Source organism: Taudactylus pleione, unplaced genomic scaffold (assembly GCF_031769625.1).
Source record: "Taudactylus pleione unplaced genomic scaffold, aTauple2 ptg000535l, whole genome shotgun sequence".
Classification (NCBI taxonomy): Eukaryota; Metazoa; Chordata; class Amphibia; order Anura; family Myobatrachidae; genus Taudactylus; species Taudactylus pleione.
In genome coordinates, this window is record NW_028284937.1 from 10,852,846 (window position 1) to 10,924,934 (window position 72,089).

The window sequence follows — 72,089 nt, forward strand, 5'->3', positions numbered from 1 at the left end:
GGGGGGAGCGATCAAGCTGATCGCGCCCTCCACTGGTTATGCGCCGGGCTGAGGGGGCTCACTGCGCAAAACATTTTTCTTTACCTAAGGAGGAGTGGCTACAACTGCCACAATTAGGCCACGCCTCTTTTACCTGGGCCCGACGCGGCCTGCCTATAGTTAGTATACCCCTAGAAGTCAGCCATCCACAGTACCTGTGTAATTCATGTGTTTCTTATTAAAGGCACAGATCTGTCAACCTTGGCCCTAAGGACTGAGGCCCTGATTCAGAGCCGGACGCTCTGACAGAGCGCTCGCTCTGAATCAGGGCATCTTTTTTTTGTTTTTATGGAGCGGCCTCCTGGCCGCTTGCATTGCTGTGGGTTGCCACCCACAGCTAATGCGAGCAACCAGGATGATGGTCGAGACCATCGCGACCATCGGGTTTACGACGAGACCCCTATGGTAGGGTCTCATGGCCGCAAGCCCCAGAGAGCTTTCGGCTCAAACAGAGCCGAAAGCTCCCGTTCTCATGGGAACGCCGAAAGTTCCCGTTCTCATGGGAACGCCTCCATCTGGGCAGCCACCCCCCCGGCCCGCCCACCAAAGGGGGCGTGCTGTCACTCAACATCGACAGCACGCCCCCTTTGGTGCGAAACCCGGAGTGACAGATTGCCCGTCGTTATCCGGGTCTCTCGCATGCGCACGACGGAGCCGGCTCCGTCGTGCGCATGCGCTCTGGGCCACCATTGACCCAGTTGCGTGCGCTCAGCGCTTGCGACCGGGTCTGAATCAGGCCGAGTTTGACAACCTGTGCTCTATGCAATACCTAATATTTAGATCATTTTAAAAGGTAAATAGAGCATACAGCTTTACATATAACAGAAGTATATCCTAGATCATGTGCAAGATGCATTAAGAGAAACATTATTTATGGAGCATTATTTTCCTAACATTTGTTCCCAGCTCGGTTAGTACATAGGTAGCTGTACAGCTATCCTCCTACTATTTTGCAGTGCAATGCAAATAGTATCTTTTTTTCTTCAAATGCACATGGCTGTCTAACTTTTTATATTATATATATATATATATATATATATATATATATATATATATATATATATATATATATATATATATACACACACACACACATATATATATATCTTTGGAACCATTATTTAAAAAAAACATTTATATTGCCTTTTTGAAATAATTTATTAATTTTGATGTTATTCGATTGATTATTCTTTATTTATTTGTTGTTTTCCTTTCACACAATAAAACAGTGAACTAGTTCCAGATTCACAATATAATATGTATAAATGGTGATTTTTGAATAAGTATATATATTTTTTCTATTTTATAGCACAAGTAGTTTATCACATAGCTGCCAACATTTTAAAATGATATTTCCGCATTGATCTTGCGTTTGTATCTGCATACAGCCCACACAATACTGTGTAACAGGTCATGGAACACTAACTTCCATCTTGCCGTGTTTATGGAAGTTTATTAGAACACACGTTTTTTTAATTTTAAGTTCTCCTCTACAAGACTTTTTCAGTTATAATGGCAAAAAGAGAATGAGAACATTTGGCAAGAATTGCATCTAACACACAGAAAAATAAATATTTTTATTGTGTAGTTGGTCAATAGGGACAAGTCTATAAAAACCTGTAAATTAGGGGTACTGGTCACCTATGATATGATATTATTGATGTATGTTACTTATTTCTTGAGCACATCTTCATCTTCTTCCTTTGGAGAAAACCTGAAACATTCTTTAAATGTCTTTATATTTTAAATCAAAGGAAACCATGTTTGAAACCACCTTGCTAGCTTTGAGGCACTGATATGACATCACAGTCCATGAGCAGTCAGTGATAAATGCTGCTGCGGGTCTTCTGCTGGTTCTTATTGGCATAATTGAGTTCAGCCCCACCAGTTAGGAAAAGATCAATACCAGTGCAGAATGTACCTTCAGCTGCCAGGTACAAGGCAGCCTTGGCACACTCCTCTGCTGTGCCCATACGACCCAGAAGCTGAGAAACCAAAAGAAACACATGAGAAATGGGAGTAGGAAGGAAGAAAATTGAAAAGTAACTATAATGACTTCCTAACTTAACTATGGAATATGCAAAAATATTGATGCCACAAAAAACCATGAATGAGAACAACTACTGTAACAAAACATTGGCGGTATGGAACTGTAGCTATACCGGTCGCCAAGAATGAAAAGTATTTTAATTAATAATTATTCCTAACTGGGCAGTGCAGAGCCATAAGGTTTCACCTTTACAGCCTCATCCATTGTATGTTTTATCATTCATTTATATTGTGTGATGTTGTTCCTGAAAAGTCTCTGATGAAGAGCCTCAAGTAGTATTACTGGCTTGGGTCACACATGCTTTGTATGTCATAGCCTGTTCAGTTGCTGTGAATATGTTTAGCTCCCTACAACTCTATCTCGCTGTACTTTTTATTTTATTTTATTACCTGTGCGTCTTTACCTCCGAGGATCATGGCTTCTGGATTTGTAGAATGGCTGGAGAGTTCTTCCCACAATGGTGTCCATATGTTTCCAGGAGAGATACTAAACATAGAAAACAATATAACAAGGGTCATCACAATCCTGTTCTGTTCAGTTAACAGGAAGACTTTTTTTTTTTTAGGCAAACTGTTTGACTTAGGGCCTGATTCAGCAAGGATCGCTACTGCAATAGCTGTTACGCACGCATTCACACTGCGATCATATGCTAATCCTTTGCGATCATTATGCCATCACAGCACAACATAAGGACGCCCACCTTACCTTACACACATCCATAATGCTTAGCAAGACTGTGAAACCATCGGTAACATCGAGTACAATCGCAGCCTCACGCACACTTGCGCTATGTCAGACCTTACTCAGAAATTGCGAACCTTCCGGTACGCAGTGAGAGCTCAGGCTGCGTAGGGCATCGCAGTGGATAATTTATGCACGCCCCTGCAACGGCGTTCAAAGGCACTGGCACGCCTGCGTTTCGCCGACCAGCCCCCCGTCACCACCTCCAAACGGAACTTCCTGTCAGTCACTCTGCGATGGGTCTACGAAGCCACTGCGATCGCAGACCCGATCAGGAATGAAAGTCCAGGAATGATGATGTTCGTCCATGTAAGATGACGTTTATCCTCTTTCTGAGTTCCGTTTTTTTGGAGGGAAAAATCCGAACTCAACGTGCAAACTCGAACCTATCCGAGCCTGCACATCCCTACAGGTTATATGTGAAAGTGACTGATAGGCCACACAGAGAATCCTTAACCAGGATGCTGGGTTTATTGATATCAATAGGATGAAAGGTAAATGGTGGTGGTATTGCAGGGACACTCTACACAGTAAAGATGGTGTCAGCTGCACATGACCAGTAGCAGAGCAGTGCGTCTCCACTGACTCTGGGTCCTCGTACCCAGGATGTAGAGTAGAGAGAGGAGGCAGTGCCGGAGCGCACTGCTCTCTAACATCCCAAACCTCATCAATCGATATAGCCTGTTCTATCTCTGCTCCAGCGTCAACCCCTGGTTCCAGTATACAGCCTCATTGTACATCTGTGTGCTGGAAAGAACTGTACTACCCAATTGACTAGTACTACGTTTTCTCACCTGAACAAGCAGTATAGCAGCTCGTACACAGGATAAAACATAAAAGCATATCTTTTATTTATCAGTTGAATTAGTACATGTAGCAGCCTATCCTTCCATTTGGAGCAAGTGACCACGTGAGGTAGTTTGTGAAGGACAACCGTTCTGTGACCTGAACTCTCTCCTAAAAATTAGCTGTCCTGCCCCAGTCAGGCAGTCTCCCTGTAAAACCACACTCTCACCTCACTCAGCTTCCCCTACCACAACCTGCAGCCTCCTGTGATATAGATCCCTACCCTGACAACCAAGCAGCACCCTCTGGAGATGAGAGCAGAAATCGACGCTGAGTGCTGCATTGGGGCTAGTCCCGGGTTTACCGCGGGTCCCTAACTGAATAGCTCCTGGTACTTTACCTGGGAGCTGAAGCCACGCTATAATGCTCTCCGCTAACTGAATGACCCCTTAAGGGTCAATGCTCCTTGAAGTACCCCAGTGGGATCCGGGGACGAAACTCTGGTGAGGGGTCAGAGGGACAAAGTACCCCTGAAGCTGAAGCTTTCTGCAGAATAACAAACACAAATCTCAGCTCTCCTGATTATGTTAATGTTTAATTATGCAATAGTCAACAAAACACAATTTCGCCTGAACTCGTGCAAAATGTTGAAACTTGCAACTTATAAAATTTTCTATACAACTTGAATTAAATTACAAATTTAAAACATCCAAATGTGTCCTCTGTTTGGAAAAACAACAGTCTAATAACATGTCACAAGTCAAGAGCAGATGGCAGGATCAGTCTCATGACAAATGTCCTTAAAAAAATGTTAATTTAGTTGCTGATGGGGGAGACTGATCTGACCTCCTTGAGTTGTCGGATAGCCACCTGTGGACACCCAGACTTGGATTCCAGCAGACAGTGGTGGTAAGCTGTGAGGTATGAGCAAATATCCATGAAGTATGTCACTAGGTCTGAGTGGGTGCACTCTGCTTGTATTTGTTTCCATCTGAACCAATGAGCAGTGGGTGCTAAAACCTTGCAAATGTGTGATGCAAGGCTGCAGTACAAATAACACTTCTAGGGGCTGATTCCGAGTCACATGTGATGCATCCACTTAAGCGCCACTGACTGCAGTTGCATCTGAGACTTAGGGGGTCATTAAGACCCGCTCGCGAGCGTCAGGACGCTCGCAAGCGGGTCGTTGTTCCCCACTGCCCATGCGCACGACGGAGGGAGCTCCGTCGTGCGCATGCGCGAGACCTGGCGAGCGACGGGCTCACCATCGCTCCAGGTCTCGCACCAAAGAGGGCGTGCTGTTGATGTTGATTGACAGCACGCCCCCTTTGGTGGGCGTGCCTGCCAGACGGAGGCGTTCCCATGGGATAGAGCCAAAATCACTCCAGGGTTTGCGGCAGCGAGACCCTACCGCAGGGTCTCCGTCGCAAGCCCGATGGTCGCGATGGTCAAGACCATCGCGACCATCATCATGGATGCTCCCTATAGCTGTGGGTGGTAACCCACAGCTATGTGAGCGTCCAGGAGGACGCTCCTAAAACAGGTAGGAGGGCCCTGATTCAGAGCGAGCGCTCTGGTCAGAGTGTTCAGCTCTGAATCAGGCCCTTAATGCTAGTGAGTCTTACTCCTTACTCTTGTGAGTCTGTTTTGAAAGTTTGTTTTACAACTGTGAGGCTGCATCTTCCCCTGACCATTAATTAGTTTGTTGAACAATCTGCTCACACACGCCCTCCCACTGTACCAGCTGTACCAGCTGACCTAGCCTCTCCTGCAAAAGGGTCTCATTCTAAAGCCTGCACACACAGGCTTGGCCTGCCACTGTAACCTGCATCTTAAGCATGCCATCTGAAGCATGGAGTTGGAACCGGAGTTTGAACTGGATTTGGACTTTTGACTACTTTGTAACCAAAAATGAAACCATTTCTCAAACACAGCAGCACAAGAATGCTGCCACTCCACCTTCATCTCACCTTCACCTTCATCTCCCCTGAGACTGGGTTCGGGTGCTGCAGCCAAATCGAACTCCACAAACTGCTGGATGCGACAAGACCACACACTTGAGTGAAGGAGACGCTGTGGCTTTTTGCAGATCATTCTCTCATTTTTTAATTTCTGATTAAGTTTAACAACATTATACTTCGGCTACTTGAACACCCTGCCAGATGTAACCTACGCAGTGCGCCCCAGATGGTTGCCTTGGATGGTTCTTTCTTGTGCAGGGTGTACAAGTACGTGGATCTATTCATTCTGTGCAGTGTTCTCCCCAGGCTGTTTTCAGCGGGCGCATCACCTGGCAGAAACAGCTTACCGCCCGGCACTTTCCCCCGTCGACCCCCGCTGTGGAACGCTGGCCTCTGAAGTGACCGGAGGCTAAAGAAGCCTCCGATCGCTTCAGAGGCCAGCGTTCCCAGTGACGCAGTGCGCGGATTACATCATGACGTCACCCGCGACGTGAGGAGCCTGCCCCGCGCGCCTGCTGGACCTACTTAGATCCAGTCAGAGCGAGGCAGCAGGAGTGGGAGCGCGAGCGGCGAGCAAGTAAAGGTAAGTTCTGCCCGGTGGTGCTGCACTCCTCTGTGACACTGCTGCCTGTCTTCTGTGCTGAGCTTGCCTGACTGTGTGTCTTCTCCAGAGGGCTCCCAGCTGCTCTGATCACATTCAGCCGGGCTCGAAGTCTCCCGCTCACCGCCATTTTCTGTTCCCGTTCCCTGGTTCCGCTGCTGTCATTTGCTGGGCTTATTCCTGACAGGCTAGGCTTAGTCGCACCTGGGGACTTGGTTTACTGGCCCCTGCTGCTGTCTCCTATGCATCTCACTGCCTCTGGGACCTTTAGACACTGCATAAGGGAAACAGAGCCTGGGGGCACTGCATAAGGGGCCAGCCTGGGGGCACTGCATAAGGGACACTATTTAAGCCTGGGGGCACTGCATAAGGGGCAGTTTGGGGGCACTACATAGGGACACTATTTAAGCCTGGGGGCACTGCATAAGGGGCAGTTTGGGGGCACTACTTAAGCCTGGGGGCACTGCATAAGGGCAAAGCAAAACTACAGGGGGCAATGCATAAAGGGAAAAACTACAGGGGGCAATGCATAATGGGCACTTGACTGAGAGCCAGTGGGGGAGCAGCCTGAGACCTGTCGGGCTGGAATGGTAAGGGAGATACCCCTTTTCCCGGCGCGTGCATAATTGCGAAGGCCCCTGCCCGGCTACTTTTTGATGCCACCCGGCTGGAAAAAAAATTCTGGGGAGAACACTGCTGTGTATTTCATATTTCTATTGTTTCAGTCACCTATATATGTCATGTCAAACTGCAGCACTGTTTGCTGTATTTGCTATTCCCAGTTTTTTAAAATGTACTTCCACCCCACTGTATGCTATACTGGTGTGCTATACATCCACTGAAGTGCATCCTCCATGGGCAGGATGTACTTTACGCGGATCTATTCACACAGGGTATATCATACTGCCACACGTGTCACTTTTCCCATATATGCCTTGGGTCCTTGCATGGTTCATCACCCACAGTGTAACCTTAGTAGTGCGTCCAACATGGCTGCCTCTCCTGGTACACTCGTGGATGGGATGAAATATACATGGACCTGACTAATATGGTGGGTCCCTACTCCTAGCATCAGGATGCTGCAACCACACCCATTTTGTGTCATTATTTCTAGACGTACCCTATTCCACCCAGGGTAACCCTACGTAATGCGCCCAAGACGGTTGCCTCATTTGGTACCTTTTGTGGGTGGAATATATAACCCATGGAAGTTATTTCCCAAAATTTGCAACCACCAACCTTGCAATATGCTTAATGTGCTATCTAGGTTTCGGTTGATTTTAATTATCTCTATGTGGTTTTCTACTTTTTTTTCTTTTTGTAACACCAAATCCTTGTACAATGTACCATACTTGCACCCCCTTGTATTGCAGCATGGTTTGTCAAGGTACACAATTACTTGCTTTATCTTACTTTATTCCCAAATCTGAATCAGGCCCACAGCTCATGTACTGCAAAGGTAGGCATTCTGTGTCTAGCATTCTGTAACTATTAAACTAATAGTGTCAGCATGCTTTGCTATGAAGAGGGAATGCTGGGGTTTGCAGCTCCACAATTGGTATAATAAGAAATACTATATGCAATGCTACTTTTGTGTTGATTATCGAGGGGGGCTTATATTTAACATGTGCACTGGGGTCCTCTATTACCTTGGACCGCCACAGAGATGAGGAGGGCATCAGGCACTAACAGTATGCTATGCTAGGAAGTTTGATGCGATATAATATAAATCACATTTTGGTTAAATCTTATTCAGTGAAGACAGTATGCTATTTAGTGTGACTCACTTATGAATATAGTAATAACTTAATTTACAGAACAAATATGCCTGGGGCCAGCAGGTTTTGTGAATCTCTGTGCCGTGTGTGCTACTATTTGATCAGCCACACCTGCAGTTTGCACACCACTGATAAAAAAAAAAATCTGCACTCCACAAGTATGTAAGGTTCACCCTGGGGGAGCTAAAGGAAATGATATTGCTTGCAAAGCACAAACATAACAACAAGTAACATGCTGTGATTAAAAATATGCTGTCTCATTCTGAATATTGAGCATCTAAAGGATTATTAAGTGTTATATTTACAAAGCCAGTTTCTTTTTTCAGTTCCTCATACATGCCTACTCTCCCGGAAGTCACGGGAGGCTCACGATTTTTCCCCTACACCCCTGGGAAAGTAGACACTTGTCTCGCATTCCTAGTGAAGTGGGCAGAATGGGGAACATCTGCTAGCAGATCGGCAGGTCCGCAAGTAGGGGGACAGAGCCCAATTACACGATTCTTTGACAATCTCGTCATTTAGCTCCGCCCCTATTAAAATATGAGTGAATCAAGGCATTTTACTGTGAGTGGGTGGGGCTTAATTAGGTGGATCTTCTGGCCCCACCCCCTAAACCAGCCCACCTGCTTCTCTTCCCCAACCTTCTCCCTGGGAGGAAATGTCAGAAGTCATCAAGTATGGTTCTATACATACAAAAATGATACAAGACTAAATCATCTCTTACCTATTCACTCTCACATTGTGTCGGCTCTCATCCACTGCCATTGCCTTAGTCATTGCAGTAACTGCTCCCTGGTGCATAAAGGAACATTTTGTTGAACACACTGCATCCAAAATCCAATACAAGGAGTTCCAATATAGAGTTACTCTAAAGGGGCCTATCCATTACCCGACTTTATGAACAATGCGACCGAAACCTCCTGGGTATGGTCGGATTGTTCACAAAGGCCCTCATTCAGAGCCGTACGCTCTGAGCAGAGCGCACGCTCTGAATGAGGGCCGGGCTCCATTTTCATGGAGCGTCCTCCTGGACGCTCGTATAGCTGTGGGTCACCACCCACAGGCTATACGAGCGTGCATTGTGATGGTCGCGATGGTCGAGACCATCGCGACCATCGAATTTGCGAGCCGGAGCCTGCGGTTGAGGTTTTCAACCGCAAGCTCCGGAGTGATTTTGGCTCTATCAGAGCCAAAATCACTCGCACTGACATCACTAGTGATGTCAGTGGGCCGGCTTTTGACGGGAGGCGTTCCCGTGGGAACGCCCCCGTCAGGGAGGCACGCCCCTGGCACGCCCACCAAAGGGGGCGTGCTGTCAATCAACATTGACAGCACGCCCCCTTTGATCGGACACAACGAGCGAAGGACTTTCCTTCGCTCGTCGCGTCTGGCGCATGCGCACGACGGAGCTCCCTCCGTTGTGCGCATGCTCAGTCCATAACATCGACCCACTTGCGAGCGGACAGCCGCTCGCGAGTGGGTCTGAATCAGGCCCAAAGTCGGCTAATGGATAGCCGGCAAGGACCAGCAAGGCGTGTGCACGCTGGGTCCTTGTCGACCCCGAATGTCTACTGAACATGCCCGTCATCCTGATGACGCTCATCAGGTCCGGCATGTTCAGAGATAGGAGGTCGGCTCCTTCACTGAATGACGTTCAGTGTGGGCACCGCACGTCGGCGACCTGAAGGTCTGAACGCTAGTCGTTCAGTCTTTCAGGTCGCCTAGTGGGTAGGCACCTTAACTTTGGTAAAAGTTTTTATTGCTTAAACATGTTTTTACAAAATTTAATAAACCTAAAAAGATTATTCGGAACAGAAAATCCTGTATCTCTACCTCAGGGTTTCGCAAACGCTGTCCTCAAAGTCACCTTCACAGTCCAGGTTTTAAGGATATCCATGCTTTGCACAGATGGTATAATCAAACTCACTGAGGTACTAATCAAGTCATCTGTGCTTAAGTATGGCTATTCTTAAAATCTGAACTGTTAACTTAAGGACTAAGTTTCGGTACCACTGCTCTACATAGTTCCAGTCATTAATATAAGAAAAAGCTGACTTTTTTTTTCTCCAAGTAAAATTAAATGCCACCCATAGTCTGCAAAAGAACAGTGTCACCAAGTGGCTAAATTAGGAACATTGTAAAACAATTACTCAAGAAGACCAAACAATAATGGAGACTGAAACAGAAACTATGCTTCAAGTCCCTGAAGGGAATTGTTGCCTCATAAGTAAAATTTGCAGTGTAAACATACGAAATGACCAGGTGGTTTAATTCCCATTGTTTAATGTGAGGATACCGGGTTTTTGTGTGCGTTATTTTTGCCTATTGCCCTTTACCGCCTTGCACGGTACCCCAGGTCCTTTAGGAGTCCCTCGGAGTGCACAGAAGTGACACAATAGCAAAGGTAAAATGTTACCTTTATGTTTACACGGCACACAGTCATGTAAAAACAGCAACTACAAGCTATATACAGAATTGCCTGTAGTATTAGCCAAAACTTTGAGGATACTACCATGTCCCTAAAATCAAAATCCCAACGCCGGCATCCCGACAGGGTTAGGATACAGACACCTGTCGGTCGGTATCCTAACTCTCCCCCTCTCCCTCTCCCTTAACCTAACCTCCCCCCTAGTATTTTAAATCAGAACCAATACAGGAGTTGATATTTTAATTTCCCATAATTATTCTCACAGCAAATGCTCCTTAACATCTGTTTTTTTTACCACCCCCAAACTTACTGGAAGTAGCCCGATACTGTTATTGGTCTATTTCATCCAGTTCCTGGTAGATGCATTATCACGTGAACATGCTGACTGCAGTGTAGTTGTACAGTTTTATATTAGGATAGTGTTTTTGTTAATACAGATGTCATAATTTGTTACCCCCAGCACAAGCCATTGGTAACTCTGGCAGTTTTCCATTCTGCCAACTTCTGTTAATGGGGCAAACTAAACACAGAAAACAAAACACTGCATTCGGATGATACAGTGATAGAGTGGCCAGCATTGCTGCATCATAGAACTAGGGCCATACAGTACATGGCATTATAACAAAAGGACTATCTACAGTAAATGGTGTTTATATGTTCTTCCCCTTTCCTTCCACAGTCCAAAAGCCATACTCTTAATAACTGGTATACTGGTAGTATTAGCAATAATAATGTTATTTCATACTTGCCTACTTTTGAAAAAGCATTTCAGGGAGATTGTGAAAGCAGCACCTATGGGCGTGTCCTGCTACATCTGGGAGGTGTGTCATACAATTGCCTTACATGCAAATGTAGACGAGCCCCAATGCTGTTAGTAAAATCAACTTTTGATGAAGAACACACTGACAGATACTTTTCAAGGTTTGCTCATGTATTGTGTTTTACAAGTGGTTACATATAAACAGTTTTACATATAAAGTGGACGCGAGAAACCTTATATTAAAATACATGTAGCCATAGGCATCATTGTACCTTATAACCAATGCAAGGAAAATGCACCGATGATCCCATTTGAATGTAGATATCTCTGATATCTTTATTTCTCCCCCCAAATATATAACAGCTACATAATGGGGGGTAAGGTGCAATCATGGAGAATGCTAGACTCTTCAGGGAGACAGAGAGATTGCTACTATTTCAGGGAGTCTCCCTGACAATCAGGGAAAGTTGGCAAGTATGTATTATTTATATACTACTTTCTTCCAACAGGACTCAATTTGCTTTAGGTTAATTGACTGCTGTCCAAAATGTACACTAGTGTGTGTGCAGTAGACAATTTAGAATGTAAGCACTCTAAGAATGTATATTTCTTTCTGAAGGATTGACCAATACATTTTTTGTATTTATGCATTTTTATGTGTACGGTATTGTAAACAGTTTTGTATGGATTTGTATTTACACTACTTTTTTGTGGCTGGGATAGTAACAATCCTTGTGTGTTTTATAAACAGTATTTTTGTTTATATATAATCTTTAGGTGTGTTTTATATTATTTGTATTAATACAATGATAGCAGCAATCCTTGTGTGCAGTTTTATAAAAAAAAATTATTTATTTATACCTCTTTATGTGTGTGTTGTTTTATAAACAGTTTTATTTGTATTGCTACAATCTTGTGGCTACAATAGCAGCAATCCTTCTGTGTTTTATAAACAGTCATCTTGTATGTGTGTTGTTTTACATTATTTGTATTGACACAACGCTATGTTAGCAGCAAATCCTTGTGTGTTGTTTTATAAACAGTGTTATTTATTTGTATTGTTAGAACTCTTGTGGCTATGACAGCAGTAATCCCTGTATCCTGTTATATAAAAGAGTTTATTTGTATCTATACCTATCGATGTAGGGAATTCAATTAGCCGCTGTAATTTACTGCAGGCTAAATGATCCCCCAAATTAGCCCCAAAATGAGGCCTCCGGCAGCATTTATTGGTAATTTTCCTACCGCAATCATGCGAACAGTTCAGGCTAAGAAACAACCAAGTGACGTGGTCGATGACGCTGCTTTGTTAATTATGCACACCCTTAAAACGCCCGTTTTGACCGTTTGGCACACCTGCGTTCGGATCACCACTCCCCGTTTTCAAGCACCTTCCCCTGTTACCACCCACAAACGCCTCATCCTGTCACTCAAATTAGCAGGCACTCGCTATTTTGCGAGCGCTCGATTTCCGACCGCAATGACTGATTGGCGCATGTGCATTACGACCCATATGCATGCGAAGATGTGCGAACATCGCTCGGAGCGAACGAGCGGCCGCTTACGAGCGGCTCTGAATCAGGCCCTCTGTGTGTTAAGGCCTGTTAACACATCAATGCAACGGGCGTTAACAAAGGTATCGGGTGAAAAAGGGAGCCTAATTGAACAGCCTTGGGCAATAAAAACCCGAGGCTACCTTTCTTTTTCACTCCCATTAAGCTATCGGGGCTAACTGAATTCCTCCCTATGTGTGTTATTTTATATGTATTTATCCAACTTGATATTGGCTAAGAGCTATGTACAACCCAGGGACAGAGCCTCCCCCTGTCATACTCCTGAGATTTGATATAAATATCTTTTGTATTATTCTAATAATTTTTAGAACTTAAAAAAAAACATTTTTTTATTGTAATCATTTTTATTATTAACACTCACCAGCTTTGTGGAGCTCCCTGGTAATGCAAGGAGAAGACAGTTGAGGCAACAGCTCAGCCTAGATTCTGTATAGTCAGAGACTGCTTGCAGAGTTGGGGGCGGGGCCACACCATGGGCAATAAGCTGCACAGAAAGAGAGCTAATGGAGGCATGCCTCCGAGTTTGGGGGACGTGCCTTAAACACTGATGGATGCCTTGGATGTGTCATGTGACCAGGAAGTGCACTGCAGTGTTTAGAGATCAGAGCACAGGCAGCAGCGTAGGTAGGAGAATCAATGGTAACTGAAGCTTATATTGTAGTGAGGGGAGAATTACAGTGAGTAGGGAGGTGAGACAGGCTCCCAACAAACAGACCCATCTCCATGTGTGCCTCCCCAGCCATTAACCCCACTGCACGTCACCACTGGTACAACCCCATGTGTATTCTTTTATAAACAGTTTTATATTTGTATTTATACCTCTTTATGTGTGTTGTTCTATAGACCGTGTTATTTGCTTTTATACAACTTTATTGTGGCTAGTATAGCAACAATCTCTACATATTAGCAGTAGATTCCTTTAATTATCTGTGGATGTGCTTTGCTATAACATCCCCTTTGTGTGTTCTATCTATATAATCTGTCTCTACTTCATAGTGGCCCAATGTTACACTTTCATATCGCCTGTTGGAGGACCTCTCTGAAACATGTTGCTGATTATTTTAAATACATTTCCACTCTTGAAATAATTCTTAATTTGTTTCTTTTCAATGCTTAGGCTTCTCTATACTAATTACATAAATACTTGCAAAATATATTTCTTGCATGTAACAATTAAAAAAAGACCAAGCCATGTACAATAACTGTTTTTACACAATGAAAAGGCTTTAGGCAACATCTGCAAATGATATATAAAAGTCTCTTTGATATGCAGAAGACATCCTACCTTTGTGGCAACATAAGGTATTGCATGTTTTTGACCAATGATTCCAACAAGACTTGAAATGTTGATAATATTGCCTTGTGTTTTCCTTAGATAGGGTAAAGCATACTGGAATATATATATAATAAAAATCTATTAAAATTATGAAACCAAAGTGTCAAATGATGATGTTTTGAACTATAAAAAATACACAGTAGTATGATAGCTCACATAATATTAAACCTCTACAGTATAAGCACATAAAAATATAAAAATACAAAAAAAAAATATAACTGTAAATTTTTGGGAAAAATAGAACATTTTAAATGACAATAAATATATATTATGGAGGACTTCCGGTGGGCGGGGCATCTGAGATGGCCGCGTTTTAAACAGCTCCTCTCCTCGCACCTTCAAAACTGGCCTGCATGGCTATTTCAGACAGACTATCACACACTCCACCGGTCAACGGGCTAGGGGAACACACGGAGATCACTTTGATATAAATCCGGTGCTGTGGAGTGAGCAAATTACTTAACCCGGAGTCCGGCCAATCTTTGATCTCTACTGCGCAGTGACACCCAAAGCCATCTTGATTGACTTTTGAACAGCGCAGCGGCTTCTCCCTGCTGCCCGAGTGGCTCACCCCCGATGTGCCCTGGAAGCCCTGTCCTAGTGTTGTAAGAGGACACGGCTGCTAGCTGATCCTGGGACCTCCTTGCCAGTAACAACGCGGGGGAGCAGATAGATAGGTGCGGTCACTTACACAAAGCTGGGATTGTCTTCCCCTGCAGACTGAGCTGGAGCTCAGACACTATCTAGGATCTAGGCTATATCCTCCTCTGGATTGTGGATCAAGCACAACCTAATTATTGATGACAGCACTGGGAACCATTACAGCATATCCTATTTGACCCAACCGAGGGACTGAAGTTATCACACCTGGAGGAACTATCCTCCACCATACTTAATTTACGCCCACAAGCTGGGGTTTTGGGAACTGTGTCTGCATTCCAAGTTTCAACGAACTGGAGATAATATGACAAGGGACACGATCACCTATTTACTATAAGAAGCGACTGAAACCTGGATCCGCATTACCTTTCCGCCTTCGCAATTTGTTGTGCTGGACTAATATTGGTGGACAGTCTGTTTGGAGTATTGTAAATTGCAGTGGTCTCGTGAGTATACTCACTATATATTAGTAACCACTGTTATATATATCTATTGTAGTGATTACTGTGTATATTACTAGCCTTGCTCACAACAAACCATAAACCCTTTGTCACTCACCTCCTTTACTGATTAATATTTATGGTTGGTTTACCTTGTTGGGAGAACACACTTCACTTGTTATACAGTTACTGCCACCTCCTGGTCACAACACAAATTTTATTCATTTTTATTTTAGGTGTACCAGATCAGTTGACAGTATATATTATATGATCTTCTGGTGTGTTAATACAAGTGTATTTGCTATATGGAGAAATATTTCTCCAGATCATTACTTCCATTACCACAGAGATCATCTTTCCGCAGAATGGGTAAACCAAATAAAATCCCTGCGAAAACAAGCACTTTGCCTTCCTCTCCCACACAGACTCCCCCCGTTGATCAGTCTGATATTAGGAAGGCTGACTCTGTGGCTCTGAACCCAGACATAGGGGCATATTCAATTAGCCGCGGGGTTTACCCCGCGGCTAATTATCGCGCTTGACGTAATTCAATTAGCGGGGATTGCACGCGCGGGTGTCCGAGACCCCGCGCGCGATTCCCCGCTGTCGGCCTTTACCTCGCACCTCATGTAGGTGCGAGGTAAAATATGCGTGTAGCCGTCCTAATCGGCCTCGCACTAGATGCTATAACACACTGTTTCCGCGTTGCTCGCGGAAACCGTGTGTTCCCGCGTGCGACATAGGAGTTAACGGCGCGGGGAAAAAGCTATTTTATTGAATAGCTTAACCCCGCGCCGCGGGACTATCAAGCCCCAATTACTCGCGGGAGAGGTCCCGCGGGTAATTGGATATGCCCCATAGCTGTTGCCTTGTTATGCACTATCATGCCTAAAATAGATTAAAAATTTGAAACACTCTAATGGACAAGAAATTTCTCAATTTTCTTCCGAAAATGGAGGAAAAACTTGACCAATTTGTCCCTAAAATTGATAAGATGTTATATGAAATCCAAACCTCTTTAGATACAGTTTTATCTAAAATATCAGAACATTCCAACAGATTAGACACTGTTGAGCAGAGAACGAGTGATGTGGTAGATCAACTACATACCTTACAAAACTCACATGACTCCTACATTACTTCTCACAAGTTATTAGAAAAAGTCGACGACCAAGGGAATCGACATAGACGTAACAATTTGAGGTTTATAGGTATACCGGAACAGATTAAGGGATCTGCAATATTTTAATATTTGGGTAAAACTCTAGTCACAAAACTTGATATTCAAGACGATATAGGGGTACCTCAAATTGAGCGAGCACATAGGCTCGACCCGGAAAGAGATGGTTCGGAAAGCAGGCCGAGACCAGTGATTGCGAAATTCCTAGATTATAGAGCTAAGGAAAAAATCCTATCAGCTTTCAAAAGACAAAGAGATTTAATAATTGATGATTAACGTATACTTATTTTCCAAGACTTCTTCTCAGTATGCAAGTTCTTGGTAGAACACAATAAGAGATTTGCATTATTACATCCAGCACAACTGAAAGTCACTGACAATGGCCAAACGCTGTTTTTTGACAACCCTGAAAAAGCACGCACGCATTTTTTCATGAATCTCTCCCCCAGAAACTCACCTAGTCACTCTCATTCTGATTTTTCTATTAACACTTAAAAAATAGAATAATGCATTGACGTCTCTTCAAAAGATTTTTTATGCATCTCATAAAGTTATGGGAAGTCATAATATATGGTAACGGGAATGAAACTTCCCGTCTTATGCTTTTATTTCTTTCATTTTGTTATTCGTTAATTCTGTTCAAATTGTTTTTTGTTAATATATGCTCACCTATGTCTGAGAATTATAGTCGGACTCAGTACAGAAAAATGTTGGTTAGGAAAAGATATGAAAATGTATTGAAGCATATCTTATATTTGAATTATTACACAGACACAGTATTGTTATGTGAAACGAGCCCAGGTTCTGATCTTTTATTATATTCACATTTAATTCTCCCTGCTGGCTGGGACAGGGGGGGGGGATTTGGTTATTTTTACATTATATCTTTCACGTTTATCTTATGTTATAGACGTTGGATGACTACTCCCACAGTAACTATGACATCTTCTGACTCTCAACTTTCCCTAAAAATTAAGGTCACCTCTTGGAATATAGGGGGTCTCAATACACCAATTAAGTGTAAAAAAATAATTATGTCACTGAAGAAATTGAAACCTGACATAACTTTCCTCTGAGAAACCCATTGGAAACAGGGGGATGAATCCACCTTAAAAGACCGATGGATTAATGAATGTATATTGGCCCCATATCGTACAAAGGCCCTCATTCAGAGCCGTACGCTCTGAGCAGAGCGCACGCTCTGAATGAGGGCCGCCCTCCATGAAAATGGAGCGTCCTCCTGGACGCTCGTATAGCTGTGGGTCACCACCCACAGCCTATACGAGCGTGCATTTTGATGGCCGCGATGGTCGTGACCATCGCGACCATCGAAACTGCGAGCCGGAGCCTGCGGTTGAGGTTTTCAACCGCAAGCTCCGGAGTGATTTTGGCTCTATCAGAGCCAAAATCACTCTCACTGACATCACTAGTGATGTCAGTGGGCCGGCTTCTGACGGGAGGCGTTCCCGTGGGAACGCCCCCGTCATGGAGGCACGCCCCCGGCACGCCCACCAAAGGGGGCGTGCTGTCAATCACCATCGACAGCACGCCCCCTTTGATCAGAAACAACGAGCGAAGGACTTTCCTTCGCTCATCGCGTCTGGCGCATGCGCACGACGGAGCTCCCACCGTCGTGCGCATGCTCAGTGCATAACATCGACCCACTTGCAAGCGGACAGCCGCTCGCGAGTGGGTCTGAATCAGGCCCAAAGTCCAGAGGTGTAGCTATCATACTTGCTAAACATCTACCATATACCATACTATTTTCTACATCAGACCCAGAGGGATGATATATACTAATGGACATTCACATTTATGACACCAAATACACACTGTTAAACATATATGCACCTAATAATGACCAACAGGTATTTTTCCAATCTATAACACAAATCTTACATAGTAGACAATTTTCATTTAATAATAGGAGATTTGAATACCGTAGCCAACCCAAAAATAGATATATTACCAACCCCTACAAATTATTTAGCCACCCAAAGGACACATAGTCCCCAACTCATGAATGGCCACTCGGTAACGGATATCTGGAGACTATATAATTGCACGGACAGTTTATTCGCTTTTTACTCAGCAGTCCACAGGTCTTTTTCACAGATAGACTATATCTTAATATCTACTACTCTTCTTTCAGATATAATATCTACCTCAATAGGGGATATTGCAATATCAGACCACGCACCAGTATCAATAACTTTGGCTGCAAAATCAAATCACTCCCGTCCTTTTATTTGGCGCTTCCCGTCATACCTATATAACTCCGAACAATTTCATAAATATATGGTGAAAAAAAATATATATATTATGAGCAGGTTTGTCATATCAACCGGCCACCAGGGGTGACAGAAGCACCCCCTAGGTTACCTCATTGCCTGTCTTCCTCTTGCTTCATACCTAGTTTAGAGCAGCTTGGGGTGGGGAGTGGGATGGCATCCTTTGGCAGACTGGGAGTGTGGCACAGGGCTGTGACATCATAACCCAGCACCACACTACCAAAGTATCACTGACATGGACAGAGCTGGTTCTAGCCAGTTTGTTCCCCTAGGCAAGATGTTCGTTGGTGCCCCCTAGCAGATGATAACTTTGTATTTAAGACCAGCCACATGGAAATATATATGTGTATGGCCCTGATGACAGTGCGGGACCGCCGAAACGTTGATCTTTTATAATACATACTTTCTTTGCATATATGATGGTGTCCTTGTGCCGTTTTTCTTGGAGCAGTATAGCTCCAGCCCAGTCCTCCTGGGCTGTGCTACAGTGTCAGTGGTGCCTTCTTCTACCCATTCCTGGACGGGCGCAGGGCGGCAGCTAACGGAGGCGGAACTGTGAGTTGTCACTCACAGCTCTGCTCCGCAAAGGCCCATGGGAGGAGTGGCTGTGGCTGGGCATGTGCCGCGTCCATCTTCCTTGTCTCCTGTAGCCAAAATAAGCTTCTGTGCAGAAGCTCATTCTGACCTGTCACTGCAGTCACCTGACCGCTGAGCTCCAATTGCGGTAGTGGCGGGGGGGAGCTTCAGAGTCATAGAATGCCTCTAAGTGTCCCTACAGTACACCCCATATGGTATAATAAAATTCTTCTTAACCAGCCTTATATGTGTAACCAGAGTCGCTATAGGAAATGTCCAACCCCAGTACAAAGAGGGGATGTGACCATCCAATAGAGGGGTTATGGCCACATGTCAATTTTGGGTCACATTGAGAAGGCATGCTGCTCAAGGGGGTGTAGACACACCATCTTGTAGGAGCGGGCATGGCTGTGCTTCTGTGACAGGCCTGGCCCCCAATACTTTGTACCTGCCCCTGTGTTCTTACTGACAGATACACATGCAATACTATATTTGCATCACATTGCTGTATAAATGGAATCGGTATGAAATACCGCCGGCCTGGCCGACAACAGCAGAGTTCACGGCAGCGGAAGCCCGCCAGCGCTGGAAATCCCGTTCGTGGATAGGCAAGTACTATCTAACCTAACCCACTAACCCTCCTTAGGGGTGCCTAACCCTAACCTCCCCCCCAAGTGCCTAACCCTAATCCCACCTCTAAGTGCCTAACCCTCCCCTTCCCCGCTGCCTAAACCTAAGTTCCCTCCGGGGGTGCCTAACCCTAACCCTCCCTCCCCCTAGCCTAACCCTAAGCCTCCCGGGGGGGTGCCTAAGCCTAATTCCCCCCCGGGTACCCTAAACCTAACACTCCCCCCCACGGCTGTCCGCTCGCGGCGCCCAGCATCCCTTCGATCGGGATGCTGGGCGCCTGTCTCCCGGCGTCGGGAAAATGTCAGACGTCTACATCTAGATGTCCGGCATTTCATCCCTCGCCGGGCTATGACAGTCGGGAAGCCGGCTGCCGGTATTAAGGTAGCCGGCTTCCCGATTGTATACCGTATAAATAATGGTTAATAAATACACAAACACATATTACGCAGCTCTTTACAGAGAATGTTTCCATGTAGCTTTCTTTTTGCAGCGTGAGATTTTATTTAGTCTCTGCGACCACTGCTGCTACTTGGCTTTCTGTCAAGTACAATGAAACACGTGCTGCCATTAAACTGCGTTTGCAGAATATATAAACGGAATTTAAATAAGTTTAGAGCTTAGAATATGAGTGGTAAGTAATAGTTGGACATATTTTTCAATAACAAAAAAACAAAAAAAAAACAAGATGGGACTATCTAAAAATGTTGCAATTAAGAGAATACTAGTTCCTGTATTGCACATACAACCTAAAGAGTAGCTGTTACCATATGATGAATCTCACATAAAAGGGTCTTAGTTGCTGAGATAACACAGAAGTTACTGCATTGGAAATTGTCCATTTAGGCTTTACCTTTGCAGTCAAGAAGTAGCCAATCAAATTCAAGTTTAAAAGGTCACGAAACTCCTGTGAACTCGTGTGGTCTATGATCTGCTCCGGAGGATCTACAATTAATCATTGAACAAAATTAAAAATTAGAACGGTCATGTGTAGGGCACAACATTAACAAACATGTATTAGCTTTTAAAGTGCACCTCTTCCCTACACACAATCCAGACACACTCTCTGTGGTTCCAACACACAGTCTATATTGTCACTAACACAACATTGTGCCTCAATTAGGTCACTGGAGCCTAATAAACTGAAAGGCTGCATTCTCATATATTGGTGCAACCTACAAAATAATGTCATATACTGTCAGATACAGGTGCAATACTATGTAGGCGATGTGTTACACAGGGCACTGTAATTGCTGTTTATTCACAAAATAAATGCAAAATTGAGCACAATATTATGGTTAATGGGCCTGATTCATTGCGGACTGCAACTGTGATTACGCACACGTGTGCGAACCGGCCAATACGATCGCAGTGGCAACGCAGACCCATCGCAGAGTGATTGACAGGAAGAGCCGTTTTGTGGGTGGTCGGCGAAACGTAGCATGCCAGTGCGTTTGAACGCCATTGCAGGGGCGTGCATAAATTAGCCACTGCGTTGCCATACGCAGCCTGAGGACTCATAGCGTGCGCTGAAGTTAGCAGTTTCTGAGTAAGGTCAGACCTTGTGTAAGTGTGCGTGAGGCTGCGATGGTACTCGATTGTACCAATGGTTTTGCAGTCTTGCTAAACATTACGGATGTGTGTATGGTAAAGTGGGCGTCCTTATGTAGTGCTGCGATGGCATAGCGATCACAATGGATTAGCATACTATCGCAGTTGAACAGTGTGTGCGTAATCGCTAAATCGCTATTGCAATCGTAGTAGCAACCCGTAGTGAATCAGGCCCAGTGTCTATGTGGTGAAATAGACTGAAGCAGTAAAATACAGCTTCCACCATTGTGTTGTATAAACAAAGAGCCCATGTTTTAGGTGCAGAAAAGTGACACAGTGGTTAGCATTGATGCCTCACATCACTGGGTCATGAGTGCCAGTTTGTATGCGCTCTGTGTTTGTGTGGATTTCCTCTGTGTGCGCGCCATGGGGCAGGGACTGATGTGAAGTACAGAGAACATTTGTCAAGCGCTGTATACTGGGGGTGCTATATACATAAGCAATAATATAATGGAATATATGACCTGCACACATTAAAATTTAGGTCACTTCATCTGCAAAAATCTCTGTCTGTATTATGGTCCTTATAGTACTTACGCCACCCAGCATTGTTGATCAGACAGTCTATTTGTCCATTTGTTTTCACAGCTACTTCAATCAGCCTCTGTTTTGAAAGAAAGCTGGTTACGAATGTTATGTAATGTCCTTCATTTGATGTACAATGTACTGTATGTAATTTATTAAACTGCAATGGACTATGGTAGTGCCATTTAAATGTTAAGAAATGTCTCTGTTAAGATAAAGGTCATGCTGTTACAATGCAAGTCGTTTTAAAACTCCACTTTTATTCTCACGTTTACTACTGCATGCTCATAGAAAGGAATCCCACACAGAAAGGTTTCTTTTTTCTTTAAATAGCAGCTTAAAGGGTTTGATTTATCAAGCAGTGAAAAGCGAGGAGAAGTGGATCAGTGTAGAAGTTGCCCATAGCAACCAACCAATCAAGTCCAGTGTATAAAACAATAGGTAGTAGCTAATTGGTTGCTATGGGCAACTTCTCCACTGGTCCACTTCTCCATGCTTTTCACTGCTTGATACATAAACCCCTAAGTACCTTTTAATGCATCTGAGCAGTTAATGTTTTATAGTAGGTTTGCTAAGAACAACATCTACTTTTCAGTTTCTCACTGGTGGGCAAACAAATATGGCTGCCACAGGCTTGCAGCTCTTAGAATGTCATGTGATGACAGAGGAGGGCAGGGCCACCATCAGGGGGGAGACTGCCAGGACTAGAGTCCCGGGCCCAGACAGCAAAGGGGGCTTTTTCCTGGCTTCCACCACCCCAGGCCTCCGGGAGCTTGGGACAGTTCCCGGAGATCCCCTCAGTGGCTTGCCAGGCCCACAGACCCCCGTATCAGGCCGATTCTACAGGCCCGGTGACAGAGGCATGTACAATAAAGGATTTTTTTCCTTTATGTGGAGCAATGCGCATGACTTCATTACATCGCGCCGCACCCCTGAGAGAAGCCGTGAGATGAAGACAGAAGAGGGTGCTGACTGAAGGGGTGGAGGATGTCACAGTGAAAACATAGCAAAGGAGGGCTAGCCAAAGCCTCTCTGCTCGCTACATCATGTGCCCTGAGACAGTGGTTGCTAAGGTAGTGTAAAAAAAAAAAAAAAACTTGCAGAATTATGAATCAGCAATCTAAAGACACAAAGGAGAAAAGGTAATTACCAAGATGCTTCTTATAGCCTGCTAAAGTGATTTGTGCTAGAAATAAAACTCACATCATTTTCATCATGGGATTGTTTCTTTAACTAGCAATTCTTCCAAAAGATTTCATGTCGTTTACAGGTATGCATACATGCCCATGACAGTTTATTCCTGGCTGCTATACTGTAGGCTACAAGCAGCTTGCTTACATCAGAAATGTATATGTGTGCCGCATGAAACCTGCTGTCGGAACGCACAGTCAGCTTGAATCTGCAGTCACACGGGCAGCTGGAATCCCCTGACATCTGGTGAATGGCGCAGAGTACAGGGGGAGCTTAAACTGTCAGTGTGAATAGCGGTCAGCTGATGTCAGAGTTGATTTGGCACTGGAAAGAAGGGGGATTAGATCTTCTCTTATGGGGTCATCACAAGGTTTCTATAATAGACTGCATAGGCGTGAAGTTTGCTTTGGCGGTCAGTTATCTAGTGAAACTTGGAATGTACAGCAGGTAGGTAGGCGTGGCCTATGAGAATGATTTTTTTGTTTGGTTATAGAGAGAACTAAAAGCAAAGCTTAAGAAAATAATTTAGAAGTGTTGTTAGACTTTACATTTTATCTTTTTTCCTTTGTAACAAATGGTTTCGGTTACATCCCCCCATTGTTAGCTGCTATCATTTAAGTAATGTACAAAAGTAAGCACATGTCTGTTAAACCAAAAACGACTGATCAACGCACGTCCAATATTTTTTAAAATGTGGTTTTAGGGACTGGGCTGAATGTATGCAAATACTGTCTGCATTTTGTCCTGTGTCTAACCAATAAGCTTTATGGATAAACAGCCTATGCCCCACAGTTAGGCTTCATGGGGCAGATTCAGGTAAATGTGAGCTCCTTCCAGCTGTTTGTGTTTCACTAATATCAGCCCATTACGGTAGCCCAATTCTGCTCGCACCTCCATAGGATGGCAGCAGAAATCAGTGACAGACACATATCCCACCAAGCCACCGGAAGCCGTTCCCGCACCTCACGCGCTTAATTGAATCTGCGATATAGTGTGGTTCCCAATTATAACTTCAAGCTAATTCTTCTCACCATTTCATATCAGATTCTTGTTAGAGAACACTGCAATCAAGTTTTGTATAAATCACTGTGGATCAGTTAGAATAATCACAGCAAACTAATACAATTTATAGGCCACATGTGCAGCCATCCAACCTTTAAAATGGCTGTACGTATGTCAAAAGGCATACAATGCTAAATTCTTAGATCTATCTAATGCAGAGAACTGTAGCTGCTTCCCTAGTCCAGGCCCTCAGAGGGTTGAAGACATTTTCCCAGGGACCAAGCATTTATTATTATAACCCTTCTCAATAACATCAAATCTTCATTCTTCACGGAACTTAGGCAACAGAACAGACACTCTAGAAACCAAGTCTGATGAGCTAGATACACAATATGCAGTGATCAGTTAATTATCAGCTGGTTTGTCCGATAATTGTATAGTGTGTACACAGCACCAGGGCCGAAGGACCTTCCAAAACCCGTCTGATCTGCTCCTGAAAATAGGAGTGCTGCACAACATTCATCAGTACCGTTGGCCAATGTCATGCTGCAAGTGTAGCATGTACGTGATTGGGCCGACATAGGGCCTGATTCAGAGATGGCGATTAAGGAGGCAGAGAGCGATTGTTTGCCATTGCGCATAAGCCGCTCTACGTGATCGCACTGCGATTATGGATGCCCAGAAGAATCTATCGCAAAGTGAGCGACATGATGTCAGCGTTTGGGGGTGGTAACGGGGACTGGTCAGAAAAACGCAGGCATGTCTGACAATCTGGACTGCCGTTACATGTGCCTGCATAAAATAGCCCTTGAGATCTCCTAAGTAGCTGTGTGTCAGGAGAGCTGCCAAGTCAGACATGCCGCAAGGGCAAGCTGGCCGCTCAATGTGCGTCGATGTTACGGCTATTTACGCAGGTAAGAGAAGTACGCATGTAAGAAGGCAGAAGTGTTCGTTCTTATGCTCGGGTGCTCTTTGGAATACTTAAAATATTTTAGCAGCTGCGATCGCTTTAGCGTCCATCTCTGAGTCAGGCCCATAGTGCGTTAAAAAATGGCACCTCAGCGATCTAGGGACCGTAATCATTACGATAGGAACGACAATTACACTGGAAATCAGATGTTTTCTGGATCGTTTCAGACCTCAAGAAATAAAAGAAAAAATGTGTGGATCGTCTCTCTAATCTGTCAAGTTTACACCCAACACTACCTGAGGAAGAGGACAGGAAACACATGGCTGTATAGGGATACTCTGCTTCTACTTTCTTCTCTGTTCTATCATATTTCTTTTTATTATTTCATTTTAGTTACTTTAATTGCATTTATTAATGTAAAACAGAGGATTTATCTATATTACTATCCCTTGAAATTGCCATTTACACTTTTCACATATTTTTTTTTTATATACATCTGATTTCATTGTCGGGGTGATAAAGCAGGCGATGTGACTGATTGGTGCGATTTGCCTGCCATATCACACCGTGTATGGCCCTGATGTTGGATACATAATAATCACTGCCGCGATTATTATGTATCCATCTCGCTGGGATATTTTTAATGAAAATATCCCTGCTATGTACCAAGGGAAACTCGCAGGGCCAGCTGTTGTGGTAACCGCTGTCCCTGCGAGTTATATCCCTGGCATCAAGGAGAAGTCTTTCACAGAAGTGAAGACTTCCCCAGGGGAAGCTGATACTGCGCATGCGCAGTGAGTCAGCTTCCGGGGCCAGCCGGGGACGAGATCGACCATCTTGGTGTATACTATGGGGCAAAACTCCAAAAAGCTTTGCTTTTTGGAGTTTAGTACAGACGGGTCAGATCGTAGTCCCCATTGATAATAATGGGGACTGTGATCTGCAGTGCTAATTAGCACTTTGCCGGAGATTTCTGTGAAATCTCCTGCATTGTGCTATTAGTACATACGGAATCGGTTTGATATCCTAATGGCTGAATAGCCGCCGGTTCAAATACAGACACCGGAAGCCCGATCATCCAGGATCCCGGCAGTGGCAGAGAGATGGAAGACTACCTAATAAAAAGGAGAGCGAGTGCAGCACCTGTATTTACTAGATCTGCAGCCCTACCTCCACCCAGGGCCGGTGCTACCATTAGGCAGCTTTAGGCGGCTGCCTAGGGGCACCAGCCACTGGAGGACGCTGCAAAGTCCACAAAAATAGGATGATTCTTTCAGTCCCAGATAGGTTGGTTAAGTGTGTGGGTGGTGGTTTTATTGCTGACAGGGTTAGTGTATGTGTGTGGGTTTGAGGAGTACTGGCAGAGTGAGTATGTGTGTGTGGGGTAATGGGTACTGACATATATTGGAGCACAGATGTGTGGCATAAATATATTGGGGCATGTATGTATGGAATAATGTATTGGGGTACAGCTGTATGTCAAATAATTTGGGGCACATGTGGCATATATACTAGGGACATTGTTTGGCATAATTCATGGCTATGTGGCATACAATAACTATGGTGCATAGCTGTGTGTCATATGTATTGGGGCACAAATGTGTGGCATATTATGCATTGGAGGCATTGATGTGTAGCATAATTATGAATTGGGGATAAAGCTGTGTGGCATATAATGAATTGGGGGCAGTGTTATGAGGCACAGTATGATTTTGGGTCTCTGCTGTGTGGCATGTTATAAATTAAGAGTCACTAATATATGGCATAGTATGAATTGGAGAAGCAGGGGTGGTGAGTGAAATGTTGCCTAGGGTGCCGAGACACCTTGCACCGGCCCTGCCGCCACCTCATATCTGCCCCCACTTAAAGTGGCAAACGCATGATTTCCAGAGGGGGGGTTTCCAAATGTTTAATTTTAGAGCGAGTGTGGCCTGTCAATGAAGAGGGCAGAATTAGTACTTAACCAGCTTTAATATGCGTCATACAAAGTGTATTGTGTGTCATAATTTCAGCATATACAGGACCAGTGATCACAATAAGCCATGAGATGTGCCAGTAGGCCATCCTGCCTGAGCTGAACGTATTTATTTTAGATGTAGGCACCATTCCAGACTATTGGAACAAGTCCGGGAGCATGGAGGAGCAGCAGAAGAACCTAACACTGCCCTGGACATACTGTATATGTACATATTGGGCTCTATAGCAGTGTATCTCTAACAGTGCATGTTTTCCAGATCTTCTAGTTGGTGCACAGGTTATTTATTTATTACTGGCTGATACATGTTAAAAGATCCACAGGTGGTGCTAATTATTTCTTTTGTGATACTGAGAAGAACATGCAATACTAGCAACAATCTATTATATTACTATTTCTATTGTGGTCATGGTGTGGGCTGGGGAGCGGGGTTTCCAGGCAGACGGAAACTCCCCCTGCGTTTGCCTATGACTTTAGACTTTAAAAATATTGACCAGAGCACAGTAGACATTAAAGGAAAAGACAGCTCAGTTCTAAACAAGTAACCTGCAGGCTCATTCTCTTTTTTCAGAAAGGGACATTAATGTAAGCCAGAGGAGAGTTTAGAGCATTTTCAGAGCAGTGACAGCCACAGAAAGCATCAGCTCCCACAGAGATTTATATTTAAACCACAGACGATTCATGTCAATTTACCTTATTAAGACATCTGTTCTAGCCAACAGCTCACTGGCTAGATACAGTAACGAGAACCTTTATGTCGACAGTCACCAAAATGAGGACTTCCTTTAAAGTTATTTGTTAAAGACCCCAGAGTTTAACAAACAGAGGGCCTGATTCAGACCCGCTCACGAGTGCTATGCGCTCGCAAGCGGGTCAATGGTGGCCCAGTGCGTATGCGCACGACCCGGAGAGCGACGGGCAAACCGTCGCTCCGGGTCTCGTACCAAAGGGGGCGTGCTGTCGATGTTGAGTGACAGCACGCCCCCTTTTGTGGGCGGGCCGGGGGCGTGGCTGCCCAGACGGAGGCGTTCCCATGGGAACGCCTACCGTCTGGGGCCGGCCCCACTGACATCACAAGTGATGTCAGTGGGAGAGTTTTCGGCTCTGTTAGAGCCGAAAGCACTTGGGCTTGCAGCAACGAGACCCTACCACAAGGGTCTCGTTGCAAGCCCAATGGTCGCGATGGTCTGTGGTCACGCACAGCTATGCGAGCGGCCAGGAGGCCGCTCTAAAAAAACAGAAGGCCAGCCCTGATTCAGAGCGAGCGCTCTGTCAGAGCGTCCGGCTCTGAATCAGGCCCAAAATCGATTCGTAGAATGCACCACTGACAGGCCAGGGAAGATCCACAGGATTAGACTGTGGGGCATAGTATATATAGATTTGATGAATTATCATTATATATGTATATCTGTAGAATTATAGTGTTCTTTAGTCACTTAACTTCTGTTCTTAACTCAAATATTAATATTCCCTAGTCCAGTTGAAGTGGTACATATGTGTTCAGTGTAACTGTATAGCCTATATTAGTTAAATAATTCAGTAAATAGAGGTGAGAAGAATTACTTAATATTGGTATTGTGAAATACATGTAGAATGTTGCATAAATATATGAAATTGTGCTATAGTGCGTAAAGTGTTGCTACTAACTATATGCTGAAGGTTCCGGATTTGTCAGATAAATCTAGATTAATAAAAGAGAGGTTATTTTATCTATTGTGTCATTTATTGTGTTGGGGTTTGGGGACCACCTGCCTCTCTGCTGTGGTGTCCAGAAGATGGCCAAAAACAGAGGTGAGAAGTTCCTACTAAAGGTTGGCAGTTACACACATTACATGTAACACTTTAGTAGTATGAATGTGTTTAGTTATTGTGTGATGTGATCTTGGGAAATCTCTCTTCATTATAGATTTAGGTTGGAGTGCACAAATCATGATTATAAACATTTTCCCTGCTCAAATGCATTTTATCTCCACAGAGTAAGAAATAAAGTTCTTCCATGAACAAGTGCAAATATACAGAGAACTATTAAAAGAAAATCAATCACTGGACCTGTATAATATAATAATAGCATATTAATACAAAAAATGTTTAAACTAGTTAAAGAATGAAATATAGAAGTGCATACAAACACTGTAGCATTTCATTTGATATGATGCAATTGGCACAGTATTACAGAATGTGTGCAAAAACGACTTTATTCCCCCAATAACAATCCTTTAAGTTTCGAGAGGATCATTATCAGGCACAAATGCTCTCAGAAGATGAGCTCTGTACTACTGTGTGTAGTCATCTGCCGACCACACTAACTCGCTGCAATGGAACCAAAAGTGATCCGCATAATCGCGTGTGCGGAATGACAATCCTGTCACTCACTCAGGTGTGGCCTTATTCCGAAATTTACAAGCTCCACCAGGATTAAACTACAAGCTCCACCAGGAAGTAAGCTGTGGTTACCTGGATATCTTCCTCTTTGGTGACATCACAACAGACATAGATAGCAGCTCCTGGCCTGAATTCGCTCAGCTCGGCCACAAGGTCACTGGCTGTCTCTTCTGAAAAGCACAAAACAGGGAGGGCTGAGAAAATAATACATGTGTATGGATTTACATTTCATATCATAGGGACTTTAAAAAGTTAATGCAGCCTGGTATACAGTATGTGTGAGCGTGATACAAACTCTAAAGCTGGCCACACATCTAAAGATTATCTGTCCAACCAGCCAACTAGTAGATTGGTTGGAATGAAAATCTGGTAAGGAATACAATCAGCAGCTTGCTCCCAGACGCTGAAAAATGGACCAAAACTGTTGTATAAACAAATAGTTTAAATCAAACATTTAACAAACTTGTCTGATGACCATTTTCATCTGTTTTCTGGCATTTAGGAGTAAATTTCTGATCATCATTTACTCCCATTCCTTACCAGATTTTCATTCCAACCAATCAACAAGTTGGCTGGTTGGATGTAAGTTGTTCTAGTGTGTGGCCAGCTTAACTCTAAATGAAACCATGAATGGGCATCAAAAGACCCCAAACTCAGTAATGACATGAAAGCGCTGTGAGGTATGCACAGCCCAAACTCCACCCTAAGGAGATGATCAAAAACTGTAATGTGGCTTTAGTTTATTATCTGACTTTCCAATCACATTTTTATTTTATTACAAAAAAACTTTTCCCAGCTTTCCCTCCCATAACGGACCATCCTTTCCCTCACCTATCCAACTGAGCACCCTCTCAAGGTCTAGTTCTTCCCACTCCAAATTCACCATTCGTGATTGATCCACAAGACAGGAATGAGCTCTTTGACCAGGGTTGGAAAGAGCCCACGATTGACAATTTCTGAATAGTTTATTCTAACGCAAAGGAGTGGACACTCCCTGAGCAGTGTATGTGGGTCTTACGGGAGCTCCATACAGACATTCTTTTAGGGTATGCACTTTAAACAGGGCAACATGCCCCCTTTCTGTCATCAAATTTCCCCAGTACATATTTAGTAGTGTAGGGAAAACCAAGGGTGTAACTACAATATATGCTTTGATGATATATAAAGCAATACCATTTGGAGGAGGGGAGAGGTCTCCTAATTAAAGCAAGTGGTTTAATAAACCTGTTATTAAAAACAGCAGACGGCATCTTGGTAGTTGGATAAGATCTCAGTTGGGTCTTTAATCCTGTGCTAGATACAACCAAAGGACCTGCAAGGTGCCCCGTCCTGAATAGGGAGGGATCAATGTCATAAAAATGAACATTTTGCTGAAAATGTTTTATTATATTTTGCAAAAGCTACCAATACATTTACCACACAAGAGGTTTTTGGACTTCGTTTAATAAAAAAATAAAATAAAAAAAACACATCTCTTTTTGTAACTTTCATGTCTGAAATGTCTGCAATGAAACCACTGGTAAGAAATCCTACTTCCCGTTTCTGAGGCCGTGTCTCATGTGATTGATGTGTAATTGGGGCAGTAGATCATCAGTCATACCTTTCGAACAGAAAACCACTCTGGCTCCATTCTTCACTATATTTATAGGTCCATATACATAAAAAAAAAAAAAAGGTAAATATTTTGTTAGTAAACACAGATTACCCATTTTTACTAAACATAATTAATTCTTATTTTGGAAAACAAACTAAGGGAGGAACTAAATTCCCAACATCAATGCAATGTGGCGTTTTAGAATGCCACATCGCGTTCTGCTGGCATCGCAAGTTTTTCCTCGCACCCCATACAGGTGTAAAGGAAAACTCTCGATGTCAGCACTATTGTAACATTGTAACTATCCGATATGCATGCAGCCAGGCATTGTAGCGATATTGTGCCGAATGGAATTCACCCTAAAGAAGGTCAATTAAGGAAACGCTACTGGTCAATGTCTTCTTCAAGGTCTGGGCATGCTGGACAACAGTTCTGGTGCTCTAGTTTCAGACTAACTAGGCTGGAACTCCAGGGAGCGTGCTACATTTATATGCACATGGCTTTACAGTACTGAACATGCTCTTGGCATCTCACATTCTGATTCACCACACAAGTGCATTTTACATGTCAAGGTGTAACTGGCAGGGATGTGGCGAAGTCTGGAAGACGTGGCCACATGCCCCAGAAAAATAAATGGGAAATAATATATGCACGGGGAGTATATGTCACCCTCAAAAGCTGGCCTGGGCCTCCCGTACAAGTCCGGGACCGTGTAATTAGTACCCCACCCCCTCTCGCCGCCCCTGGCTTGAACGTGTGCATTGTTTCGTGAATGTACTGTGCAAAAAAATTACATTTTAAGGTGGAGCAAATGTTCTGACTCTAGATCAGGTACAAAGTGAAAGATAGTTAAAGTATTAAAAGCACACAAAGATAATTGTGCAGGTGAATCTGAAACACAAACTGTAAAAGTGAATGCTTAATGGTAACTGAGGAACAGTACTAAAAAAAAATATAAAAAATAAAAAAGGGATTCAAAGTAATTAAGGGACTAATGCCAATTTGAATGTTTATATGCAGAACATATCGAGTTTTTGCATTGGGCATATATAAGTATTGGCTATGCAGAATTCTATGACATTCAATCGCATCTCCATGTGCAACCAAAGAAGCGTAACTAGGGCATAACGGTGTGCTCCCATGGAGGTAAAGTTGGTGCATCTGCGGGTTATGCAGAGATGGATACACCTGTATTCAGACATATCACTTGGACAAAGTATAGACTGGTGCACATGCGCTGATCATGATTATTACTGGAAAACCAAGTGTTTGCATAGGGGCAGACAGCCCGAAGGATGCGCACTGCTCTGCATAGGGACAAACACACTAATTATGCAAATATACTATACGTGGCTGAGAACTTTGCTCCCTTCAGCACATCATACAGCCAATCAGCTCTTAACTGCCATGTTGCAGGCTGTGTTTGAAAAATGACAGTTAGGAGCCGGTTGGTTGGTACTTCCATTCTTTTTATCTCCATCCAAGGCTTAGTAAATAGACCCCCATATATTTGTATGCAGTACTACGAGACTATGGGATATCTAAGGCTGAAAAAACACAGCAGAATTTAGGTTTCATTCAAAGGTAACAAATAGGAACTGTCAAAGATTAACAAAAAAACAGAAGATGTGCACTTTGGATTCTGGTGCTAAATCAACAAAAGTGATAGGGGAATGGGGGGGCGGCGTTAAAAGGTGGGGGCAAGATGAGGAGTGGAGGTAATTTAAAAGAGTAGGGGTCAGGAAGAGGGGAAAACTACAGTAACGGAAGAATGTATTACATAGTAGAGCGTTAGGGTGAGGGAGATGAAGGACGGGGTTATGACTGAGTAAGGGGAATGCATTACAGGGTAGGGATGAATTACAGGATGGAAGGTAAGGGGGGTCAATGAAAGGAGGGGATGAATTACAGGTTGGTCGCTACCCATCATTCATATAGGAATAGGCATAATCATCCTAAATAATTTTATTTTATGAACATAGGGATATAATACGTGGGCTATGGATGAAAGCATGTCTCCACTCACCATTACGATGCCAATGCGCGTACCCGCTGGTCGTACATCGCATCTTCAGATCTTGCCTGCTGAAGGCAATATCTGAAGAAAAATCTCAGTCACTATGTACTGGAATAGTTAAGGACACACGATAGATCGTTGGTCAATTTGGATAGTTTTTAACACCAGATCGTGCCGGGGAGCTGTTGGGGGAGAAATCGGACACGATATCGCATCATGACCAGATCGCCTAGTGTGTGGGCACCTTAATACTGCATGTTTTAAATGGTATAAATCCATTACATGGGCATTTACTTACCTCTGGATCCCAGGGAAATGGTGGCAGAATAAAAATAAGCATATTAGATTACTAAAGACTAAGGAAACAAAATACATAAAATAAAAATATAAGAACAAATAAAAATATGTTAATGAAAAATAAACTAAAAATGAACTGATTACCATTTATGTTACAAAGGGTTTGGCAAATTAAGGAACATTTATTTTATAAGAAATTAAAAAGGATACATAAAGAGCATTAGGAGCAATTATGATATTCTCATGGGCAGTAATGATATACAGGCACCTGCAATCCCTTCCCTCCAGTTAGGTTCACCAGAAAGTACTGAAAAACCATTATCTATTGATCATCATGTTTTAATAATCTTATATTGTGATTAGTAAGGAGACAGAGTCTCATTTTTATACCCAGGTCCAATGGAAATCCTATCACAAATTAGAGCACACTTCTCTTCTAAAGGCCACTACACACAGAAAGATATTGCTAACGATCCAACGGATCGGAAGGATAAATCAGCAATATTGTTTCATGTGTATGCGCTATATCGTTCATTGCGCGCTCCCGTGGGGTTGTCAGCCACTTGATCATTTGAACAAGCAGAAAGATTTATTATTATTTATTAACACTAAGTTTCTTATATAGCGCAGCAAATTCAATTGCGCTTTACAATTTGAATCAACATTATACTGGGTTGCAAAAGACATACATGCATACATGACATACATAAGGGTATGAGGGCCCTGCTCGCAAGCTTACAATCTATAGGGAAATAGGTGTTGATACACAAGGAGAGGTGCTACATATTGCAAATTGGTCCAGCCCGATTGGATTATACAGCCCACCAAGAATATCTGCAATCACACTGGAAAGTTGGACTAGGGTTAGGAGGATGTTAAATTGAAGAAAGAGAAGATGTGATAGGTGTTTACTATAAGAAGAGAGTTAGATAGGGAGCTATAAAAGGTTAGGCAAGATCAGGCATTGCGGCTGAAGATCCCATGCGGCGGGGGACGGCATGTCGGCCACCGGATCGCCCCGTGTGTAGGGACCACCCGATATGTCGGCCATGGGATCGTGGGTCGCATCGGCGGCTACAAACCATGCCGAGTGTAGGCACCTAAACTTATTTTATTTACTCTACCCCATGTGTATCTGCATTGATGGAGCAAGGTGTCACTTGTAAAACAGCTCACAGAGGCAGTAAATATACTAGATGTCATTTGAGTGCAGTTAGTTACTATTAATGATTGTCTTCTGCTGCAAATCTTGCAAAGCAGCCCAAGTATAGAATGACTCATTAAAAAAAGTGCACATTATACACACATATTAATATATAGGGCCTGATTTAGACGCGCTCGCAAGCGAGTCGATGGCCGGGCAGTGCGCACGCGTGGCATGCGTGAGCCCTGGAGCGAGTGAGAAATCACTCGTTCTCAGGGCTCGCTACTAGACGGGGCAGCTGTCGATGTTGATCGACAGCTCGCCCCGTTTTGTAGGTGGGTCGGGGGGGGGGCTGCACAAACAGCCCCCCCGAAGGAACGCCTGCCGTTTGTGGGCTGCCCTACTGACATCACACGTGATGTAGGATAGTGAACTTTCTGCTCTATTAGCTTGTAGTGGACGAGATCCTACCACAAGGGTCTTGTCGCAAGCCCAATGGTCGCGATAATCTCGACCATCGCCAGGACGCCCGCTAAAGCTGTGGGTGGTCATCCACAGCATAGCGAGCGGCCTGGAGGCCAGGGTAAAAAAAAAAATGTCCCGCCCTGATTCAGAGCGAGCGCTCGCAAATAGCAAATGCCTCTGAATCAGGGCCATAGTTTAATGTACACGGTATATTATATGCAGTATTATTGGCAGTAGTGGGAATAAACTGTAAAGTGCTTCTTCATTCATACAGTTATGAAAAAAAATTGCTGCAAGTTCTTACCAAATACCTTGACAATTGCTTCTCCAATGCCCTTTGTACCTCCTGTGACAATGACCACCCTGTTGTGGTACCGCAGGCTGGTTTCTGGTCCACTAGCAGACATGGTGCTGCTTAAGCTGTAATATATGAAGTATCAGCTCAGAGTTACAGTCACATGGGTCCCATTAGCTGATCTGTGCAGAAAGAGGAAATGAACTGGGCATGCTCCAGTGACTGGGGCTTGATGGGAGGTGTAGTTTATTCATGCAAACGTTAAGCAAATGGAAGATATAGACAAAGGAAACACCATAACACTCTGTCATCCTTATACACTTTCTGCAATAAATAAAGCAGTAGTTTTTGCTTAATAAGTTGATGAAAACACACTGATACATAATTGTGCCTTATAGCTAGTGCAGGGAAATGGCACTGATGAATCTTTAGAATGTAAGCTCTCATGAGCAGGGCCTTCTTCCCTCATGTGCTTCTCTTTCCCTTACTTACAATATGTATATATATCTGTGGCCGATTTTGCCCAGTAAAATCGGCCACCTCATTGTAGTCAGTGCAGTCCGTGATCAGACTGGCTACACTGTGACGGCAGTGGCTTCCTGTTAGAAGCGCTACCTGCCAGTCACATATACAACAGGTAGTCTCAGGGGGCGGGATGCAGTAACATGGCGCCACTTACCGCCATGCACCGCAATTGTATTGATCGCATATGCACTAACATATGCGATCAGTACAGAAAATGACAGCTCTTACGATAAGAGCTGTCCTTTGCGATCTACACTGCACAGTGGACTTCCGGGTTTATGACCTGGGAGTCCATCTACGCATGCGCAGAGTGACGCGGCGGCTGCGGGGCATGCTGGGAGGGATCCGATTGGATCCCTCATAGCAGCACGATGCAGTAGAAGCCCATGGCATTACCCTCCGTATCGGAGACCCAGCGGTAATACTTTAGTGCATACGGAAAATGCGGTAAAACCCCGGAAACATTTTTCGTTTAGTGCATCCCATCCAGGGGGAGGTGTCTCCTCCCCCTGGAACTACCAGTCTAGGCTGCTATTAGGAGAGAGCGGCTTCCAGGAAAAAGCTGCTACTCTGCCTTTCCACTAGCCCTAACCGTCTCCTAGGGGCTGCAGACAATGCAGCACTTTGAAAGCCGTTGACATGCGCATGTGTGGCTCCCGGCCGCTAGTGTGCATGCGCCGGTCCCGACGCCTGACAGATCGATTGCACAGGCCCCGAAATTCAGCCAGGAGAAGCTGGTGAGTGTTTTTTTTTCTTATGTACCGCCACTGATATATATTATATATAACAGCTACATAATGGCGGTAAGGTGCAATCACGGAGATTGCAATACTATTCAGGGAGATTGATACTAATCCAGGGAGTCTCCCAGACATTCATGGAGAGTTGGCAAGTATGCAAAATGCTCTGTTCCTGGACTTCCCACCTAATTTATGATTGCCATCACCTGTCTTGAACTAGTTAATTGATAAGAAAGGTGTTTCACCACAGGTGAGGACAATCCTAAATTAAGAGGTAAATCCAGAAACAGAGCATTTTGTCCCTCCTGGAATGCGTCATATTGGGAGGTATGCTTCCATGTTCCACTGCAACAGATGAGGGAGATTACATTGTGCAGAGACAGAGAGATTTAGGGCATACTTGCCTACTTTTGAAAAAGCATTTCAGGGAGATTGTGAAAGCAGCACCTATGAGCACGGCAGTAAAGTGGGCGTGTACTGCTACATCTGAGAGGCGTGTCATACATCTGAGAGGCGTGTCATACATCTGAGAGGCGTGTACTGCTACATCTGAGAGGCTGCCATGAAATTGACTTAAATCCAAATGTAAATGAGCCACAAAGCAGTTAGTAAGATCTACGTGTTGATGAAAACACCCTGATACTTTCCAGGAAATGCATGTAGCCATAGGGATCATTGTGCCTTATAATCAATGCAGGGAAATTATACTAATGATCCCATTTGAATGTATATATCTCTCTTTGTTTGTTATTAATATAACAGTTTCATAATGGGGGTAAGGTGCAATCAGGGAGATTGCTAGACTCTTCAGGGAGACAGGGAGATTGCTGCTATTTCAGGGAGTCTCTCTGAGAATGAGGGAGAATTGGCAAGTATGATTTAGGGGCCTATGTATTAATAATAATAAAGCAGGTTACGCCATCTAAAGAGGATGGTATAAACCAACAGGGACGAACTTAGAAAAGTTACGTAGTATTGATAATGATGGGAACAGCATTCCGCTAATTAGCCTTCTGCAGGAGATTTCTGTGAAATCTCCTGCCAAGGCTGTAACAGAGCTTAAATGCGCCCTGTGCCGGCTCTGCCCCCTTAGCGCGACGCCGGGCGCCCGACATCATTACGTTGCGCGGAGGTGCTGTGGCCAGCAGCACCGGTAAGTGCATTGCTGACTTGGAACGTCCTGAGGATGCTCCAGATCATCTGCACACAGTGCAGGGTGCCTATCTGGAGCATACTGCCGCTTCCAGCCACCTGGAAAAGTGATCAAGTCTCCCGCGTACACTCTCCACATGGTTGCAACACCCCTCCCACGGTCGCCCAAATACAAAGCACAAAATGGGCAGTTGCCCGGACTCTGCTATACAATGCCTGTTTTCTTGGCACTGTATAGCGGGGGATGGGGCCACGATGACGCCATCCTGCCACCATTACCCCTACACAGCCCACCTTTCCAGTAGACACACCCGCTCTGCAGGGGCGCCGAGAGGGGGGGGAGCGGGTACAATTTACCCGGGCCCGGGCTTCCAGAGGGGCCCGGCGGGGGCCCGGGTCCGGCGCCGCCCCCCCTCCCTCCTCACTATCTTCCAGCACACAGCATGTGCTGAGATGCAGTGGGAGATTGCTGTGGCTGCTGCTTAGCAGCCGCGAGCAATCTCCTATGCCTGAGGGGGGGAGCGATCACACTGATCGCGCCCCCCCAGGCTTTGCGCCGGGCTGAGGGGCTCGCAGTGCCCCCCTCCCCGGCGTGCAGCGCCGCTACGCGCTGCAAATACTTTTTTCTACTTTTTTATTCGAGGGGGCGTGGCCACGCCTCCCACGATTAGGCCACGCCCCCTCTTTACCGGGGCCCCGCAGCGCTCTTAATGGCCCTGCCGCTCTGTGCCGAACTGGCTGCCCCCTTCCATCAAGGGGTACAAGTACAATAATAACTGTATTTGCACCCCTTGCAGTACAACATAGTTTGCCCAGATGCAAAGTTGCTCCTATCTTTACTTACTCCCAATTCAGAATCAGCCCCATCGTGTTTGCCTGGATCCTTACAACTGAATATCTTTCAACCATGCAAAGGTAGGCAAATATTTATTACACCGTGCAATCACATCCCATTCCAATAATAAAATTGCTTATGCTGTGCATACACTGCCAGATAAAATGCTTGTCAGACCAATAGACATCTGTCAGCCTGACACCCAGCAGATATCGCGGGCATACACTGTGAGATATCTCACAGTGTATTGGTTCCGATATCTGTGCTCCGCCTCGGGGAGGAGACATTTCCCCGTTCCTTCTCCAGATGCCCAACAGGAGGAGATCCTGACTGGGGCAGATAAGTACCCTAACCCTCCCCTGTCCCCCTCCTAACCCTAACCTCCCCCCCCAGTGCCTAACCCAAACCTCCCCCCGGGGGTGCCTAACCTTAATCTCCCCCCCAAAACCTTACCCTAACCCCGCTAGACTCCCTAATCTTAGCCCTCCTCCCCGCTGTCAGGATTGAGACCGGCGGCCGCATAACTACATCCCGCGGCTGGGCATACAATACCCGATGCGACTGATATTTGATTTTCAGAATATCCAGCATGCCCGACCGATCGATATTTTACCCTCGGTCACCTACACACAGTGGGGGTCATTCAGACCCGGTCGTTAGCGCCGATACGCTCGGACCGGGTCGATGGCCCCCCACAGAGCATGCGCACGACGGCGCCGGCGCCGTCGTGCGCCTGCGTGAGACCCGCTACGACCGACAGCGCCGGTAGTAGCGGGTCTCGATCCAAAGGGGGCGAGCTGTCGATGTTGATTGACAGCTCGCCCCGTTTGGAAGGCGGGCCGTGGGGGTAGCAGCCCAAACGGGGGCGTTCCCATGGGAATGCCTACCGTTTGGGGGAGGCCCCACTGACATCACTAGTGATGTCAGTGGAGAGCTTCCGGCTCAGACAGAGCCAGAAGCTCTCCGGGGCTTACGACAAGTGAGACCCTACCCTAGGGTCTCGTCATAAGCCCCGACCATCGCGACCATCACCCGAGCGGTCGTTAAAGCTGTGGGTGTTAACCCACAGCCTAGCGACCGCAACAGAGGCGGGCGGACAGGATGCAAGTGGCCGCCCAGTATCTGAGCGACCGCTTGCATCCTCCGACCGCCTCTGAATGAGGCCCACAGTGCAACTATAAGGGGGATCGCCCCAATAATTGTATATTGTATGCCCAGCATGGCTAATTAATTTGTGAAAAAACTTATAATGAACAATCAAGTGCTAAAAAGTTACAAAATCCATCTATTAATTGTCACGCATTGTTTCAAATATAAACATTTAAAAAACTTGAATGGATTTGAAGAACAAATATTCCAATAAATGACATTACATTCAGGGGCTGGCTGGCAACTTTTAGCCTGGGGGGCAAATGCATGCAGGTGGCCCTGGCAGAGGAGTAGCATGTAGCCAGGGTGCCCGAAGAACATGTGTGCTACGGCACCCCCCCCCCCCTCAATTGTACCAGGGAGGAGGCGGGCCCATATTGGATTAATGTAAAGTAAAAATAAAGATTAGGGGCAGCCCCTGTCGTAGTGCCCATATGCAGTGCCTCCCTGTGCCCCAGGAGAGGACCCCCTTATGCAGGCCTCCAGTAGTGCCCCAGTAGTGATCCCCCCTATGCAGTGCCCCTTGTGCCCCCAGTACTAAGCCCCTTATATAGTGCCCCCAGTAGTGGTCCCCCCCTGTGCAGTGCCCCTTGTACCCCCAGTAGTAAGCCCCTTATATAGTACCCCCTATGCAGTGTCCCTTATATAGTTCCCCCAGTAGCAGTGCACCCCCATGCAGTGCCCCCAATAGTGGTAACCCTTATGCAGTGCCCCTTAAATAGTGGCCCCAGTTGTAGTCTCCCCCCTATGCAGTACCCCCAGTATTGCCCTTTATATAGAGCCCCCAGCAGTGGTCCCTCGATGCCGTGCCCCCAGTGGTAGTCCCCTCTTCCCTATGTAGTGCCCCTAGTAGTAGTCCCTTCCCCTTGTAGTGCTCCTAGTAATAGTCCCCCCCATGTAGTGCCCCCAGTAGTAGTAGTCCCCCCTTGTAGTGCCCCCAGTAGTAGTAGTCCCCCCCTTGTAGTGCCCCCAGTAGTAGTAGTCCCCCCCCTTGTAGTGCCCCCAGTAGTAGTAGTAGTCCCCAGTAGTAGTAGTCCCCCCCTTGTAGTGCCCCCAGTAGTAGTAGTCCCCCCCTTGTAGTGCCCCCAGTAGTAGTAGTCCCTCACCCCCATGTAGTGCCCCCAGTAGTAGTAGTCCCCCCTTGTAGTGCCCCCAGTAGTAGTAGTCCCCCCCTTGTAGTGCCCCCAGTAGTAGTAGTCCCCCCCTTGTAGTGCCCCCAGTAGTAGTAGTAGTCCCCAGTAGTAGTAGTCCCCCCTTGTAGTACCCCCAGTAGTAGTAGTCCCCCCCTTGTAGTGCCCCCAGTAGTAGTAGTCCCCCCTTGTAGTGCCCCCAGTAGTAGTAGTCCCCCCCTTGTAGTGCCCCCAGTAGTAGTAGTAGTCCCCAGTAGTAGTAGTCCCCCCCTTGTAGTGCCCCCAGTAGTAGTAGTCCCTCCCCCTTTGTAGTGCCCCCAGTAGTGGTCTCCCCCTTGTAGTGCCAGCCCCCCCAGTAGACACACGTAATAAAAAAAAAATAAAAAAACACTTACCTGAATCCCCGCTCCCGCCGCCGCCAACCACTCCTCCATCTGTCCTCCCGGGCCGCTCTACATTATGGGAGAGACGTCATGACATCTCTCCTATTACCCACTGCAGGAGCCGGAAGATGGAGCGGCTCCCGCAGTGTGCGCAGCAGCAGCCGATGAGAGTCTGTCAGACTCTCATTGGCTGCTGATCAAAAAAAACACACAGCTGCCGGAGCCGGCGGCTGTGTGTTAGTCAGTGTAGCACTGACCGAACTCCGTACGGTCAGCACTACACGCGCGGTGCAGCCTGTATCACCGAGACACAGACTGCCTGCGGCCCGCATGGCGCTGCGGCCCGGGGGGCACATGGCACGCCACTGATTACATTCTATATATCTATATATTAAGTGTGAAAGTCTGTCTGTCTGTTTGTTCTTTATATCTGGCCAGAGTTTTGGACCTAGCTCCACCAAATTTGGCATGGTGGTGTAGTTTAACTTCAATTAGGTTTTTGAACTTCATCAGGGCCACACACTTGTCACACAATCCCTAAAAATAGGAACACTTTTAAATTACACAGATTCCGGGGTTGGCTCAAGTGGAAATTGGCAGTCTGTCAAAAACATGTGTGAAAGTTACAAAGGTATCCTTTTAATTTCACAGTCTGAGCAAATGTTAAACTGTATGACTCATACAAATTCATATTAAATCCAGAGTTAGTAATATACAGTATATTAGTCAGCCCTCTGTGTTTGCATGCAAGGATGTAACTAGAACTTGGGTGGCCACAAATCAAGATCTTAAAAGGGCCCCCCACCAAAAAACCACATACATTTCCCCCCACACAGAGCCCATTCATACTATGCCATACAGAGCAAATTCAGGTTATGCCACACAGTAGTACCCCTTATACACATTATGCCATACAGTAGTAGTGGCCCTTATACATTATGCCACACAGTAATACCCCTTAAACATTATAACACACTAATGCAGAGGTTCCCAAACGCGGTTCTCAAGGCTACCCAACAGTTCATGCTTTAGAGATAACCATAATTGAGCACAGGTGGTTAAATCAAATTGACTGAGGTACTAATTAAGTCTCCTGTGCTCAACCATGGATATCTCTACAACTTGAAGCAGGGCCAGATTAACAGGGGAGGGTAGTGGGTGGGGGATGACAGGGGCAGTCGTCCCGGGGCCCCAACACATATGGGGCCCCCACACCCACCAGGAGTTAAAGTGGGCCAGAGCGGGAGACGGAACCAGTTCCGCCCCCTCCGGCCCACCTAACCCCGACGCCGCAGGGAAGCTCCATTTGCCGGGCGCCCGCTGATATTTTGTTACCAGCGGGTGTCCGGCTCCTTCCCTGCAGCGCCAGTGGCAGCCGGAGGCTGGAGCTCACACCTGAGCTTCAGCTTCTAGCTCCCGCAGTGTGCAGTGCACTAATGGAAAGACGTCATGACGATGCACTTACGTTTAAGGGGCTGATTGTACACTAATCCCGTTGCGACTGCGTGTTTTTACGCAGATACTGTGAGTTAATATGCCAATGTTGCAGCCGCCAGGATATCTATTGAGATGCCCATGGCGGCTTTGCAAATCCAAGCAGCTGCATAAAAAAATCACAGCATCTGCGCTCTGCGTACAAAGACACAGCTTCGGTCACAGACCGGACGATCATCGGCCTTCTGAGTAACACTATAGCTGCTCAGAATGGCAGGTTATCTGTAAACATAACACAGAAGAAGGTAAAGAATAATAAGCAGGAGTGGAATTTACAAAACAGCTCAAACAATAAAGAAGATACATTGGTGGTAGAAGCATAATTCCTGCAGACATCTACTATTGTTTATTTACATAGGTAACAATGTACTAAATAAGGATTATATATATATATATATATATATATATATTATTTTTTAAATCCTTTTACACCCAAGAACTTTTAATATTCTCCAGAGTTAGTTATCATAATGTGGGGTATGGCATTATATAGTTATAGAGTAATAGGGCCAAATATAATAGCCCGCGATTTGCCGGAGCCAGCATGATTCTGGGAAGACAGTCATTAGCTATAATGCGGCAATTAGTTTACAGGCAAAACTAACCTGCTTTTACCTTTTAAACCTATTGCTACTTTAAATGTAATGACTATCTCGATGGAATCGCACCGGCTACTGCACATCACGGAGTATTACATTTGGCCCATAATGTAGCTTTTTTCCATGTAGCACTACTGATCTCAGCATGCCCTGGCATCCCTAACCTTCCCCTCCCTGCAGGGACAGGCTGGACCAGAGTAGGAACTAGCGGAGTTGCAGCTGGTTCCTTGCATCGGGGCCTGCTGTGGTGCAGGGGCCCATGGACGCCTGCATTTGACAGCGCCGCTGCCCACCGACCTGGTCCCCATTAAGTAAATGGTTGGAGCCGGAGCGGGCCCGCATCAGCCGCTCTGGCTCCAATATGACAGACACCGCCGCGGCCCGGCCCCTTGTTATTACACGGCACGCGTGACGTCTCAGGTGCGGTGACCTTGAGGGCCGAATCGTGATTGGAACAAGGTGATGCGTCTGAGACAGGATGGAGCGGCCTTGAGGGCCGTGGCGTGACTGGAACAAGGTGATGCGTCTAAGACAGGACGTAGTGGCCTTGAGGGCCGTGGAATGACTGGAACAAGGTGATGCATCTAAGACAGGACTTAGTGGCCTTGAGGGACGTGGAATGACTGGAACAAGGTGATGCGTCTGAGACAGAACAGCAAACAGATGAACTTAGACATGGCAGAAACACTGACTGGAAGCAGTGCGGATGAGAACACTGCAAACTTTACTCAGGTGAACATAAACAGACACGGCTAGATAATCAATGGATATGCAGCCTGTGGTGTGGCCTAGCAGCAGAGCCGGCCCTAGGCATAGGCATTCTAAGTAAATGCCTAGGGCATTCCACGGCTCTGCAGTTCCACCCTGCCGCTACCGTGATCGGAGCTCAGCTCAGATCGGGCAGCGCAGTAGTTAGCCTGTCAGAATGAGCTTCTGCACAGAAGCTCATTCATGCTACTACGGTAGATGCTACAGATCCAAGTGGGCAAAAAAACCCTTTGCTGTCACGACCAGGTGACCGGCTGGGGAGGAGTCATTGTGTCAGTTCCGCTGAGGAGCATGGAGGAGCTGTTACACTGGCCGCATGGTGGCTGCAGCCTGCATGGCATAATAACAGATCAGGTACAGATCCCCCAGGGCCGAGTAACTGAGGTGATTAGTTGCTGTTGGTAGTGGCGGGTGTCAGTGAGCGGCGAGAGTGAGGTGCACAGTGCTGGTGTCAGTGTCTATACTATGCAGAGGTATAGCTCTGCCTGCAGCTCCCGGGTCCTTCATGCCCTATGACTCTGCTCTTTTGCCCGGGTGTCTCAGTCCTCTCCCTTGCATGCTCACTCCCTTCCCTTCAGTAGTTTGATTTTTAACTGGGTCATGACTCACAAGAAACTATATATATGTGAGAATATACAGTATACTTGCATGTGTGTAACATACATAAATTTCCTGGTGGCTGGTTAAAAATACATTATAGATTTTTATATATATATATATATATATATATATATATATATATATATATATTAGTATTGTATGAGCAGCACTCAGAGGTCTCAATAATACACAACAACTGTCTTCCTGTGGTGGGATAACTTTTGCTGGCAAAGGGGTAAAGTAATCATTGTTATTAGTGAGTGCCGGATTTCTGGATCGTATATATATTTATAGATATATCTTTTGGCATAAGCATACAAACACTAATGCTAGGTACACAATTGCAGACATATCGGCCGTTCAATTAACTGAGCAGCCAATGTACTGTGTGCCCCTAGGCCAGTACACATGGGCTGGGTATGGAATGCCAGCAATTGGGGTCCCGAAGGTAAGAATCCCGACCTCGGCATCCTGACAGTGTTAGCATGTTGGTCCGTATGCTAACCTTCTCCCTACCCTAACTCCTCCTCTTTGGTGCTTAACCATAGCCTCCCCCTTCCCACACTCTAAACCTAACCCTCCCCCCTTAGTGCCTAACCCTAACCCTCCCCCAACCCTGTAACTTACCTTAGGTATCCCACCGGTCAGGATTCCGGCGCCGGAAACGTTAGCATCGGCATCACGATCGCCGAGATGCCAAATGTATCCCATACACACGATATGTCCATGAAAAATGTAATTCACCGACTAATCGCATCAACTGAGCAGCATAGCCGCAGATATATCTTGCTGCAGAGGCCAGCAGGGAGGGGGACGCAATGTGAACCCCAGCCAGTGGGACAGCAGATGACTTTTGTTTAGTGTGTACAAACAACCATAATCTGCAGATATATCCGTCAAGTGTGTACACACTTTAAGATTGGTGGAGGGATTATCTGCTAGGGGACACCAGCCAGAATCTTGCCTAGGGTACCAAATTGGCTAGGGCCAGCCCTGCCTAGCAGGCTGAGATGCAGGAACCAGATGGCAGACAGGTGCACTCAGACACGGCAGGAATACAGGCTGGATGATACACAGGCAGATCCAGATCAGACAAACAGGTACTGGGAACTGGAACAGCAGAACTAGGTAAACCTGCAAGAACTGAGGTTATTAAGAACACGACCACATACTCTGGAAGTCAGCCAGTATACCGGCATGGAGCCGTATTCAATTTGATTCGCACCCGCGAAACTTTTTTGTCTCCCGGACTTTCCGCCTACTCGCCTGTTTTGCAGGTGGAAAAGTATTGCGAGCCTGCCCACGTATCCCCGTATTCGAATTGAAAGTACGCGAAAACGGGACCCGGCGAAACTGAAACAAGCGGAAAGTCATCTCAGATTTGGGGAAATCAGCCTGACACCCCCCAAAAGATGTTCTGACATGGGGCTTAGCTATGGTTACCCCAGATTTGGCTTGCTGAAGGTATTTCATGTTTTTAAACGGGCTCAATAGCTGCTAAATAGCGTTTTTGTATAAGTGGTGAAGAATAGTATTCAGGAGGTTTTTTTTGCAGAATATAACTTATGCCAGTAAATTTGGGGTACTTTTTAAAGTTGCTAAAGTTATGTTTAAAAAATCATGAAAAATCCACCTGCCGCAAGCACCTGTAATGAAAAAAACACCTGGGGCATACTTGGGGACCCCCCTGGAGTGTAGTTCGCTAGTGTTCTTAAGTGTTTTTTTTCTTTATTTTGACGCAGTTTACTTTTGGGGGACTGTCTGAAGGCTGCACGGGGGTTCCCGCAATGTTGCACCCCAAAACCCCAATTCTGCACTTTTTTCCGCCTGCTATTCATATTCAAAACATTTTCGCCTACTACACTGCATTGACTTTCCGCCTAGGCGGAAAGTCTTTCAAATTGAATACGGCGATACTTTTCCGCCTGGCGAAATTACGTCATCGGCGAAACTTTTTCGCCGTTCCAGCTTTTTGCTCCAAATTGAGGGCCTGATTCAGACCCGAATGCTCTGACCAGAGCGCTCGCTCTGAATCAGGGCCCTCCTCCCTCAACTTGTAGAGGCCTCATGGACGCTCGCATAGCTGTGGGTTAGTGCGGTAGGCAGTTTTTTCTACACCCCATAACGGCAGTTAGGCCATGACCGCAGCTAGTCGGTGGCCCCCAGGGAATTTATATAGTCCTTGAGAAGCCTTCTGACATGGAGGGTGCTAGGGCAGACCTTTTGTTTGTCTTCCCCTATAATCCAAGTATGTCCAACCCATGAGGGTGATGGAACAGATTGAGGCCATTCCTGGTAGGTCGGTCAGATGGTACTAATGGCAACTGTAACCTTGATATGTGAGCACAAATAGGTGTCTGAGCGCCTGTGCCAGTGATGACGACAACCTAACCCTCCTACTGAATAGGCGTAATCCTTTGTGTTGTCACAGTCTTGCCATTCTACAATTACCTGATCCTCAATTCTTTCTCTTTCCAGAGAGAAGACATCCAACCTGTGTTCCAGGACCGTCTGCCCATCTCAGCGGCCTGAAAGTGAGAGCGCATGAAGCAAGGTAAGTGTCAGATTACACTTGCACAACAACACCCGCCTCAATTCACATATCAAAGGTACTTTACAGCCGGTGGATCTGATGACATATCGTCCACACTAGGCAGTGTTCTCCCGCTCGTCATCAGCGACATCGTCCGTGCATGTCCGACTGGTGAAAACGCCAGCAGGGGCCATTTTGCGGAATGCAGCATGACCTCCACTGTCGCCAATGGCAAGTGTGTACGCACTTGCCAATGCCGGCACCCCTCTGGGACCGGTCGTGGACAACATTGTGCTCGATACACATAGTTAAGTGTGTACCCAGCATAACTGTGTTTACTGTATAATTCCAGCCTTTGTACAGCCTTCCGTACTCTGGACCTCATTCACAGCCGCTCGCTGCTGGCGGGTGCTCGCTCTGAATGTGGGCGTTTTTTTTGGTTTTGTTTTTTTCTCCGGGCACTCGCAAAACTGTGGGAGACCACCCACACCTTGTGCGAGCGGCCAGGAGACCGGCGCAATAATCACGACCATTGGGCTTGCGACGAGACCCTGGGGTAGGGTCGGGTCTAGCTGCCACAAGCCCGAGTGGATTTCCTGCTCTAATAGAGCAGAAAGTCCACTACTGACATAACTAGTGATGTCAGTAACCCCTCCTACAAATGCCAGGCGTTCCTAAGGGAACGCCTGCGTTTGTCCGGCCACCCCCCTACCCGCCTACAAAATGGGGCGAGCTGTCAATCAACAACAACAGCCGCTCCGTCTTGTTGCGAGCCCCGTAGCGACTGAACTTCAGTCGCTCAGCGGGGGGCTCACGCACGCCGGACATGGCGCGTGCGCAGTGGGCAACCATCGAGCAGCTTGCGAGCGCACAGCACTTGCAAGCGGCTCTGAATCAGGCCCTCTGTCTGGGTAATGTTATAGAAACATTTATTTTGAGGGAGCGTTTTGATCTATATATAAGTGTAAAGGGTAAATGATGCGCAGATAATCACATACTGTATGCAGCTTAAAGGTAATACACATAAAAGTAACCATCAAACCTCTAAACAGAACTCGCAATTCTTTATTTCAGTCAGTTATTTTGGGTCCTTGGTGGTGATTTCAGTCATCCCTTATGATGTGCTCTCTGATAGTCCATCTCCTGTAAGGGCAATTACATTGAGGTGACGGCTTCTATCTACATTTTTCCCTTAGAGTGGAATTTCTCCAAAAACACCTTATCTAAAAAATTATCTCATGTGGTCTATTTAGAACTCTTAATAGGTTACACTATGTACTGAGGGCTTCATTCAGAGCCGCTCGTAAGCGGCCGTTCGTTCCGAGCGATGTTCGCATATCTGCGCATGCGTACAGATTGTAATACGTATACGTGAACCAGTCAGTGCGGCCGAAAATCGTGTGTTCGCTAAATAGCGAATGCCTGCTAATTTGAGTGACAGGAGGAGGCGTATGTGGGTGGTAACAGGGGAAGGTGCTTAAAAACGGGGAGTGGAGATCAGAACGCAGGCGTGCCTAAAGGTCAAAACGGGCGTTTTAAGGGTGTGCATAAATTAATACAGCAGCGTCATCGACCACGTCACTTGGTTATTTTATAGTCAGAACAGCTTGCAAGATTGCGGTAGGAAAAACCAACCACAAGAATAGCGAGCAGTTCATACGCCGTTCAATGTACTCGATTAATCTAATAAATAGCGAAGATGACGTATGATGCGAGCGGCCAGGGGGCGTTTTTATCAAAAAAACGTCCGCATGTTTTGTTCGCTCGTTCAGACATAGAGGCGTCAACAGACCGCAAAGAGCGAACGGTCAATTTAAATAGCCAGCCCCTTTTTCTGGACGAGCGAGCGCAAATAGCATCCGGCTCTGAATCAGACCCTGTATTCTTTTATTCATGTCTAATGAAATACATAGAAATCTGGGAACTACACAGCTCTTCAAAAGTAATATCATGTTTATTTTTGCGTCATATACTATTTATGCCACTTACAATGGTTTCATGTAACCGGAACACACTCTAAAGAAAAGATTGAGCGTGCTTTCCAGTCACTGTGCAGCACGGATGGTGTAATGGTTAGCATTACTGCCTCACAGCGCTGATGTCTTGGGTTCGATTCCCACCCTGGGAATTTGTGGGCTAGTTTTCTCCGAATACTTCTATTTCCTCCAAAAATATAGAGGTAAGTTAATTGGCTCCCAACAAAAAAATAAATAAAATAATTCAATATTCATAGTGTGTGTGTACATAGTACATACATGTGGTAGGAACATACAGTAGATTGTAAGCTCCAGTGGCAGCAGGGACTGAATGGCCAACTATCTTTGTAAAGTGCTGTGGAATATATGTAGTCTACATAAATAACTGGTAATAAATAAATGACCTACATATAAATACGCTCTTATGATAATCAATAATAAGGACGGATGCACTAACTTCTGAGGTGACTGCATTCCCAATATGTTTTGCTATTTGGAGCTTGTATTCAATAAGCAACGTGTTGCCTAATAGAAGACTAAGATGTGTCCACTCCACATGCATCTATCCTCCGTGCGCTACAAGTCACGTTACACATTACGTGTGAGCGCCATGTGTGACTCACTAGCACCCAGCGTCTTTTCGTGCAACATTTTCCGCTCAGTGACTAGGACGCACAAGCAGCTTCTGTTGAGTAAAATGATATGCGGCATACCAATATTGTGTACGACTGCAGGTGTATATGCATGCAAAACGCTTCGTTACAGTGTCACAGGTTAGAAGGACTGATTACCGCACAAGGAAGTAATATGTATGTGGTCACATCTGTATGGGCTTCTTTCTGCATAATTCTCATTGGCTCGCGCATGAGCTGGCTGACGGCAGCGGAAACGCAGTAGGATTCCCGAGACATAAACCCGGAAGTCCTCCACTGCAAAGGACAGTTCTTATTGGAAGAGCTATACTGTGCAGTTTTAATTGCTAGGCATGTGGTAAGTGGTGGGATGTATCGTGTTCAAATGCAAAGCTTGGTACATCCCACCCTAAATGTAATTATTATCCTGATACTATAATAATACTATGTAATTATTATCCTGATATTCTAATAACATCCCCAAGAGAATATTACAGTATCACCTCATTTCAGCATTCAGTTTTCACTTCCCATACTGGTGACTGCATGTCTGGGCCTTTGGGAGAGGATAGCAGAGAAAGGGGACGTGGTCAAATTGTCAATCCAAAGGCGTGTCTAAATCATGGAGCCAAAAAGTGGCGTCACAAAGCAAGGAAAATCATTAGAAAGGGGAGTGGAACCCTAATCCATAAAAGTTCCAGGTTTCCCACCTTTTGAGGAGATGTATTAGAACTGGGAGCAGGGAAGTAGCTCCTCTGCTACCCTGGCATGGAAGAAGGGCAAGGCCGTGGTAACTGCAACAAATTAAGAAACCTTTCACATCAAGGATACAACATTTTGTCTTGTACATGGACCTTTATACTGCTGGTCAAAAGTTTTGGTGTATATCAATTTCTTCAGTTTTTATTGAAAATAATGTAAGGAAAGTTGAGTGAATAAACTGTAATTGTGCAAAGGTAAGTGGTAAACACCTAGAGCAGCGGTTTTCAACTGCTGTGCCACAGCACACGAGTCAGTGTAGTCAGAGCTGCCTTCATTTGTATTGTGGGCCCGGGTGGTGCTGGCCTCTTCTGGGAGGCTCAGACGCGCCCGGGCAGTGACCTATGGAGACACGGCGGCGTAACAACAGCCACAGCCAATGAGGGATAGGACAGGGAAGACAGTCTCAGCTACTGACCGGTAGGATCCATTGTCTGTTTTTTTTTTCTGTGGGATTTTTTTTATGTTGGGAGTAATGTGATTGATTGCTTTTTCTGTTCAGGCCAACCAATGTTATTGTTTTTTTTTCTGTGGGGAGCAATTTGATTGTTTTTTTTTATGTGGAAGGCAGTGTACTGTGGCCCTGATTCAGAGCCGGATGCTCTGAAAGAGCGCTCGCTCTGAATCAGGGCGTTTTTTTTTTCTTTTGGATCGGCCTCCTGGCCGCTCGCATAGCTGTGGGTAACCACCCACAGCAATAGCGAGCGGCCAGGAAGATGGTCACGATGGGAACGCCTCCGTTTGTGAAGCCACCCCCACACCACGCCTACAAAACGGTGTGAGCTGTCGATCAAAATCGACAGCCGCCCCCCTTTGGTGCGAGACCCGGAGCGACTGAGCGTCCGTCGCTAGCCGGGTCTCGCGCATGCGCACGTCGGAGCCGGCTCCGGCGTGCACATGCGCAGTGGCCTAACATCGACCCGCTCGCGAGCGGGTCTGAATCAGGCCCACTATGTTTGTTTTATTCCTGTGGAGGCCGATGTATGTGTTTTATTCCTGTGGAGGCCGATGTATGTGTGTTTTATTCCTGTGGAGGCCGATGTATGTGTGTTTTATTCCTGTGGAGGCCGATGTATATTTTGTTTTATTCCTATGGAGGCCGATGTATTTGTGTTTTATTCCTGTGGAGGCCGATGTATGTGTGTTTTATTCCTGTGGAGGCCGATGTATATTTTGTTTTATTCCTGTGGAGGCCGATGTATTTGTGTTTTATTCCTGTGGAGGCCGATGTATGTTTGTTTTATTCCTGTGGAGGCCGATGTACTTGTGTTTTATTCCTGTGGAGGCCGATGTATGTGTGTTTTATTCCTGTGGAGGCCGATGTATGTGTGATTTATTCCTGTGGAGGCCAATGTATGTGTGATTTATTCCTGTGGAGGCCGATGTATGTGTGATTTATTCCTGTGGAGGCCAATGTATGTGTGTTTTATTCCTGTGGAGGCCGATGTATGTGTGATTTATTCCTGTGGAGGATGATATATGTGTGATTTATAACCTGATGAGTGTTGCCTCTTAACAGTGCAGGGTAAACCATCAACCATAATTATAATGAAATAACGACACAGAGACATGTATAAGGGGAAAGGAAGGTCAGCTTTATTTTTTTTTAAACTAATTAAACTAATTAAAGTATAACTGAACTAACTAATAGAAGAAGAAAGACAGACAGACAGAGTATGGTGGCGCAGAAAGAACTGCCCCACAATGCAAGATAAGCAACTGCATACTCACATCGATCTTCTAAATGCGAGGTGAGCAGCCAGCTCATTACCACGCCCATGGTATCCACCTCCCACCCCAGTGACACGACGTGAGGCCCACCTGGTAAGGTGGTTGCCACTGACCCCAGTAGGGTAAATTCAGCCTAAGCCATGTATTGAAAGGGAGAGCGCACCTCAAGCTCCAAAGACAGCTGGCGACTGCTACCGTTCTTTCCCGCCACAGGAAAAGCCGACACCAAACAACTCTATGAATAAGGGAGGGAGGGCGGGAAACAGCCGACCAGATATATTTCTATGAAATGGCTGTCAAGCAGCAACTCTGAAATAGCACTGACCCACCCCCTGCCATTCCTATAGGCTAGCCAAACCTAACCTCACCCCATCACACTACCTCACTAAACAACTAGCCCCTTCTTGTCCAGAGGCCGACACCCACAGGCTCGAGTGTTTAATTAACTCCTTGCATATGAAATGCACTCCATACTACTTCCTGTGGAGGCCGAATTATGTGTGATTTATTCCTGTGGAGGCCAATGTATGTGTGTTTTATTCCTGTGGAGGCCGATGTATGTGTGTTTTATTGCTGTGGAGGCCGATGTTATGTGTGTTTTATTTCTGTGGAGGCCGATGTATGTGTGTTTTATTTCTGTGGAGGTCGATGTATGTATGTTTTATTCCCGTGGAGGCCGATGTATGTGTGTTTTATTCCTGTGGAAGACGATGTATGTGTGTTTTATTCCTGTGGAGGCCGATGTATGTGTGTTTTATTCCTGTGGAGGCCGATGTATGTGTGATTTATTCCTGTGGAGGCTGATGTATGTGTGATTTATTCTTGCGGAGGCCAATGTATGTGTGATTTATTCCTGTGTAGGCCAATGTATGTGTTTTTTTCCCCATGGGGAACTGATGGTGTGATTTGGCAATTTTGAAATCTTGTTTGGTGTGCCATGAGTAGAAAAAGGTTGAAAATCACTGAACTAGAGGTTAATAAAAAAAATATTAATTTGGAAAAACGTAAACGTGTTTTGCAGCAATGTAAGAGAACCTTGCCTGGGCCATGAAGCACCGCCAGTGTGTACTGAAAAGGTCTCACAGACCAATGAATCAAAACTTTTAATCTTTGGTTCATCGCGCAGAGGGTTTTTGTACGCTGTCGAGTCAGCAAAAGGATGGTTTCTCATTGTGTGTGGTTTATTTATAAAGCTTGCTTCCCTACTGTATGTGTTCAAGCCCCATTTGTAAATGCCTAATGTTTTTAGTAGCAAAACACTTTATGGAGAGGAAAACTCTGTATACTAATAGCCCCCAGCAAACTATGAAGGGGGGTAACTTGCAGAGGCAGTGTGACTATTAATACTAGAGGTAAAGAGGAATTGTGAGGGGTGTGATATGTATTCATTCCCGACAGCGGCTGCCCGACAAAGGAGGAAATCCCGATCGTCCTAAAGGTAAGTATTTACTAACCTAACCCAACTCCCCTAACCCTCCTTAGGGGTGCCTAACCCTAACCTCCCCCCCTGTGCCAAACTCTAACCCCCCCTCTAAATGCCTAAACCTAACCCCCCCTTCCCCGCTGCCTAAACCTAAGTCCCCCGGGGGGTGCCTAACCCTAACCTCCCCCTGGGGGTGCCTAACCCTAACCCTCCCTCCCCCTAGCCTAGCTCTAACCTCCCGAGGGGGTGCCTAACCCTAAGTCCCCCCCCAGGAGCCCTAAACCTAACCCTCCGCCCCCGCGCAGCTGTCCACTGCGGCGCCGGCATCCGCTCGATCGGGATGCCGGGCGCCGGTCTCCCAACGTCTGGCAAATGACAGGCGTCTAGATTTAGATGCCTGTTATTCGTCCATAGTCGGGATAAAGCAGTCTGGAAGAGAACTTTGTGTGGATGAACAGGGGCGGTTCTAGGGGCGGGCTAACAGGGCTGCTGCCCAGAGCGCCGGCCCCTAGAGGGAGCCGCTGAGCCCTTGTGTAAAAAAAAAAAAGTCTGGTGCTTTTATTGTTTTTATGGCCGCTGCCACACTCCTACCCGCACCCCTCCATATGCCGGGTGCCTGCTGACATTTTGTGATCAGCAGGCACCCGGCTCTCTCCCCGCAGCGACAGCCAAAAGCCGGAGCTCTGGAGTGAGCTCCGGCTTCCAGCTCCCCCAGTGAGCACTATGGAAGAGACATCATGACGTCTCTCCCATAGATCTGAGCAGGGGTCAGACCAGACGACAGCGGACGCAGGAGCGGGGCTTAAGGTAAGTATTGTGTTTGTATTTTAAACTATTTTTTTTTAGAGGCACTATCACTGGGGGCACTACTAATGGGGTACTACTATAGGGGGCATTTACTACTGGGTGCACTGCATAGTGGGGCACAGCATAGGGGGCATTGCATAGGGGGCACCACTCCTGGGGGCTTTGTGTAGGGGTCACTACTACTGTTGGCATTGTATAAGTGACACCTACTTCTGTGGGCATTGTGTATAAGGGCACTCATTTGGGCATTGTGTAAAAGGGGCACTACTTTGTGTCATAACAGGAGTAAGGGACTATTGTGTGGCGTAATTTGAATTGGGGATACTGTATTATACAGGGCATTACTACGTGTGGAATAATGTGTGATGAAGGCAGGGGCGTTTCTAGAGAAGAGGGGGGGCCCATGTGCAGTCTCCGACACATGCCCCCCCCTCTCTGTCCAGCGGCCGGCAGCGTACTGAGCTGTGCGTGGCCAGCACCGGAGTTATAGACTCTGGGCACTAGGGTATGCCTAGAATCTATAGAGTATGCGCAGTTCACTGGGAACATGGCCCGGGCGACCATTTTCCCTGTACTTCGCATGTGCAAACGACAGAAAAATGGCCGCGGCGGCAATTTTCCACTTGTTTTTACAGCGCCGGACCCCTGCTCCGACGTGGGACTCCGGAGAGGTAAGTAAAACTGTGGGTGCAGGTTGTGCGGTGCGGGGTCCCCTTGGACCCAGCAGCCCATGTGCCCTGGGGCGTATCTATAGATACCCATTATACATTGGCATAATGTGTTATACAGAGCATTACTGTGTGTGGCATAATGTGTTATACAGAGCATTACCGCGTGTGGGATAATGTGTTATACAGAGCATTACTGCGTGTGGGATAATGTGTTATACAGAGCATTACTGCGTGTGGCATAAATAATGTGTTATACAGGGCATTACTGCCTTGGGGGAAGCCCAGCACCTCCGTAAGTGCTGGGCACACCCCAAAGTGTGATGAATTTGGGGGTGTTACGCAAGGACATGCCCCCTTTCCAGAGGAACACTATCTGTAAAATGGGGGGGGGGGGGGAGACTTTCGCCCTGAGCTCCACTATTTCTAGAACCGGCCCTGTGCATGAATTGTACTAGGAATACCTTCTCTATGCTCACCTCTTCCCTGATCCTCCCCTCTTCCTGCACACACTGCTGCTTCTCAACAAAACATTGTTTTTTACACCTATACCCCCTAGTGGATATCTAGGTACAATTGTGCAAATAGAGACCCTTGAATTGTAAAAAGCTGTTTTTCCACTGCATAGCTGCCATTTTGAACCTTTTAAATAATATCTACTATCTGTAGAAGCAATTACATACCTCCCAACTTTTCAAAACGGGAAGGAGGGACAGGGCGCTCGCGCCCAAAAAAGGGGCATGGCTTCCGAAAAGGGGCGGAGCCAACTGAAACCGGGGCGGAGCCTCACGGCTTCCCCCCCCGTTTTTGTCACTATAGGAGGTGTGCCCAGCACTCTCCGAGATGCTGGGCAGCCCCCTAGGCTCTCCCTACGCTAGTGAACAGATGTCGTGCGATGCGCACGGCATCTGTTCACCTTCTGCACACCCGCTGCTCTGCTAGGCAGAGCAGCGGTTGAGCTCTCCCCAACGTCCCCCCCACCGCGGGACACTGCAGCCCGCAGGCGGGACAGTCCCAGAATAAGAAGTTGATGACATGCTCATATGAAGCACCTATAGTCTTTTTCAGACATGTGCTTCTTAATGCCTCTAAACACAGACTTAACATATTAAGAATGGTCTCATTAGTATGTATGTAATGGGAATAGCATACAGGAATTCTTATTTTTTAAAGCTTGTCATATTAGGATGATAACATCAAGCAATTGCCTGGGAGACTTGGCAGACTGAATTAGGCATCTCGTGAGTGAATGTGAGCCAATATATGATTTTTAATCCACTCATAATGGCTACCTGTTCTGCAGGTGCACCCCACTGCTTAAGGAGGGGCTCTAGACTGCACACCCTAATAGTAATGAAAGGTGCCATCATGCTTCATCATGTATTTTTTCACACATATTCTACCCTTATCATTATTATAACACTTGTTAATTACTTTACACACCTGATACTTTAAAACTTCATTGTCACCCTTTTTTTCGTGTGATGCCCTGTGGAGGTCTTTGGCTGAGATGACTTTTGGGGTGCCCAGCGTCCCAGATGTGAACCCCAGAGTGTTAGGGACCTGCTCAATGAGGTGACCTTGACGCTAGTGGGCAGGCCCGTATCAGTGGCCATTGATATGCAAACTACCTCTGAAATTCTATATTATAAATTTAAATGTATACAGTAATGATCGCATAGTGCATCTGCAACTCTATTTTTTGTATATGGCACCCCACTGCTTCCAAGTCTGCAGGATGATTGCATTACATAATGCAGTTGGACAGGGTATCAACCTCTTTAAGAAATGCCTTGAAAACCATCCTAAATAGTTGCTATGTAAATGGACAGTAACCTTCCATATGTCGTTTGTTTCATTTTGTCCAGCACAGAATATATATGTTAGAAAACATTTTATATTATTTCTATTTCACCTGGTCTCTAATTTTTTGTGTCCTTTCTGGACTTGGCCACTTCCCCAATGACATCATGTACCACCGCCATATCCTGCACATCGCCATTAGGTCATAACCTTAAACTACTATGTAGTGCGAAGATTATCAAATCTTAATCTTAATTATATTTACAAGATCGCTCTGGGAGGAGTTATACAGATTCTGGGTGAAAGAAAGCAGAAGATTGGAAATGTAGTAAATGATGAGTTCGGTAAGCAGCCTTAGTAGTTACCATCATATACGAGGGCTGATTGAAAAGTAATGAGACTGCCTCTGATTTTCTGTCCCATAGGCAGATGTGGCAACACTATGCTGGTTATTGTGAAGCTCATACATCGATGTGTCTGAACCTATGGTTGGACTGACGTACTGTAGTTGTCCTTTTTTAGTCACAGCGAGTGATCTTTGTACTTTTCATGGCCGATGAGGAAGATGTGTCTAAGATTATATCAGAGATGTGTGATTGAATTTTCTGTTAACCTTGGGGAAAAAGTGGAAATGAAACTCATGAAATGTAACGGCAAGCACATGGTGGAGAAACAATTAGCCGTGCTGCAGTATTTCGGTGGTGGATAATACGCGAGTAATTGCTGAAGCCCGTTCTGGGAGATCATCCACCGCGGTTACAGATGTCAACATTGACAAAGCTGCAGAGATGTTACAAAATGACAGAAGGTTAACTTTACGAAAACTTTCGGCTTCACTTGGTATCTCTTTCGAACAGGTTCAGTATATTGTGACGAAGGAATTGAAAATGCATCGTGTGTGTGCCAGGTGGGTACACAGAAATCTCACAGAAAAGCAGATGCGAGGACGAGTTGAATCGTGTAAGACCACTGTTCGAATATTGGAGAGAATATCTGATTTCCTGACATCGATTGTAATTTGTGACTCATCGTAGATTCATCATTATGATCCAGAATCTAAACAATAGTCCAGTGAATGGAAACACACAAATTTTCCTCCGCTCGTCTGTGTGATTCCTTTGGTGTGTAAAGTCAGGCTAATGCTATTCTTTAATGCGCACAGTATGATCCTACAGTACTGGGTTCCCCGTTGTCAGACAGTTAATGGTGATTACTATGCAAACGTTCTGAAAACCCATTTGTGTGGAGCCATGAGGAAGAAAAGACCACATTTACTGAAGAAACAGTGGTTTTGCTCCAAGACTATGTCCAACCACATGTTGCTACTATAGCAATGGCAGCACTGACTGAAATTAATGGGACAGCACTGGAACACCCTCCATATAGCCCGGACTTAATGCCCTGTGATTTCCTTGCATTCCCAAACCTGATAAAAACAACTACGCGGAAAGAAGTTCTCAACAGATGATGAAGTGAAAAATGCCACTAAAAGCGATGTCACATAACAGTCTACGGCACGTCTTTGAAACGCTGGAAAAATGTACTGAATGTGACAGATGCTACTTTGAAAAAGAAAAATGTTCAGATCCTGTGGAGTCATCTGATTCTGAGTAAAAAAATCAGCCTCATTACTTTTTAATCAGCCCTCGTAAATTGCATAATGTTCTGTATTAAGATTATTTGAATACATTAATTACTTAATATTATATGAGAAAAGAAATACATGGTAGGAATCCCTGTAAAATCTTGAACCTGATTGTGCATAATTGAAGTGTTTGTCATTGGGACCCTTACCACAGCCCAAAATTATTATATCACTCCTGAGGTGCCAGTAATACATATGAGCTTCATAGAAATATTTTATGTCATTCAGAATACAAGGCCTTTAGTGCTTTGTGAGTGTCATGAAATTAACATAACATTTTTGTTTTTATTTTAATTTCTTCCTTCTTTTGGTCAGATTTTGTTTCTTTGTAAAAAAAAAACGTCACTGGATCCTCTTAATATTTTCCATGCAACTTATTTTACCATTTTTGTAAAGAAGGAAACAAGTGGCAAGTACGGAGTAAGACTATATTTCTGATTATGTAGCAGTAGATATACATTATCAGTTTATCACCTATATATGTTATTGTTATTACCTTTTTTACATACAAATGAAATGTTTACCAACCAATTCTTAATCATATATCGGAAGCATCCATCTATTTTCTTCATTTCTCCATTAACGTCCTCATTTTTATCATCATCATATTTCACACCTTTCCCCATGCTCTATACTGTATATAGCATAGCTTTCATCTTATTAGCCTCCCAGCTACAGCATTATGTTCCATTACCCGCTATGGTCTCATTTACTTTGCTAGACCTCACAGCCTCTTAACGTTCTGAGAGCCTCCATTACGAGAAAAAACAAAGACCACATGAAGCAAAATCTATTTTAAAATATATTTTATTATGAGTTTTTAGCCAAAGAAAAGCAACACTTTATTTTTACTCTGCATTGTAAAATGATTGGCCGGAGGTTCTTACAGTCTTGTCCTATAAGAGGACCAAGATGGCGGAAGCCTCATGACTCACAAAGAGTCATCCTTCAGCACTCAGGAGAGGGAAAACCCCGGTGGGGGAAACCTCTGGGGACCCATGGCTTGAAGGACTGCCCGTCCCTCTGGGCACTAGGAGGCTATGCAGAGTTATATTTCCAAAATGTTATCATATATGAACATTTGACACTGAAATACAGTATACATTTCTCCACATTAATAAATAACATTGGCTGACATGATTAATATAGCTCCTGTCCACATCTCCTGACATTATCCAATTTACATTCCTCACAAAGCTGCTTAATTTGCTGAAGAGCATGGTCATCCCCATTTGGGAAGCACTGATTTTACCCAAATGGCTACTACATTGTGAATGATGAGCTTTGCTGCTAGAACCTCCACACTGTATTGGTCTAAGAAAAACATTTTAATTAATGTCCCAGCCAATCACAATCCTGTTGTATCACTCATAATATAACTTCCAACATAAACTTTAATATCTAATAAAATATCTAAATATTTGATCTAATATTAATTTTCTAAATGTCATTGCTCCTCTCTTCAGCATCATCCTGTGCAGTATTGAGATAAATGGAAGAAAATGTTATTTTGTGTAAATATTTGAAGTCTTATTACTTAGAGAAACATCAACTTTTACAGATAGGAATAAAGGGCCTGATTCAGAGCCGGACACTATTTGCGCTCGCTCGTTCAGAAAAAGGGTCCGGATATTTAAATAGAGCGCTCGCTCTTTGCGGTCTGTTGACACCTCTATGACTGAACGAGCGAACGAAACATGCGCTCGCTATTTTTTAAAAAACGCCCCCTGGCCGCTCGCATCCTATGTCATCTCCGCTATTTATTAGATTAATCGAGTACATCGAAAGGCGTATGAACTGCTCGCAGTGCTTGTGGTTGGATTTTCCTACCGCAATCATGCGAGTAGCTCAGGCTAAGAGACAACCAAGTGACGTGGTCGATGACGCTGGTTTGTTAATTATGCACACCCTTAAAACGTCCGTTTTGACCGTTTGACACGCCTGCGTTCGGATCACCACTCCCCGTTTTCAAGCACCTTCCCCTGTTACCACCCACAAACGCCTCATCCTGTCACTCAAATTAGCAGGCATTCTCTATTTTGCGAGCACACAATTTCCGACCGCAATGACTGGTTCGCGCATGCATATTACAACCCATACGCATGCGCAGTTGTGCGAACATCGCTCAGAGCGAACGAGCGGGCGCTTACGAGCGGCTCTGAATCAGGCCCATAGTTCCATTGTAATAACACCATCAGTTCTAATACCACTTTCAGACAGAAAATGGCAAAAAAAACAGATTTTATATGGCATTTGCGTACCGGGTTGTTTTGCCATTTCCTGCCTGACCCCCCTTCAGGCAGAAGAGCAAATTACTGGGTTAAACATTTCAACCCGGTAATTTGCTGATTTACATGGGTATTTCTTCTGTCTAAAAGGGTCAACCCAGGTCTAAATTTCTGTGTCTCCGAACCTGGTAAATTCCTGGGTCGAAGTCTCGGGAATTTAGACAAGGCTTGACCCTATAAGACAGAAGAAATACCTGTGTAATATGCAAGATCACATGTGTTAAATAAAAATTATACATTATTAATATTTTGATTCATTGGCTTGAGTCTTACAATTGACATCTTTCAATCCCTGTGACTGACTTCATATACACATTGTTTAATGACAAAGTTGTATTGTATAATATTGAAAAGACAGTAAGACAAATTCTAACATACAAATACTATTTAACATGTAGGCAAATATAATAGTGATTTCTTTTATTTTTATATTTTATACTGTATTTATATTTACAAAAAATGTCTTAATTTAAAATTTTAGTTAAAGTTCCAGCCTCCACCTCCCCTCACTAGCCGGCCTCTGGTTTTATTTATTATAAAAACCTTTAATATATAAATTATCAACTTAACATTAAATATTAAAATAGATTAAATATCTATGTGTCAATTAAAATATATGTTCATATTTATTAAAATCATAGCATAAATACTATACATTCTTAGTATAAAATGATCAATTTAAGATTAAAAATTAAATTAGATTATATATTAATGTGTCAATTTATAAAAATAAAATTATCAACACAAAAGTATTGGGTTAAATATAACATTTTAGTTATATTTCTGGCCTCCATCTCCCCTCAATAGCCAGCCAATCACACACCTCTGATGTTATTTATTATGAAAAATTTCAATATATAAATGATCAAATTAACATTAAATTCTAAAATAGATTAGATATCTATGTTTCAATTAACTTAAATGTTCATATGTATAATGGTATAAATGTTTATTGTATAAATAAAGTTAAGATTAAAAATTAATTTAGATTTGATATTCATGTGTGCATTGATATGTATATTTATTAAAACAATTAGCAAAAGACAAAGTATTGCACTAAATATAATATTTTAGTTTAAATTCTGGCCTCCACCTTCCCCTCACTAGCCAGCCAAACACACGCCTTTGATGTTATTTATTATAAAAAATTAATATATAAATTACTAACTTACCATTAAATGATTAAATAAACTAGATATTTGAGCTGTTTAAATTATATGTTTATATTTATTATGAATAGTATACATTTTCAATATATAAATGATCATATTTAATATTAAATAAGTTTTAAAAATGTGTGTCAATTAAATAATATGTTCCTACCTAATATAATAAAGATAAATGCAAAATCAAATAAATTGTTCTATATAATAGTGCTTACTTACCTTAACTTACCTTATAGGAAAGGATGCTTGTCTCTATCTCCAGTTTTGTCGGGCATCAGAGAACATACTGTAGGTGTTTAATTGATGGTGGGCGATGTTATGCTTTCTTATATAACTTGGGCTGATGGAGGGGCCAGGTGTTCTTATGCGGGCTTGATGTTGTTCTGCAGCTACTGATGGAACCAAGGGTGCCCGCTCCTGTGGAAGATGTTTATTCCTCCAGCATCTGGGGAGGTGATGGTACCTTCACTGGTGGCTGCAGGCAGAAGACAATCAGACATATTTTACATGAAAAAGTGAAGAAAATTCTCCTGGACACATAGAATAATTAAGGTCTATCTGTAACTAGATATTCATAAAAAGGCTCAAATTATTTGGTTCCTGTTTAACAATTAGTTTGTTTCTATGGTGGGAGCATCACCAATTACAACAGCAACATTTTTGCTGTATTACACAACATCATGGTTATGGTCCTGATTACTTATTAGATTCTATATTTTGAGATACATCAAGAAGTGACTGAGACTTCCTACACCCTAAGCTCTTGAATCATATCTTAAAGGTGGCAGAAATTGGTATTTAATAGGGAATGTGAGATATAATTATAAGGATGTTTTGTAAATTTTAGTCAGACCTGGTTGTTTTATTCTGATTAACCCTTTCATACACACATCACATATGCTCAGGTCGGCCCTGTTATGACACACATGAATAAAAATACTTGGAAGTAAAAACCCAGTTTATAGTCACATAGCATAACATCCACTCCTTTACCAGTGAAAGGATTTATCCCATCCCTACCATAGTTCCCATAATATAATGAGGGTTACTGTATGAAAAGCAGTGGGTGAACATGATGCGATTCCTGATTTTACCTTCCAGTTTTATACACTTACTTTGCCGAGTATGAATGGGGGCTGCACTTGAAGATGTTCTAACTCCACCCACTCAATACCCTCGAAGAACGGATGATGGCGTATCTCACCGTTCACACCCAGACGCAAGTGAGGGTCATCGCACAGGAGCTGAAAAAGAACATCATGAGCGTAAATAAAGTGTCAGTTTAGCTTGTAGTTTCATCCCTTATTCCATATAACTGTGAGCAATATAATTCAGTTATGAGTTTTCAGCGTCAAACAGGAAAAGCATTGTTCTTTTACTATAATCAAATACGTGCATCTAGTTTAGGATGAAACTGGGATAGAAGATACTAATGGTCAAAAGTTTTTAGAACATCATAATTTTTCCAATTTGAATTAAAATTAACACAGCTTAATGCCTGTGAAATTATAGCATTGACCAATAAACAATTGGAGATAAAAAAAAAAAGCCCAGGCAAGATTTTTCCGATGCTGCAGAATATCTGTAAGTTCTTAACTCATTACTTGTTCCTTGAAAAAGGGTTTTTTATAACTGAAATTCATTCTATACAGTATTTCAGTTTTTGCTGACTTCTCTTTTTGTTGTGAATCTCTAGTAGTTTATAGCCTTATATTGTATTATTTCAGGCTACTCAGTTGATTTACTTAAATTTTAACAGAAAGTGAAAAAATCGGGATGTTCTAAAACTTGTTACTGATGGTGTATGTCAGTGATAAAGTGACTCCTGCAGCACTGATTGGTCTGGCTTGGAGTTTTCATTAGCCACCACTAATGTGATGTATGTAATACAGATATTTCCCTAATATATCTACCTGAGCATTTATAACAAGAACAACTATATGACAGACCAGAGAAAGGGAGTTTTATAGAAATACTGGAGAATGACCAATGGGACACACTGTTCCCTCCTTGTACCCAATGCTGAATGCTAAGTATCTTCTCACACTCACCTCTTCAATGATGTCTCTCGTATTCGGGCTTAGGTCACAGCCCGATAAAGCCGAGATCTTGCAGCCGTGCGGGAATTGTCCAGATGTCATGTCGAATAGTACTACCCCGAAGGAGTACCAGTCAACTCCCGCATCGTACTGTTGGCTTGAGACAATCTATCAATAAAAGTAAGCAGTTCGCTAAATTATACTATTTTATAGATTGGAAAGCACAACTGGGCACAATTTTTCATTAGATGATTGATTGATTGATTGATATATTATGCCGTACATGTGAGATGAATGAAAACTCAGATCATGTATACCATTTATAGGCATGATGGGGGACACATTTACCAGGATGGACACACTGGATACATTACAGTATTTTCATGAGACTAAGGGAGTTAATGGCAATGGGTACAAATTAATATAAATGGAAATAATTGATGTGGGTTAATTATGGGGAAATTGGAGTATATGATTGTAATGGTGATAATGATGTTGAAACTAAGGCATTAGTGGTTTTGAGGTGGGCTTAATAAATAATGAGGAGGATATAATGTATCGGTCACAATAGTGCTCTTTGTATTAAATATCACTTCTCTGCTCTCAGTTTTATGTTGTGGTCAAAATAATTCTCTGTATTTTGTTATGGTCACAGGAATGCTCACTGTACCATATGGAAGTCACTAGGTTGTTCTCTGTATTATATGAATGTAGGAAGTATGTTCTCTATAGAGCAAATCTGTGGTGCAATGGTTAGCTTGCTGTCTCACACTACTGAGGTATTAGGTTTGATTCCTACCAAGGCCTTATTTGTGTGGAGTTTGTATGCTCTCTCCATGTTTTCGTGGGTTTCCATTTGGTACTCCCCTTTTCATCCACAATCCCCCCAAAAAGTGCAATGTTAGGTTATTGTAGGTTATTTGTCTTCTTGCAAACAACTTCACCTTAGGTATATGTGTTTGTACATGTGATAGGAAGTATAGATGATAAGCTCCATTGGAGCAGAGAATGACTAGATGTTCCCTGTGGAATATGTGTATATAAATAACTAGGGTGACACAGGACACAGCATATATGCAGAACAGGTCACAAGCATAAGCAGTCCCCCCGCCATTACAGTTGTACGCATACCATCAGGTTTGTGTAAAGCTCTGTATCAGGCCCTTAGATCAGTATGCAGTGATTGCATGTAGTATGTTAATGATGACAACCTGGGCAGAGGCAGTAGAAATGTGCCATTCTTTCCTCCATATTTACCTTATTACATAGACCCCATATATACGAATAGCACTAACATACTGTACACCTCACCTATATTTTATACCTCACCTCTGGGGCAATGTAGCCTCGTGTTCCTGCGTAGCCCACGGCTCCCTCGATCTTATTAACAGCCAGCCCGAAGTCGGCGATTTTAATGTGACCAGAACCATCAATAAGTATGTTCTCTGGTTTTATATCACTGTAAAAGAGACATTTTACACTTAGTATTTCATTAAGTACTTTTTTGCATAGACAGTATATAATATATATCATAAGTATCATAAGTGACTAAGGCTAAATTATCAATGTGGAAAAATGCATATTCCATGGGACAAATGTCTTCTACACCTGTTGGGTCAGGGCGATACGCTGTTGTGTGGACAGTTCCTAGAATCATGGAATGCTATGGTGTAGCTACTATTGGTGCAGGGTGTGCTGTGCACATGATCCCTAAGCTTAGATGGACCCAGACTGCCCATGGAATGCCATGACGTAGCTACTATAGGTGCAGGGTGTGCTGTGTATATGATCCCTAAACTTAGGGGGTCCCGGACTGCCCATGGAATGCTATGGTGTAGCTACTACAGTTACAGGGTGTGCTATGCACATGATCCCTAATCTAAGGGGGTCCCGGACTGCTCATGGAATGCCATGACGTAGCTACAGTACTATTGGTGCAGGGTGTGCTGTGCACATGATCCCTAAGCTTAGGTGGACCCAGACTGCCCATGGAATGCCATGATGTAGCAACTATAGGTGCAAAGTGTGCTGTGCTCATGATCCCTAAGCTTAGGTGGACCCAGACTGCCCATGGAATGCCATGACGTAGCTACTATAGGTGCAGGGTGTGATGTGCACATGATCCCTAAGCTTAGGTGGACCCTGACTGCCCATGGAATGCCATGACGTAGCTACAATTGGTGCAGGGTGTGCTGTGCACTTGATCCCTAAGCTTAGGTGGACCCAGACTGCCCATGGAATGCCATGACGTAGCTACTGTAGGTGCAGGTTGTGCTGTGTATATGATCCCTAAGCTTAGTGGGTCCTGGACTGCATTGGAATGCTATGGCATAGTTACTGTAGGTGCAGGGTGTGCTGTACACATGATCATTAATCTAAGGGGGTCCCGGAGAGCCCACTGTGCTCACTGAGCGTTGCTCTCTGGACAGTAATTGGCACCATATTTCCAACACTTTTCTTTGAAAATAAGAGTAGACTATAGCAAATACTATGGCGTCAGTGCCAGAGTCTATGATAACTTCTGCACATCTGTTTTCTGTGCTGGTGCCAGTGATTTATTTCTGGGGAGGAGAGGGCCCATGTAAATACCTGACCACCTCATTGATTAAAGTGCCCCTGATGAAGTGGATGTGCACCTTGAAGTGTGGTTGTTGAAGAAAAGGGGGAATGTGTGTAGAGATGTATGAAGTGCAGGTCTGCATTTCGTTTGGCTAATATCATCCTGTTCAATGATTTTGTCTGTAGAAATGTAAATCTGTTTGTTTGTTTTTTGAGTATTGCTCATTGTGTACATCATAATTGTAACTATACTATTTTGTCCATCTAGCCTACCAGCTGTCACATATATTATAGCAGAGAGAGCCACGTACCACAGAAAAAAGGCCTCACATCACAAATTAGCATAAACAGTCTGAGGAAGCGGGCAGGGTGGCCGTGAAACGCGTTACCAGAGTTTATGCATTCCCTTTTATGACTAGCCCTATGTGATAGGATGACCACCCTTTCTGTTACTGTATGGAAAATTCCTAATAAATTCAAGTCAGACACATATAAGACTCTTCAATTGTTAGGACCTGCGCCTTAAAGATTTATTGTCTACAAACTAGGTATTTGGAATCCTTTTCCTTTTGGGAAGCGAACACTAATGGCTGATTGGACAGTCACTTCAGTGGGTGGGCTCAAATCACCCCCCTCCAAACCCCGGTGAGGCCGCTCAGCTGGAACGACCCCCAAGCAGGCCCTGATTATTTAATATATGACACCAGCTTTTTGGAGCCGAAAATAAAGATATTCAGATATGCACAAATAGCAAACCTCCTACTACCTCTATTTCAGGAGGACAATATCAATTTGCTGGGTCTGTTATATAAGGATAGGGACTGCATTATCACTGGGCAGTAAGGAAGTATTTCTATTGCCTGCAGCGGTGCGTACAGCAGGGTGACATGGGGGTAGGAAGACCACTGCAGGGGCATAAGGGTCAGCCTAGTCTTGCACACTATGGGGGTGTGACCATGCCCCTCTGAGATATAGCCACGCCCCTCCATTACATGACCAGGCCCCTGTCCCAATCTGCACACACCCCGTATTGGGAGGTATGCCAATAGCACAGATGTCCCTTTCCTATGTATTTGTACTGACCTGCATATTACATTATAAAGGAACCCGATTACCAAAATCAGGATTCTAATAATTAGCACTGACTGCATTGCTCAGTATTTCTTTTATTTTATTAGGGTGTAACTACTCTCATTCATTTCCCACTGTAAGGCAGTTACGCCTGGGATGACCATGAATTCCAATAGTAACATTTCTTCTATGTTTGTGTAAATGAGGAAAGAAAGGTAGATACCGATGTATGAAGCCCTTGACATGCAGGTACTGGAGACCAGAGACAATTTCCGCTGCGTAGAATCTGTTAAAGAAGAAATGTACAATTATTGGAAAGTCCCAGATCCAGTTCTGTGTGAGGATTCTTTAGATACAGAAAAAGTCATGTACATGGAATATATGTCATTTACAGGACAATTGGGAAATTATGAACAATGTTGAGGGATATTGTACAGATTTGTAATAACGCAAAGTCTGGTCAGTATAGCACAGGTTGTGCCGTATATGTAATACCATAAGGTGCAGATGTAAGACCCTTTATAATGGAGCTTGTGAGCTATGGTGTGAGTGTACCAGGCAGCTGCTGTATACAGATGCAGGGCCGGATTAAAGGGGGGGGGGCGACAGGGGCGATCGTCCCTGGGCCCCCACACCCAGCCATCGGGGTTAAAGTGAACCGGAGGAGACGGAACCAGTTCCGCCTCCTCTGGACACCTAACCCTGGTGCCGCACGGAGACACCAGGCGCCCGCTGAGATTGTAACCAGCGGGCGCCCGGCTCCCTCCCCGCAGCGGCAGCCAGAGCCGGAGATTAGAGCTCAGTCGTGAGCTCCGGCTCCCGGCTCAGGCAGTGAACTATGGGAGAGACGTTATGCGTCTCTCCCATAATGCAGAGGAGCAGCGCCAGCCGAGCGGATCAGAAGGCAGCGGGAGCGGGGCTTAAAGTAAGTATGATTATTTTTTTTCTCTTTAGCGTAAGCGTCTTTTCCACTGCAGGGGGGACATTACTTGGGGGGGGAGACATTACTACTGGGGGCATTACTACAGGGGGCGTTACTCGGGGGGGACATTACTACTGGGGGTATTACTCGGGGGGGGGCATTACTACTGGCGGCATTACTCGAGGGGGACATTACTCAGGGGGGGGCATTACTACTGGTGCCAATACCACAGGGGGCATTACTACTGGTGCCCCTACCACAGGGGGCACAACTACAGGGGTATTACTACTGAGGGCATTACTATTGGGCACACACATGGGGCATGACTACTTGGGGCACAACTACAGGAGTATTACTCGGGGGGGCATTACTCGGGGGGGGGGGCATTACTACTGGGGGCATTACTCGAGGGGGACATTACTACAGGGGATATTACTCGGGGGGGACATTGCTACAGGGGACATTACTCGGGGGGGACATTACTGCAGGGGACATTACTCGGGGGGGGGGGGCATTACTACTGGTGCCACTACCACAGGGGGCATTACAACTGGTGCCACTACCATAGGGGGCAGAACTACAGGGGTATTACTACTGAAGGCATTACTATTGGGCACACCCCGGGGGCATGACTACTGGGGGCACAACTACAGGGGTATTACTACTGGGTATATTTATACAGGGGGCATTACTATTGGGAACACTACTACTGGGGGTATAACTACAGGTTGCATTGCATAGGGGGCACTGCATAAGGGGCAACACTCCTGGGGGCACTACTACTGGGTGCACTGCATAAAGGGCACGTAATAGGGGCCCCCACATGTTTGTTGCCCAGGGTCCCCCACAGACCTTAATCCGGCCCTGTGCAGATGTGTCATCATAGACCTAGCGTCCATACACCATAGGGAACGAGACACCGTTATGACTGAGCCACTCCAAGAGGTGTGTCTTATTTACATCGCAGATGCAGGGAAACACCACTCACAGTGTACTAGAGACTCTGGGCTGTGACTTTACCTGCACAGGAATTAGTTTTAAACATGTATAAAGTCGCAGATAAAGCACAACAGAGTTTGTCATGAGAATAAGTCGCGGACGCTGCATCAAATACATTTGTATAAAGATTAAGGGGTCTATTTACTAAGCAGTGTTAGGAGACAGTGGCCCTGATTCAGAGCCGGACGCTCTGACAGAGCGCTCGCTCTGAATTAGGGCCGTCCCTGCTCCTTTTTGGAGCGGCCTCCTAGCCGCTCGCATAGCTGTGGGTGACCACCCACGCGGCCAAAATGATGGTCGCGATGGTCAAGACCATCGTGACCATCGGGCTTGCGACGAGACCCTTGCGGTAGGGTCTCGCTGCCGCAAGCCCTGGAGTTCTTTTGGCTCTATCAGAGCCAAAAGCACTCCCATTGACATCACTAGTGATGTCAGTGGGGCTGGGCCCCAAACGGTAGGCGTTCCCATGGGCACGCCTCCGTCTGGGCAGCCACGCCCCCGGCACACCCACCAAAGGGGGCGTGCTGTCAATCACCATCAACAGCACGCCCCTTTTGGTGCGAGGCTTGGCCATCGTTATTCGGGTCTCGCGCTTGCGCACGATGGAGCCGGCTCCCTCGTGCGCATACACACTTGGGCAACATCGACCCGCTTGCGAGCGCTCAGCGCTCGCGAGCGGGTCTGAATCAGGCCCAGAGTGAAAAGTGATAAGGTGCCAGCCAATCAGCTGCCAACTGTCATTTTTCAAACACAGCCTGTGAGATGACAGTTGAGAGCTGATTGGCTGGCACCTTATCACTCTCTTATCACTTTTCACTCTGTCTCCTAACACTGCTTAGAAAGTAGACCCCTCAGCCTCATGCGCACACAGATGTACAAATGTCACACATCACATTGATCAGTACAAGCTAGTAATGTAGTTTTGTCACTCCCAGGCTGATTTTTCCAGTATCTGGCACATTGAGGGGGGCTAATTTCCATGACTAGAACCACAGTGTATATGGACATATCTGTAATTCCTATAGCACCGAGTGCTTACTTCCTCCCCCTATAGCCAGGCTCTCTTCATCTCTGTTGGTTTCCCTGCAGCAGACAGGTCTTCTGGGCCTCTGGTCCGGAGAAAGATTAAGGGGTAAATTTACTAAAGTGAGAGTTTTTAGAAGTGAGTTTTAAAAGTGATGTTGCCCATAGCAACCAATTAGATTCTACTTAACATTTAACTAGCACCTTCTAGAAGATAATAGCTAGAATCTGATTGGTTGCTATGAGCAACATCACTTTTGAAACTCACTTCTAAAAACTCTCACTTTAGTAAACTTACCCCTAAAGGTTGGAGCAGCCGCTGCATAATACACTATGGAGCTCATCCAGACCCGCTCGCTAGATGCGATCGCTCGCTGGCGAAAAGGGGCCGGATATTCAAATTCCTCAATCGCAATGCGTGGCGTAAGGGCGCCCTCTATGTCTTAGCGAGCTATGGCAGTGAGCGCTCGCTAGTGTATAAAGACGCACCCTTTCCCCTCGCAACACACGTCATCTCCTGGATTTGTATGATTAATCGGTAACGTCGAGAGGCATCGGAGCTGCTCACAGCCCTTGAGGTAGCCTTACCCCGCCGCAAGCATTGCGATCAGTGCTGGCTGAAATACATGCAGGTGACGTGTACAATGACGCTACTTTGTTAATTATGCACGCCCTTTAAACAGCGTTTTGTCGGCCTGACACACCTGCGTTCGCAACACCACTCCCCCGTTTACAAGCACCTTCCCCTGTTACCACCCACAAATGGCACTATCTGTCACTCAAAGTAATGACCTGATAGTGGCTTGTGAGCAACCAAAATCCGATCGCAAACACTGACTTGCGCACGCCCATTGCGAAATATACGCATGCACAGACGGGCGAAAATCGCTCAGAGCGAGCGCAACTTAGAGACCGGGTTTGAGTCAGGTCCTGTGCCTCAGCTGCTTGTTATTTCCATCTGCTGTATGATGTGTACGATATATCGTTCTGATTCATGTGAGAACGATATATCATACGAAACATCGTATATTGTGCACCCAGCTTAAGAAAGACAAATACAGGTTGGAAAGAGTCATAGGTGGAAGAGACAGAGGGGGACATTCAGACCCGCTCGCGAGCGCAGGACGCTCGCAAGCGGGTCGATGTTCCCCCAATGCGCATGCGCACGACGGAGGGAGCTCCGTCATGCACATGCGCGAGACCCGAATAACGACAGCCAAGCCGTCGTTATGGGTCTCGCACTAAAGGGGGCGTGCTGTCGATGGTGACTGACAGCACGCCCCCTTTAGTGGGTGTGCCGGGGGCGTGGTTGCCAGACGTAGGCAATCCCATGATAGAGCCAAAATCACTCCAGGGCTTGCGGCAACGAGACCCTACCACAAGGGTGTCGTCGCAAGCCCGATGGTCGCGATGGTCTTGACCATCGCGACCATC

At 45.0% G+C, this 72,089-nt stretch overlaps 2 protein-coding genes across 2 annotated transcripts in view; both read right to left on the reverse strand.

Annotated features, from left to right (window-relative positions):
• Positions 1–1,597: 1,597 nt before the first annotated feature.
• Positions 1,598–35,412, reverse strand: HSD17B14 (hydroxysteroid 17-beta dehydrogenase 14). Its single transcript, XM_088451014.1, has 9 exons — positions 35,246–35,412; positions 31,025–31,060; positions 29,497–29,594; positions 21,977–22,043; positions 20,682–20,773; positions 14,004–14,108; positions 8,681–8,748; positions 2,479–2,575; positions 1,598–2,024 (listed from the first exon to the last, which is right to left on the reverse strand). The coding sequence occupies exons 1-9, from the start codon at positions 35,346–35,348 to the stop codon at positions 1,860–1,862; spliced, it is 831 nt and encodes a 276-aa protein (XP_088307140.1). The 5' UTR covers positions 35,349–35,412; the 3' UTR covers positions 1,598–1,859.
• Positions 35,413–62,472: 27,060 nt separating this feature from the next.
• LOC148501112 (protein kinase C delta type-like) overlaps positions 62,473–72,089 on the reverse strand; it is an 11,459-nt gene continuing 1,842 nt past the window's right edge. Inside the window, exons 3-7 of the mRNA XM_088450902.1 lie at positions 67,935–67,997; positions 65,411–65,540; positions 64,094–64,249; positions 63,158–63,286; positions 62,473–62,517 (exon numbers count right to left, since the gene is read on the reverse strand). Coding sequence (XP_088307028.1) covers positions 62,473–62,517; positions 63,158–63,286; positions 64,094–64,249; positions 65,411–65,540; positions 67,935–67,997 — 523 coding nt within the window. The remainder of the gene's footprint in view (positions 62,518–63,157; positions 63,287–64,093; positions 64,250–65,410; positions 65,541–67,934; positions 67,998–72,089) is intronic.

What these genes read in the sequence shown, in the direction of transcription:
- HSD17B14 (XM_088451014.1), bottom strand. Translation starts at nt 35,348, where the DNA reads ATGTCTGCTAGTGGACCAGAAACCAGCCTGCGGTACCACAACAGGGTG. An exon ending in CCAAAGAGGAAGATATCCAG is followed by an intron (nt 22,044 to 29,496) that starts GTAACCACAGCT and finishes CTTTCAAAACAG; the next exon opens with AGGCTGATTGAAGTAGCTGT. An exon ending in GATCAACAATGCTGGGTGGC is followed by an intron (nt 20,774 to 21,976) that starts GTAAGTACTATA and finishes GATTAATTGTAG; the next exon opens with ATCCTCCGGAGCAGATCATA.